The sequence below is a fragment of the Amblyomma maculatum genome, chromosome 7 (assembly GCF_055883805.1).
Source record: "Amblyomma maculatum isolate TAMU_Amacu chromosome 7, ASM5588380v1, whole genome shotgun sequence".
In the NCBI taxonomy this organism is placed as follows: Eukaryota; Metazoa; Arthropoda; class Arachnida; order Ixodida; family Ixodidae; genus Amblyomma; species Amblyomma maculatum.
The window spans coordinates 35,860,098-35,932,186 of NC_139350.1; the positions used below are offsets into that span (position 1 = coordinate 35,860,098).

At 46.1% G+C, this 72,089-nt stretch overlaps 1 protein-coding gene and 1 pseudogene across 2 annotated transcripts; both read right to left on the reverse strand.

Annotated features, from left to right (window-relative positions):
* Nucleotides 1-10,636: 10,636 nt before the first annotated feature.
* LOC146182976 (uncharacterized) lies at nucleotides 10,637-15,009 on the reverse strand (annotated as a pseudogene).
* Nucleotides 15,010-25,336: 10,327 nt separating this feature from the next.
* On the reverse strand, nucleotides 25,337-55,969 carry LOC146182977 (dnaJ protein homolog 1-like). 2 transcript variants are annotated; one of them, XM_084609003.1, is made up of 4 exons: nucleotides 55,671-55,969; nucleotides 38,442-38,519; nucleotides 31,519-32,506; nucleotides 25,337-29,177 (listed from the first exon to the last, which is right to left on the reverse strand). In XM_084609003.1, the coding sequence occupies exons 3-4, from the start codon at nucleotides 31,960-31,962 to the stop codon at nucleotides 28,902-28,904; spliced, it is 720 nt and encodes a 239-aa protein (XP_084465129.1). In that variant the 5' UTR covers nucleotides 31,963-32,506; nucleotides 38,442-38,519; nucleotides 55,671-55,969; the 3' UTR covers nucleotides 25,337-28,901. The 2 variants fall into 2 exon arrangements, with proteins under 2 accessions (XP_084465129.1, XP_084465127.1); XM_084609001.1 differs by lacking the exon at nucleotides 38,442-38,519.
* Nucleotides 55,970-72,089: the final 16,120 nt, after the last annotated feature.

Here is a 72,089-nt window from a genome sequence, read left to right on the forward strand (position 1 = left end):
TATTGGAAGATCAAGTGATTTGTTTGGAAACAGACGCCGAATCGTGCTCGCACACTGTTCCACTGGTCACCTGCGAGCGATACTTTCTTTTGTGATGTGTGCATCACTACTACCAGTGTTTAACTCTTGAATGGTGATGAAATTTTAATGGCTCTAGCTTATAGCAAAAGCAAAAACAATTGTGTGAAAGCATGGCGCCTGCAGGCAGGCAAGATATGCGAAATGCAAATATAGCTTACCGGTCAAGCTTCAAGCGAAGACAGTGTGGGGTGTTTACGTGGGGATCCGGTAAAAACGTCCCCGGAAAAAACGTCCCCGGAGCAAATGCCCCCGGAAAAAATGTCCCTATTGGCGAAGTAGGAAAAAATGTCCCCGAACGGGGCTGGAGTCTTGCGCTATAGGGCGTAGACTACGTTTCTCCGTGGCGAGCTGCAATGATGAATGATGCATGTTAACTTTATTACAGCGGTTTCACCTGTCGGCTTGGAATTGACCGCGAAGATCGAATTGATGCGGGCATTCATGACAAAAAAAAAATTATGGCAGCGGTAATACAGTGACAGTGACATGCTTTAATTTATGCAGTTCTTGTAAACATTTCGGGCCCCCAGAGGACGCAGGTTCCATATGATGATTACATTTAACTTAAAGCCAAGAAAGATTGGCATAAAATTTGTTTGTTTTTTTCATGTGTGTTCCGGAATAAATCTTTTTTAGGGCCGGTTTTGGCCTTGGGGACGTTTTTTCCTAGTTGCCGCTTCTTCAGGGGACGTTTCTTCCGGAGACGTTTTTTCCGGGGACGTTTTTACCTACACCCGTTTGCGTGCACGTTACTTCAATTAAGCACTAATGAAACTGACCATACAAATATTTCAACTTGTCTCTGTGGCCTACAGCATACATGCAGTAAGAAGCAAAAGCAGCCAAGCTGCTTGTTCCATGCAGCATAAATAATTATGCACTGCTGTTGGAAACTGCACATCATATATTGGTGGACAAGTTGCACGTGCAGCTTTCTTCAATAGGTTACGCATCTCGCGTGACGCAGCCTACAGTGACACTGAAAAATATGCCATCTAAAAGACATTTCCTTGCAATATTATGCTGCAGCATATATGCGTATAGTATGCATAGCTTCGAGATGCAACACATATACTGTTGGTATCGCCCCTCATAAAGTACTAGGATTTTTGCATCTTTTCATCAGTAAAGATCACCGATTCAATCGTTTCTTTTTCTTTTTTTTTCATTTGACAATGAGACGGACAGCATTTGCAAGTGTCATTATGCAGCAGAAAGCTTCAATTCAGAGTAGTTCAGTTCAGCAAGGGTTTGTTATAGTCTCAGGAAACTTAAAAATGGCTTTAGATGTAGATGTGCAAGTCAAAACTCAAAAGGCTGTAGCAGCTTTTTTGCTCGGCATATCCTTGTGCTGAAAAAGAGAGTCAGTCCGGTTGTTTATAATCAGTCAAATGAGTGATGTAGAGAAAGAAGCAGAATTGTTGTCATCTCTCCCATCCCATCTGTTAGTGCTGTTCAGTCGTTTGAGAATTGTCTTTCTGTGGTCTTTGCAAGGGATTATGAATTCGTGAAGTTCAGTACTGGAGTTGGCTTTCACATTTCTGCTATCACACTTACTTTTCCTTCTGCATATAAAACTCCAAGCCAATTCTTCATACAAACTTGTGATGCCTGACGGTGGTAAAGCTGTGCAGTTATAGTGCGTCACCTCCATTCATATGCAAAACACAATATAAGGGTTATTTTGACTGCCAGTTTGACTATCGTATACATGGCAGCAGCAACACATCAACATTGTGCACACAGCATAGTGGCAGATACAATGAACGAAGGGCAGTGCAAGTCAAGGTGTGCAGCAGGAACATCATTTACTAAACTTTAAGCGAACAGTTCTCATTCGACTGAAAAGATTCTGCACAATAAATACCAAAAAAATCCTGATTAGTCGACATATTGGTCATGACATCACAGTTACACGACCTCGCATGAGAATTTCAAACATCCCACAGTGAAATAAACCTAACAAAATAGGGAGGGTGCAAATGAAGCCAATTATCAAGGAAGCTTTTCTAATGAGGGCATTTCAGAAAATAGTAGTTTAATAAAGTAAATACGTTGACACTAAAGCTCGAACCCATGTGTGCCTTCTGCATGCAATGTCTATAGCCACGTAGGGGCAAAGGTGTGTTAGTGGGGCATTTAGTGAATGCTGTTACATTGGTAATAATTTTGAAAAGTAGATAACCTTAAACGAGAAAAATTATATAAAATTTGCGGAATGAAAATGCAGTTCATGTTTAAGATGCTGTCACGTCTATTATCGAGGTAAACTAGCTGAAGCTCCAAAAATATTTTAACTTTGTGTAACTACTTTCTCTTCTTATATTTTGCACTGATAATTATAATTAATCTTTGATCTTCTGCATGTTATGCCACTGATGTGCGTTCAATGAATTAAGTTACAATGCTGAAATCTTGTATTAGTTCATCTTATTTCTTCTGCATTTCTTTCATGCCATGATATATATATTGCGGACACATTTTTGTTTTGTGATATGTTCATGCTGAATACTGTATTTATTAAAGAATATGTATTTTATTGCCTATATTTTACATTCAATGTAAGCAGCACGCCCTTGTAGATATACGAAAGCATTAAAGTTGAAATGTATATGGCATATATATCAATGATCATTCAGGATATAACATGTAAATACAATATGGTTCGCCAACCAGATGAAGGAAATTGGTATCAACTGTCTAATTCGGTGATAAACTGTAAAACTATGACACAAACTTTAATTCTCTTAATGATCTTTTCTATTTAACTGTCAAATATGAGGACATACATGCGGATGATACCACTTAAATGGCAGAAAGTGAAGTGGAGCTCAAGAGACTTCTGATGCGAGTACAAGAAGAGAGTGAGAAGTTTGGGCTTAAACTGAACATTAAAAAGACAAAGATCATGGCGTCTTGCCCCATCAAGTCCTGGAGCATAGAGGGACAAGAAGTGGAAACTGTGACAGATTTTCTCTTCTTGGGCTCCAAGGTAACCCCGGAAGGAGACTGCAGCCATGAAATTAGGAGACACCTACTTCTGAGAAAGAGAGCCATGGCTAGCCTTGACTGCCTAGTAAAGAGCAGAGACATTAGTCTGCCAACCAAGATCCGTATAACTCGTGCTATGGTCTTTCCAGTTGTGATGTATGGATGCGAGAGTTGGACTATGAAGAAGGCTGACCGCCAAAGAATTGACTCGCTTGAATTGTGGTGCTGGCGGAGAATCTTGAGAGTTCCTTGGACGGCCAGAAGATCAAATCAGTCGATATTGTCGACCATAAACCCTGACTGCTCATTGGAGGTTCAAATTCTAAAGTTAAAGCTCAGCTACTTTGGTCATCTGATGAGACGAGAGGAGTCGCTGGAGAAAGATTTGATGTTGGGAAGGATTGAGAGTCACCGGAGAAGGGGTAGGCAGCGAACGCGATGATTAGATGGCATCCTCGAGGCGCTGCAGATGAAGTTATGTGATGCTAGGAAGATAGTGAGAGACCGGAAAGCGTGGCGTGATATGGTTCATAGGGTCACGAAGAGTCGGACACGACTGAATGACTGAACTGAACTGATGAGGACATACACCTATGAATATCTTCCAAACCAACTAGAACATCCAATTGAGAACTATATATATACCATGAAGTGCCATTTGAAATCCCGGGGACCAATTCAAATTTTAAAAACCAATTTGAATATCCAATAGGATAGGACATATATGAATTGTAATCCTGTATAATATGGAAAATCCAGTTGGGATTCTAAATGATCATCATGAACGTGGGAACAATTGGTAGTGCCCATTGTTTGCAAAACCATATAGGTAATTCTGTTAGCTGCCAAATTGGTAGTAATTTTGTGCCCATTTAGCTCATATATGGCTGTATCTAATTGGGTCAGTGTGGGGCCGAATGAAACCATGTTATAACTGGTTTAATTTTTTACGGGAAGGCTTAGTGAGCCAACTGAACTCGCATGGACCATGAATGAGCACTGCGAAATCGAGTGCTGGTGCTGTACGAGCATCGTGATTTTAAGCGAGCGTTACGATGTCTCCTACAACTGAGCGTACGACCTCTACGAAACCGCGTACGGCATCTGCGGGGGTGTTACGTGAACTGTACGAGATCTTCTACAAGCTGCTTGAGCCCTCGTACATCTGTACGAGACATCCTACAATCCTCGTACAACCCTACGAGACATCGTACACGCTCTAGGAGACACCGTAGACGCCCTACGAGACATCGTACAATCCTCGTACAACTCTACGAGACATCGTAGACGCTCTAAGAGACCTCATAGAATTCTTGTACAAATCGCATAGCTCTTAGAAATCTCCCACATTTCTCGTACACATCGTAGCAATCTCGTACATTTCGCATACACTTTTTCAGTAAGGATGTCATGCTTAGATAATGACATCATCCATCGCGGTCTTCGGCGCTTGAGATCCTTTGACATGCAATGTCTCCAACGAAGTGGTACTGTCGTTACCGCCGTGTCTGAGCAAAACAGGTCGTTGCCGTCAATAAAAGGTAATGCAAACGCTCAAAAATCGCATATTCCCGTTTATGTTTGGAATACCGCAGCTGCTAAAACATATGCCACCGCAGACTGCTTCATATAGCAGAATGCAGTTTGAACAGATCACACTATGCCTACTATGCCGTCTGTATGCACGAGAGTTGTGTGAGTGGTTTTTTTTTTCTTTTAAACCTCTGTCGCGATATCTCAATGGTAAGGGCGCTTGACTGCTGATTTCGAGAACGGGGGATTCAATCACAACTGTTTCGAAAGGCGTTCCTCTGCTGTGGGATTTGACTGCACAATAAACAATCCCACGTGGTAAATGTGGTGTTAATAATGAAAAAAAAAACGACACCAAAACCAGCATCTGCAATCATCCGTCATAGCCGATGCCGCTTTCATACGTTAAACCCGGGCCAATATGCATTTCTTTTCTTTTTTGTTGTTGTTGAAGGCTTCTGTGCATTCGTAAAAGTTTTAGTGAGCACATTTTGCTTTAGAGAAATCCTCGAATGTTTGGAAAACATATTCCCTGAACCTAATTGTTACCCTAAATATTGCATAATACACCTAGATCAATGTGCTTTACTGGTAGCCGATTATAATTATTATAATCCCTTTTCGTGCTGTCTTTCGAGCAAACTCGTCATTTCTGACAAGGGGAGTAAAACAGCTTCATGCGAGCTTAAATATCAGTGTTTAGTTCGGGAATAAATACATTTTTATAGTCGCATGATAAGATGACCTCCATTTCTTTCGGTGTAGTTTTATATCCGGCATCTGTTTTGGAAGCAACCCTAATATTTTACTTCGCATAAGATTTAGTCACTGCTAAATAATCAGTGATAAAGAAATTTTCAGCCTGTAAAATTGCTTCCCAGAACATGACAGTGCCCATGCGCAGTTTATAAAGATGTCTTTGCAGCGAGTAATTCGTAGCTTGCACTTTAGCGTTACTGAAAATTAATCGCTGATTATTGTAAATTTTGTCAAGTGTGTAAAAGTTCTCTCACACGGTGAAATTTATTCGCATTGCAAAACAAAATAATTACACTACTAATTTACCGTTATATATTAACATCACACACATAGAAATCCCTTATCCTTTCCTCGGTTTCAGGAAATCATTTACAGTTAGTGGCGCATGCAGTAATACACTATCACATTCTATGACAGTGGCCGCAAAAAGCATTTGGCAAATTCAATCCACTCAGCGCTGTACATGTGAACAATCAGCTTTCCTGTGCGGCGAGGTTTCCTGTACAGTGTCGGCGTGATCTCATTTTTGGGGAATACTTGTGCGTGGTTGTCTGGGCCAGAGTTGATGTGCGCTCAGTCTAAAGCAACTCGCCATACAGTGCGCTGCCAATGCTACATTTAACGTGCTTAATACTCGAGTCAAGTACGATATAATGAACCGGGCTTTCTCGATTCAATCTAAAGTACTGCAGGTCAGAGCACGAACCTTGTATCTGCGTGGCCTTGACACTAAATTCGCCCGTCTCACTTTGCATGAGACACCCGCAAACTGTTTAAAAGTCGATAAGAAAAACAAAGCTGTCATTAGGCAGGCCCAAGCACTAGGCGCGTGAGCGCGGTACATCGCAAAAAACGTGCAAAGTAAATCTTAAAAGACTGGTGGTTGCGTGCTTTGTTTTCCTAAAATCCGCTCTTCTTCTGCTGCATTGGTGAAATTCTTGGATTTTTTCTGCAATATTGCAGAAATACTGCAGAAGACACGTTTTCATCGCCAACAAACCCGCCGTAAACTCGGAAGCAGACCTACGCAGCGTGCGTTTCTGCGAGCGCCGCCGGCTGCCGATCCACACTACCGGAGTGACGATGGCGCCACCTCAAGGTCGATCTCGCGGCAAATAGTGTTCTTCAACTACTTTCGGTAATGAATTTTCTCAGCCAGTTATTGAACGCGGAGAGCGCATAGGCACTTTTTCAACGCAGAAGTTCGGGCCTATTTTTTTTTCGATTTTGCTTAAGTATAAGTCGTCACAGCTAGGGTACAAGCGTCTCGTTCTAAGCTGAAAACTTAAAAAAAAAAAAAACATTTGCTACCCAAAAATTGCTGGCATACTCCCGTTATGCAAGACAGCAACGTTCCGTATTTGCTAAATGTCTGCTCCAATCATCCAAGTTGCAGCTGCGTCATAATCTAGATGTTAATAACTGCAACATGCATAAAATCTTCAGTATCAGCATTAACCTCCTGAAATGCATAAGCAGACCCTGCCGTCTGATTCTAGGCATGGGCCGAATTTTGTGAACGCCGAAAGTATGTTTTCACAGTACAGAGACCGGTACATATACCAAGGTCTGCAGATAAAAAGAAACAAAACTAATGGTGCCGGGCTCGAATAATCAGTTACACCACGGGCCTCAATCATTAGCAAAACAAAATTATAGTGCATAAGGCAGAGATTCTTGCGTAAAAGAAAAAAAAAATAACAGGAGAGCTATCTATCATCGCGGTGAGTCTACAGCCACGGAGGGGGGAGCCGGCTAAGGAGCTTGCAGTTATCAGGTCAAACGTGGCTACCGGCTGGGATTACGCGATGTGCTGAAACCTGGCGTAGTATTGTTTACGCAATAAAGCTGAAATTGCCTCTGACATGTCGCAACCAGAAGTCCTCGTGCTGCAGCTTTGGGCGTTGGACTGCGTGCGGTAATATCTGGTGGGCGGTCGTGTTAACTACAGACTCTTAATGGGATTTCGCTGAGAAAACACCCCATTTAGCCAACTCAGTCTCCCAGCCGTTTCAGGCGCTTTAAATCAATCAGTCTTTCACCGACCACAAACTGTGACATACATACACAGATGAAATCATTCTACTTCGTCTTATCTACATTTTACTTCCGGCATCTCTATCCTGCCGACATGGTCAGCCAGTTGTACCATGCATCCATACCCAAATCCAAAAGTTGTCAATGCGTACAGATGTCATACCAACATAATATATTTAGCCGCGAAACGGCCGTTTGGAGCTAGGAAGCTAACTGCATCTAGTAAGTGAACCAGGATCAACCGCTAACGAAAGCCATAAACGAAAGTCGTCACAGATAAAGACAACGCTGAAGTGTCCTATATATATATTTATCTTTCCTCCTTTTGCTTCTTTTCTTTAATATATCATTTCTCCCTTCTTTTTTCATTTTATACCAACCTACTTTTACATTTCTTTATGCGCATGCTGTGGTCATTTCACCTGAACCTATTATCGCGAACGTAGCGCCGCGGCCGCTTGTTATCATGATAGAAATGTATGCTCTCTTGAGCAGGCAAGATATACATTGCGGGAATTCCACATTCCCCTCGCGAACACCCTCTCTCTCCGTCATATTTCCCCTCCTGGCCTCCTTCCCCCGGAGCTGTGGCGGAGAGGTTGGGGGTGAGATAACTGGCGTCGGTTGCCGGATGACGCCGCGACGCCGTTGCGCGCGGATGCTGCTACGACGCCGAAGAAGGAAATTTGGTGCTCCCAATAAAACAGCGTGGCCCGCTAGCTGTGCCTCGGCGTTTCGTTCTTTCCTGCCGCGGATGTGGCCAGAGCTAGCGGTGTGGCTTCAGTTCTCAGAGCGGAACCGGAACCCCGTGAGAACCCCCCCCCCCCCCCAACATGAATGATTATGCTCAGCCCGTCTGCACACTCACAACCGCTTTCGGCTCTTCTATTAGCAAATTTTATAAATATGTGGTGGGCTGATCAAGAAGCAATCTTGTGCATGCAATCAAACAGTTTGCTATTTCTTGGCTATTTCCTTGGCGCTCTATAGTATGGTTCCTTTGAATTCACTGTTCATTATTGAACGCCTACACACTTTTCTTCAGCTGCTACTAACATCAAAAGCAATTTCTCTTGGGCCGCCCTCACTGCCTACTATTTGTTTTTTTCAACGGTAATACGCATTTTTGAATCGAAAAGCTTCACAACGAGGGTCGAAGCCGAGCTTCGCGTATGCCTTATGCAGCGGCCGAGTGACGTCGCAGCCAGGCCAGCAAGACGATGTACAACAGCAACAATACTGCCAGACGTCTACAAACGCGGAACCTTATAGATTCCATGGTAGTCCTTTCGCTATAGTACGCAAATATGAGCATCCGTTTGCAATAAAACAGCGTCAACATAAGCGTAGTAGGGCTGAAACACTAGAAACAAAATAAAAAGAGACAAAGCTTTAAGTCGTGTGAAGCTTCTTCCTTTCTTCGCTGTCTTTTCCGCTAGCGTTGATATGCGTATCGTCTATAATTCCAAGTTCCTAACGCACCAGGTTTCCAACAGCAGCCTTTAAAAGCTGACATGTATCTTCAAAGCGCTATCGCCATGCTATTTTCGCACAGCATGCGCATGAAGGACCGTACGCAAAGTTCCCAGTTTTACCGATGGTGGCGCTGGGTGCAACGGAGCGATGGCAACCACATACCAGTGCAATGGCCTCCGGATAACGTAATTTTCCTGCATACGAAAGAGCGATTATCTGAGCCGCTTGACGCTTCTTGGAGTTGCGCGTCGACTGTCACAGCAAACACTCTATGGAGACCAACTGGGCATGCAGGTTACCCTAGTACAGTCGTTCATGTCTGTGCGTAAGAAATTGCGAGGGACTTAAGCGACTGAAGTAATCAAAGGCGAAAGCCTGAGTGCCGCATTCTGCTACGCAGCTGGCACTTATTAGTAATTAATAATTTATTATTAATAATGGATTAGTTAGGCATTAAGTACTTAATTAGGCATTGATAAGGTAATTATGAATTACTTAGTTAATCATTGAATTTATAACTAATGACTCAATTAGTCATTGGTAATTTATAATTAATAAATCAATTTGTCATTGGTAATTTATCATTGATAGGCATATGGCCATAATGCACGCCTTCGCGCATACTGTGGTGGTGCTCTGTGATTGGTCAAGACCTCTATGACGTCAGCCCGCCTCGGCAAATCAGGGCCACCGCAAAAGCGGGACACATCGTCCACGACAGCATGAGCCCTTAAGGCTTTCGCCTAAAAAAAAGTTAAGGGGACATTTAAGCTTCTCTTTTATGGCTATGACGGGATAGCGGCAATGGATTCCTTCAGCGGGTTCGCTGCAGTTCTTTTTTCGTTTACAAGTACGCTTCGATCGCATAATTACAAATTCCTATCGCGCCTAGTATATCTGAAGCTCTTATGTAATCCAGCTACCGCTTGTAAGCGACCACCCATCCTGTACAAAGCTCCGCTTTAGCCTAGCCGCAAGAACATGTCTGAGTGGCTTGGGAGTAGCGTGACTGATGGGCAACCGAGAGGCCTGAAATGTTGATTCCTATATTATCCTCCCACACCAAGTATTCAAGACGAACGGGCAGCTCCTCATAAACTTGAGATATCACGTGGTCTCGTTATGTCACATAGCCCATCAGCGCTCGGGTATTTCACCTGCCAACTTGCGCCTGCCAGATCCAAATACGCGATTTTTGGCTAGCAACAGCAGCGATAGCGCCAGATTTTCTCCAACGCATGGTTCGTAATGTCGCGTTAACAAGGTCAGCCGACAACGTCACCGCGGACACATAACATCTACAGGGCACTGCAGATCGAAAGAAATGTTGTCCAGCTATGAAACGATGAGAAAACTGGTCCCTTCAATTCTTGTGACCTGCCTTCTCTCCAGCCAGTACAGATACAACAGCCGTACATACTGCCAAGCCCAGAGAAAATAAGTCGCACCGATATGACGGTCTTTTTGAAGCGATATAGCTTCACAAAACGGGGTAAAGCTATCGGAAGGTCATCGGAAGCACGATGACCTTCCAACACCTTGAAGGTCAAGTTAACTTAATTGTAAAACAGCGCGAAAAACGGTGGGCAAGAAAGAGCAAGACACGGGACGATCCTTGTTCGCGCTGTTTTACAATTATGAATCGTTACCAATTAGCCCAAATTACCATCCTCTTAAGTTAACTTAAGCCAGCTATGTTCCCACAGAAGGAGGGCAAGGTCAAAGTTAAGGTCAAAGATCAACTGACGTGGGAAGCAGTTTAACGCGTGAGTAGCTGCGTGGCGAGACACATGATCACTGACGTTAATCACTTCACACTAGGTTTAACCGTAGCTAAACCAAAGCGATTTTCTTTCCGTTGAACTGTAAGAACGGCGAGCTAATTTCTTTTTCGAGATAGCGCACTCAGCGAGGTATGAGCAGCCAACTTGATGAGGAAATTGTACTCCAACAATTCGAACAAACGATGGTTTATGGTTTATAGGGCTTAACTTACCAAAGCGACTCAGGCTGAGGGACGCTAAGTGGAGGGCTCCGGAAGTTTCGCCACCGTTCTTCAACATACCCTGACATCACACAGTGCAAGCGCGCTTTGCTTCCACCTCCAATTAAAAGCGGTCGCCGCTGCCGGGATTCAACCCCACCTCCTTGGGCACAGCAGTCGAGACAACAGCACCACCAAATATACAGTGTAAAGACTAAACAAGAAATATGCTAAGATTTTCAAATTTATATTTGTCAGTTGCTCAAAAACATTTCCTTGAAAAGACAAGTAAAAGCCAAAATAAATTTATCCTGTGAGCAGAAGTAATTTAAGTGCGCAGTGGAGTCACGATCGATGTAAAAGCATGTATTTCATTGGACTGCAGTTTTATGGTCACGCTCCACCGCCAAGTAACGTTACTGCTTCGTAAGAATAAGGGTAGCTGTGACATATGAAAGAGTTAAACAGATTTTGTAAACGCCTCTCGAATGCGCAGATACATCACGAATTATTGCATACGTCACACACAACGATAATTTTCGTTGGTACGAAGTTGTCACGGCTCCGGAAGGGGTGCGAAACACCTTCTCGAACCGAGGCAAAGGTAGTTGGAACTTTGACGCCCAGCGTTAGCCGGTTACGTTCAGCGTTGTGAATGAGAACAGAGCCACGAAGTCAATGATGGAAAAAACAACTATATATTCTCAGTATTATACACAGGATGATACGACGCAAGCATTTACAGGCATTTAAAACAACACATTTAAGGTAGCATACATGAAAAAAAAACTAGCAATTAGAAATACATCAGTCAAAATTCTCACTATCAGGATACATGCAAATTGAACACAGATGTTTAAAACAAGATAAGACGAGTGTAGAAAAAGTTCAGAAGAAACTAGGAAACGGGCATATTGTCCGACGAGCGCGGCGGCACTCCACTCACAAAGACGGCGCAGATGGGGAGCTCTCGAAGGCGATGGTCCTTCCGGAGCCCTGGGGCGAAGTCTTCGTGGTGCGATGCGGCGGCGGTTCGGGGAGCCCGGAGTGCTTGGAGACGAGAGGCGCACTGCCGTTGGGTTGGGGTCGGCTTCTTTTCTAGCCTTCGGTTGACAATGCGCAAGACACGCCCACACAACAGTTCCCTCCCCAAGTCAGGGTCCGTAGAAACAAACACTCACAAGTGCACACGCAAGAAGGGGCACGTAGGCCCCGCAACTTCCACACTGCATGGCCGCCATGTTGCGGATGAAAAAACGTAAGTCACAAACAAAACAACCAAAAAAGGATGCACGTACGCCAACAACTTCGGCCCTGCTAGGGGTCACATTGCAAAACAAGCTGGGAGGACGCCCCCGCTCGCGCACTGCGAGGGGGTTTGTCTAACTGCACGGGAACTACCCCGCGACGAGAACGCGCACGTACGCGTGCTCTTGACATTACCGACAAGGCAGAATACACTGAAATATATCAATAAACTCTTCTAGAATACTACATATGGTTAATTGCCATATTATGAAACATAAATGCGGCCACTTTTGTGACACGGCCCCCCACTTTCAGAATATTATAGAATAATATTCTAAAAACAAACAAAACGTGGCACGCAGGCCGATACAACGCATGAACATGCACTATACAATAAGTAACACATAACAAACCTGAAGTTCAGACAACATAGAGGAGCATAATCATTCATAACCCTACAGTCGGCTAACCTAGTCCGCCCCGACGTTCTGGCACCCTCAATGTGTTGCACGCGAAGAACTCGGCTGTTCAGTTGCCCTGTTTAGAAGGGGGTAGACTGGATCGACGATGCCAATGGAAACCCGATTGAAGGGGGTGTCAATGACTGGAGCCTTTCCCAGGGGCACGCGTGGCCCTCTCCTCTTCGGTGTGGTACGCTGACAGACATCGCATGATGCCACAAATCTCTTAACATCCGCCGTGATGCCAGGCCAGAAAAACTCTTCTAAAATTCGCTCTTTTGTTTTCTTTGCACTCAGGTGTCCTGCCATTACGCCGTCATGCGCCGTCTTGAGCACCGTTTCTCGGTGCCACTGGGGAGCGACTAGCTGTCGCACCTGCCGTCCGTCCTTCTGCGTGTAGCATCGGTACAAAAGACCGCCTTCCTTCTTGAACAAGATGCTGCTTTCACCATCCCGACACTTTAAATTCTTCCCGATTTGAGTGAAACACGATTGCAATGATGGATCATTGTCTTGATCGGCCGCATAGCTTTCTCCGTCCCCTAATTGTTTTTCAGCGTCCGGAGTGCAAAGTTTCTGGGACTTCTGAGGCCCCTTTGCGGCCTGAGCGCGAGTCACTACAGCAGCGGTGGTTTCAGCGACCAGATCCGTTTCCAAAGTGGTCCTTTCGACTACTTCAACGGGATCATCAGGAGCCCTGGCACCTTCTATATTACCCAGGATCAGGTCATATATTGGATTCTGCATGCACAGTGCTACGAGATTTCCGCTGTAATATGGGGTCTGGACCTGCACCTGCGCTCCTGGGAGCCTTTTCACTGTGCCGTCCACCAGGTATACGGGATTACTCGTCCCCGTTAGCTGGTCATCAGCTACCAAATCTCTTCGGATAATCGTGGTGTTGCAACCGGTGTCACGCAACACAGTGATTGTTTTCCCGTCCAAACTTCCCGCAACCACGGGCAACCCTTCTACTAAAAATTTGTGTCGCGCCGTTCGCACCGCGCTGACAACGGGAATACGGCTACCATTCCTCAGCTGAACGTATCCGTCGCAGATATTTTCTTCTACTTCCCTCGGAGGGGAATACACACAGGCTGCCTGGGTTTTGTCAGGCGCCCCTTGCCGACACACATTCGCTCTATGCCCTCTTCGGCCACATTTGAAGCAGTGGGGGATATGGTTGGCAGAGTCGCTGCTCCGGCAGTGCGCGGCATTGTGTCCCGCCCGGCCGCAGAGATAACATCTCAACGCTCCCCTCTCGACGGCCTTCCTTTCGGCGCCTCCTGCTTTGTTCGCTTCCTCCTGGCTTTCTTTCCTTCCCCTCGCTAAGTTGACACCGCCTTGCGCGTCCAGGAATTGATCAGCGAGGTTGATCATGTCTTGCAATTTTTCTGCCTTCCGTTCTTTTAAGTACAACGACATGCTGGCGTGACAACTGCTCAGAAATTGCTCCTTAATAAACAGCTCACGCAGCGACTTGTACTCTAGGGGGATTTCGGACAGCTCCACCCAGCGGTCTAAGTAATGGCTTAGACGCGCTGCATATTGTGCGGCTGTCTCACCGTCGGCTGGTTTGCCACCCCGGAATTTGTCACGGAAGCCCTCGACCGTAAATCTGAAACGCTTCAAGAGCGCCGCCTTCACCTTCTAGTAATCGGAGGCGTCTTCCGGCGTGAGTCGCCCGAAAACGTTCAGCGCCTCCCCGCTTAGGCATGTGCTTAATGCCGTCGCCCATTGATCTTCAGGCCACTTCTGGCTACGGGCTATGCCCTCAAACCGCCTGATGTAAGCATCTAGGTCGTCCTTCTTCTCGTCAAATGAAACAAGCAACCTGCTGGGGTTAAGTCGGAAACTGGGTTCCGCTACTACGTCGCGACCATCAGCCCTTACTACGGAATCATCTCCCGCCTGGCGAAGCTCTAATCTTAGCTGAAGAAGCCTGGCTTCGAGTTCACCAGCCTCTTTTGCTGCCGCGCGTTCCTGTTCCGCGGTTTGTCTAGCGAGAGACCTTTCCTCCCTCTGCCTAGCTTGCTCATCCTCTATCCATTTTCTCAGTTCCACTCCCGAGAGACCTAACTGTCCACCTATGGATACTAATTTCTCTAGATCCATGTCACAAGTGCATAAAAACTACCAAAAAACCGAAAACTGTCTACCCGCAATGCACACTTTTCAAATGTCACCCTTCGAGCTCACTTCATGTTTCGAGGCTCGGTGTCCTTCCACAACGCTTACTTGTTACGTCAAAGTACCTGTCGCGGACGCCAGAATTTGTCACGGCTCCGGAAGGGGTGCGAAACACCTTCTCGAACCGAGGCAAAGGTAGTTGGAACTTTGACGCCCAGCGTTAGCCGGTTACGTTCAGCGTTGTGAATGAGAACAGAGCCACGAAGTCAATGATGGAAAAAACAACTATATATTCTCAGTATTATACACAGGATGATACGACGCAAGCATTTACAGGCATTTAAAACAACACATTTAGGGTAGCATACATGAAAAAAAAAACTAGCAATTAGAAATACATCAGTCAAAATTCTCACTATCAGGATACATGCAAATTGAACACAGATGTTTAAAACAAGATAAGACGAGTGTAGAAAAAGTTCAGAAGAAACTAGGAAACGGGCATATTGTCCGACGAGCGCGGCGGCACTCCACTCACAAAGACGGCGCAGATGGGGAGCTCTCGAAGGCGATGGTCCTTCCGGAGCCCTGGGGCGAAGTCTTCGTGGTGCGATGCGGCGGCGGTTCGGGGAGCCCGGAGTGCTTGGAGACGAGAGGCGCACTGCCGTTGGGTTGGGGTCGGCTTCTTTTCTAGCCTTCGGTTGACAATGCGCAAGACACGCCCACACAACAGTTCCCTCCCCAAGTCAGGGTCCGTAGAAACAAACACTCACAAGTGCACACGCAGGAAGGGGCACGTAGGCCCTGCAACTTCCACACTGCATGGCCGCCATGTTGCGGATGAAAAAACGTAAGTCACAAACAAAACAGCCAAAAAAGGATGCACGTACGCCAACAACTTCGGCCCTGCTAGGGGTCACATTGCAAAACAAGCTGGGAGGACGCCCCCGCTCGCGCACTGCGAGGGGGTTTGTCTAACTGCACGGGAACTACCCCGCGACGAGAACGCGCACGTACGCGTGCTCTTGACATTACCGACAAGGCAGAATACACTGAAATATGTCAATAAACTCTTCTAGAATACTACATATGGTTAATTGCCATATTATGAAACATAAATGCGGCCACTTTTGTGACAGAAGTCCTTCCTACTAATGTGCAGCCACTGGTTCTTGCGCTGGTCGTCACGTTTCCCATGAGGATCGTAGACACCTGAAAACGCTTTTTCTCTCCTGTTCGTGCTCCGATGCGCACAGCAGTACGGCATTCTGAGCACGCGAATGAACCTGAAACAGCATGGGCGCCGCAGGTGCAGAAAACGCACTTGGCGGAGACGTGTTTACATGAAGGCGACTGTAGAGCATCGCATCACATTTCGTAGCGCCTCACGGTAATGCGATGCAACAGAGTTTACATGTACACAATCATCTCTAGCGCGGTGGTAGTGGCGGCGCGCGGTGTCGCATATCGAAAGCATAAGTGCACCATGTTGTAAATTTTTCAAATTCATTTATTATTTCTTTTATACATACCAGAATACAAGGGAAGCTGTAATAAATACCACAACCGCGAATGAAGCGAAATCAAATACTTCTTGTTTGTTTGTCCAACCCGAAGGTATTTCAATATCCCGCGCTTTCAGTCCATGGCGCCCAACAACGCTTACTAAGCCTATTACCTGTCTGATTACAGAAGCTGTCTTAAACTTTCAGGTCCTTTGCCGCCAGAATTGCGTGGTACGGGCATCTTCAGACAAATAAAATACTTCGTTCACCACTCGTTTGCAGCGAACGCGAGACACATAGGAGCGGCAGCGACGAATTGGGGGCGAGGCGAGCGGCTGGCGCTTCTCCGGACGCCACCACTTTTTCCGTAATGCGATGCGACCGGGTTTACATGCACGGAGAAGTTGGCTTACCCCTCTTAATCCAGCCCTGCTAGGCGCATTAATGCGATGCGCTTTCCTAGCGCATTACCCCTGTTTACATGAACCATCATCATAATCATCATCATCAGCCTGACTATACAGACTGCAGGGCGAATACCTATCCCATATTTCTCCACTTAACCCGGTTCTGTGCTAGCTGCATCCACTAGACCCCCGCGAACTTCTTAACCTCATCCGCCCACCTAACTTTCTGCCGCCCCCAGCTACGCTTTCCTTCTCTTGGAATCCAGTTTGTTACCCTCAGCGACCATCGGTTATCCTCTCCTCGCACTACATGTCCTGCCCATGTCTATTTCTTCTTCTTAATCTCCACTAGAATGTCGGTAACTTGAGTTATTTCACTGACCCACTCTGCACGCTTTCTATCTCTTAATGTTACCCCTAACATTTTTCGTTCCATAGCCCTATGGGTTGTCCTCAACTTAAGTAGAACTCTCTTGGTTAGCCTGCACGTTTTAGCCCCGCAGGTGAGTACAGGCAAGATGCAACTGTTGTATACTTTCCTCTTGAGCGATACCGGTAAGCTGCTAGTCATAATCTGCGAGTGCTTGCCAAATAAGCTCCAATCCAATCTTATTCTTCTTGTTATTTCCTTTTCATGGCCCGGATCTGCGGTTACTACCTGTCCTAAGTAGACATAATCGCTTACTACTTCCAGTACTTCGCTACCTAATGTAAACTGCTTTTCCTTCCCGAGGCGGCTGAGCATTACCTTAGTCTTCTGCATATTGATTTTCAAGCCTACATTTGTACTTTTCCTGTCTAGGTCATCAATCATTATTTGCAGTTCATCACCCGAGTTGCTTAGCAAGGCAATGTCATCAGCAAATCGCAGATTACTGAGGTATTCTCCATCTACCCTTATCCCTAACGGCTCCCATTCCAAGTCTCTGAATACTTCCTCTAAGCAAGCTGTGAATAGTACTGGGAAGATTGTGTCACCTTGCCTAACACATTTCTTCATGGGAATTTTGTTGCTTTCTTTATGCAGAACTATGGTTGCTGTGCAGCCACTATATATATCTTCCAGCTCTTTCACGTACGGCTCGTCTACCCCTTGATTTCGCAATGCCTGCATCACCGCCGATGTTTCAAGTGAGTCAAATGCATTTTCGTAATCAATGAATGCTAAGTATAAGAGCTGGTTATATTCCGAGCATTTTTCTATCACCTGATTGATGGTATGGATATGATCAATAGTAGAGTACCGTTTCCTAAAACCTGCTTGATCCTTTGCTTGATTGCAGTCTAAGGTTGTCCTGATTCTATTAGCGATTACCTTAGTAAATACCTTATACGTAACAGACAGTAAGCTGATTGGTCTGTAATTTTTAAGGTCCTTAGAGTCCCCTTTCTTATGAATGAGGATAATGTTTGCATTCTTCCATGGTTCCGGTACCATCGATGACACCAGGAACTGCGTATACAGGGTGGCCAGTTTTTCTAGCACGATATCTCCCCCCTCCCCCCCGTCCTTTAGCGAATCTGTAATTATCTGATCCTCTCCAGCTGATCTCCCCCTTTTCATAGTTTCTAATGCTTTCTCGACCTCGTCTTTCGCCTCTGGTGGAACGTCTGACTGTTTTTCTTTGCCGCCAATCTCGTTACGGTCCTGAGTACTTTGGCTGCTGTAGAGATCTGTATAGAACTCCTCGGCTACTTTGACTATCTGTCATATTCCTGATGACGTTGCCGGCCTTGTCCTTTATCGCACACATCTGCTTTTTGCCTATGCCCAATTTTAAGGCTTCCCCCGTTCTTTACAGCATGCTCAATTTTCTGCATGATGTACTCTCTTATATCAGCCATCTTGCGCTTATTGATTAGCTTTGATATTTCTCAGACAATTCGATCTGGTCTGTTTTATTGGAAGCTTTCATACTCTGGCGTTTCTTAATCAAACCTTTCATCTCCTTAGACAGCTTACCGGTATCCTCTCTAACTATCCTACCGCCTACTTCTACCGCACACTCAGTAATGATATCTCTGAAATTATTTTTCATTTCTTCTAGGGTAATGTCGCCATCCTCGGTTAGAGCTGAACCTAGCGCGATCCTGAATTCTTCTGCCCTCACCCTCACCGCTAATTCGTTGGTGGGTTTCTTTCTTACTAATCTGTTTCGTTCCTTCTTTAGATTTAGGCTAATTCGGGACCTCACCATCCTGTGATCACTGCATCGAACTTTCCCGATTACCTCTACATCTTGCACAATGAAGGGGGTTGAATACATTATGAAGTCCATTTAATTTTTAGTCTCACCGTTAGGACGTTTTCATGTCCATTTCCGGTTCTTCCGTTTGCTGAAGAAGGTATTCATGATTCTTAAGTTATTGCGCTCTGCAAATTCAACTAGTAACTCCCCCCTGCTATTCCTAGAACTAATGCCATAGTCACCCACTGCCTAGTCTCCTGCCTGCTTTCTTCCTACCTTGGCATTGAAGTCGGCCATTAGTACAGTATACTGCGTCTTTACTTTTCGCATTGCCGATTCTACATCTTCGTAGAAGCTTTCAACTGCCTGGTCATCATAACTGCATGTAGGTGCATAGGCCTGTACAACCTTCAGTTTATACCGCTTATTAAGCCTAATTACGATGACTGCCACCCTCTCATTATTACAATAGAATTCATCTATATTACAAGCTATATACTTATTGACAAGGAAACCTACTCCTAGCTGTCGCCACTCTGGTAAGCCTCGATAACACAGTACATGTCCATCCTTCAGTACAGTATATGCCTCATTCGGCCTCATAACCTCACTAAGCCCTATGACATTCCATTTCATACCTGGTCCTCTAACAGCACTGCTAAACTAGCTTCACTAGCAATGGTTCTAACGTTAAACGTTGCCAGGGTCAATTTCGAATGGATGCGATGCGCTAGGAGCCGGCAGTGATGCGATGCGATGCGCTAGCTGTCGCATTCATGTAAACACGGCGGGAAGCATGTCCGCGTCAGCCAATGGCAGCACGCGAAAAGTCCACTCCTCTCTTAATCTCAATAGGCAAATGAAGAGAAAGGCGCCAGGTGCGGGAAACGGAGCGAAGCTCCAAGGTTTTCGTTCCTTTATGAAAATAGAGAGGCTTTAGCATACATTTGTCTCAATTGTCACAATGTCCAATATAATGCATTTCAGAGCAATTTTAAAGCAGGATCAGCACCGCCTGTAATAGCTCATGCTCGCAGCAACGATCGTGTCCGTCCGTCCATCCGTCCCTCCGTCCGTCCGTTCGTCATTTCTCAGTAACAGAACGGCAGAGATAGCAATGGGAGAGATTAAATCATACTCTTCTACCTCACTAGGAAGTGAAGCAACACCTCAGGGATCATTTCTGTCACCCCTCTTTTTTAGCCTCCCTCTAATCAAAGTTCCTCCTAAATTAGCAGCCCTCCCGGGGCTGCAACACACATTCTTTGAAGATGATGTCACGTTATGGGCCCACAACTGGCAGCGATAGAAGATACCTCGCAACAAACTGTGGACATAATACAAGACCTGGCAGGTAAAGCAGGGCTATCTAGCTTGCCCTCCAAGTCTGAATTATTCGTAATCAGAGTCGGACCAAGAGGCCCTCGAGGCAGCTATTAAAACCTCCGTCTCCACTTAACATATTGGTGGAAGTTCAAACTAAAGGAAGCTCAAGACAACCGTCTACATGACGGTAAGACTAATGATACGAATTGCGAGCAAAAGGATGAGAGTAGAACTCTGCAAAATAGTACAGGCATTTGTATTAATCAGGCTTGCCTTCTCACTCCCGTACCTGATATGAGCAGTACTGAAAAAGGCAAAGTAAAGACTTTGATTCGACACGCATACAAGGCAGCATTAGGCTACCGAACTGAACCTCCACCGAAGAACTCCTCGGCTTGGAAGTACACACCTTAGATGAGGCTTTAAGCTCACAGCGATGCTGTAAAGCGGGTGCGCTAATAATAATAACAATAATAATAATATAATAATTATAATAATAATAATTGGTTCACATAAAGGGAAACGCGCAGTATCTGTCACACTTGTTTCAGTGGATACCTTAACCGCGCCGTAAGGGAAAGGAGGAAGGTGGAAGTGAAAGTACAAAGAAAGAGAAGCCGTAGCGGAGAGCTACGGAGTAATTTCGGCCACCTGGGGATCTTTAACGTACGCTGACATCGCACAGCACAAGGACGCCTCTTCGTTTCGCCTCCATCGAATCGCAGCCGCCGTGGTAGGGTTCGAACCCGGGCACTTCGGCGCAGTAGTCGGAAGTCTTACCACTGCACCACCCCGACGGGCTAAGATCGGCGTTTCCAGCTGGCTAAAGGACAACATAAAATTGAGCGACGTGTGCTCGGTGTGCACGTACGGAACGGGCTCCGCTGCGACCCTGTAAATCCATTACAGTGGTGACTCTGGCATCTGAGCTGACCGACCCCAGTAACCAAACGCCCTCAGACGACCTTACGCCTGACGCTACCTTGCATCCAGGAGGGGTGAAGGAGGTGGCGAAGAGTGGTTGTTCCTGGCCCTACGGGGCTGGGACGGTATGTCAACGCCGCTTGCGGCAGGGGCTAGCCAGCCACCGAATTTTTATCTCTTGTAAGCCGTCATTGCGCCCGCCACCGCTTCGGTAGTTGACAAGGGCGGCGCGCGTTTTTCTCTCCCACTTCTCTTTCTTTCTTCTCTATTTTCCTTCTGTCCGCACGAGTGAGCGGAGGTGGCTGAGCTACAGGAGCACTGCAGCAGGCCCGTGTATTTTCTTTTCCTTCTTCCAACAGCCACAACAACAACCTTGCATCCACGGGACGTCGCAGCTATACAGCTCCGCCTGGCGACATTCTGGCCCAAGCATCCGCACACCTGTTGCAGTGCAGGTTTCGTTTCTTGCGTAATAAAAAACCGTGTCATATTTATAGGAACATTTTAACTTGTTTTAGTGACCTCTCTCAGCCATTTGCTATCTGCTGCGTAGTTGCCGAAAGCTCAGATATGGCTCAGACTTTAGTGAACTAGAGCTCAGACCGACGCTGTTTCAACCGCGGTGTGGGTGCAACATCGGCCCCGGTTCAACGTTACATGCTGCGTGCAAAGGGGGTTATCTGTGTTAGTATTTCATTCTGCTGGTTGTGGCAGAGCTTTACAGCAAGGCCAGGACTGCGTGCTCGTTCAGAAACTGATTGCCGCGGCATGCGCGCATTTTGGGACGATGGGACAATGCTGCGTCACAGCTCGGCGGCTTGGCCAGCTCGGAATCCCAGGCACGTCTCTAAAGTGGCGGCTTGTTTTACGGATACACGTCTGCACGAACGGCGTCTCGCTGCATCTATTTCAATTGAACGTTGAAGGCCTTCCGTTCCGCTTCCCTTGCCGCGTGTTTTGCTTATTGCGTCGCGGTACTATATCAACGTTTGCTGAATATGTGTTAGCTGATATCACAGGGACGTTCTGGGGTCTTTTTGATGTATGTGAATGTTGAAGTTGCAAATTTGTAGCCTCACATTGACTTCTCTCAGCGACCGAATAAAAGAATAGAGTCGCGAACAGGGCGAAATTTTAGTTGTAATAGTTGTAGGGAGCAGAGCTGTATCGCAGTTATTTTCAGTTCTCAGACGCATTATCTTCTAAAAAGTAACGATCCCCATTTGAATTTCTTAGCGAAGCTCTTACAGCTGGGTGTTCGAACACTAGCGTTAGTTATCCCGTTCGTTTTTCTTTGTTCTTTGACATTGATATGTAGTACTTTACTTGTTCGCAGAATCTCTCGCCCTTTTATAATCTCACCGCGTCTCGTTTGGAGACCTACGCTCAGGTCATTATATTTCAACGAGAATTTCACAGTTCACGATTTGCATTGTCGTGAAGCGTCTATGTAAGTAATCGGGAATGCATAAAGCCTGGCTTTCGATGCAGCACAGCTTCACTCATTTATGTCCTTAGTGAAATCCCTTAAGCCATGTGCTTCTTATCCATGTGCTTGCCAAATTCACTTGAAGGCCCTTTATGTTCAGATATGTGCCCGAAGAAATAATCCCCAGAATGCGTTTACATGCCGCGCGACGAAAGACTGGGCTAACGACGACGGAGCCAGAACGATGCTATGATAAAAGATGCCGCGACATTTCAGTTAACGTAAAACTTGAGAGTAGAAATCCATATCAAGTAATGTTGGCTGAACAGTTGCGGTGCCCAATTCTCTACCTTATCCGAGCATCTTTCGGCCTCCATCGTCGTTGGCCTTGTTTTTCGTCCAAAATTTAAAAAAAAAAACCTCCCCGCCAATGATACGTCACTTTGACGTCACAATGTCACGTGCTTGCTTTGCCGCACAGTTCGCAGCGGGCGCCGAGAAACTAAATCCTCGTTCAGAGTCGAGACGCAGGCTTCTATGGGAGTTACGCTACCATTCACTCTTTCTACCATGGCTACGCCCCGTGCACGTGAACAGGCGTAGCTACGGTCACCTCTACAAAATAGAATTTGTCACCACAAAGAAATCGAACCTCCATCCCTCGGATCTTCGTATCCACAGCCGAGCGCTTTAACCAACTGAGCCACACCTGTTTTCTTTTTTTTTTTGACATGGTGTTTATTACACGTGGTTATGTACAGAAAAGGTGATGTACACAGGCTACACACACAGCTAGAAGGCAGGCAAAGATAAACACCGTGTCACCAGCGGAAACCAATCAGGTTGAAAGTCATTTTCATCATAAATGTCCTTCTGTTGCAGCATCATTTTGCTAAAATGGAGTCTAGGTGGAACAACAGGTTCCGCTTTGCGATCCAACATGCGTGTCTTCCACAAGCTATGAAGTCCAATAAGGAAAAACTTGTCATATGGTTCGTAATCAGATTGTGTAACAGCAATTTGCCGCACACTGTACGAATCTAGAACAAAGTCTTTCTTTAGAGTTCATTGCAGCAGAATTACGTCTTTGCAATTAATGAAACAGTGCTCAATTGTTTCAGGCACATCACACAGACGGCCGTTTACAGAAGATACAAGAAAAAAGTTTCCTAAGGAGCCATGTGTTAACAGGTAGAGCTTCGGTGTGTAATTTAAAGAAAAATTTTTTCGGGCAAGGAGAAATCTGCATTATATGCACCCTCTTTAACACTTCATGACCCTTAAGACCAAGGCATAAAGAACGATACAGTGGTGGCGGAAAAAGCACTGCTATCAATTCCTTCTATAGTATTTTGCGCGAAACAGAATATAAGTACTTATTCGAGAATCGCACAGTCAAAAACCTCACAAAACCAAAAACTTCCTGCATAAATCCTAGTAACTGTGGGCGGTCAGTAAAATCTGAAGAAACCACTAAGTAGGGAAGCAGTTTCATGAAATTAACTTGTAGGAATGCTCAAATAATCGTGTGAACAATCACGAAAAAAGAAGAAACAGGTAACTGCCTTATATACAGATGTACTAAGCCGAGCCCTCCTGCACAAACAGGTCTGAATTGGTTATCACGTCGAATCGGTTCAAAATTTGATGACCAAATAAACGTCGCAAATATTCGGTGAAAACGCTGGATATAATGTGGAGCACAGTGGAGGACCTGAAGCACGTAATAAAGTTTTTTTGCCAAAAACATGTTGCAGGCCTGAGCCCTACCGAAGATTGAGAGCCGATAGGGGACAAATTTATTAGCATAATGTTGGACGACTGGAACTCGCTCTTTCCAGTAATTTGCACTTGACCTAAGTGCATGCAGTGGAACGCCAAGATATTTAGGGGGCACACGTGACCCTTCCACTCCTGCATATAGGGGCGGTGTTGAGCCTCACGAACCAAACCAAAGGCCGGAACTGTTGGAGTGATTCATCTGAGCACCAGAAACAATGCCAAATTGTTCTATGCTGGATATAACTTTTTCTATGCTTGGTTTGTGAGTGCAGAAAAACGCAATATCATCCGCATATGCAAGCACTTTAACCTCATTTCCAAGGAGAGGGAAGCCAGGGATACTACTGTTATGTGAAACACTCAGACAAAGTGGCTCCAAGTAAAGAGCAAAAAGCAGCGGAGACATCGGACAGCCTTGCTTCACAGAAGAGTTGATTGGTACGGGGCTTGATAGGTGGCCATTTACAATCAGGCGAATCGAACAATTGATATAGCCAATTTGCACCCCCTTCAGTGCTACAGAACCAACATTCGCTCGCTCCTGAAGAGAAAACAGGAATGAATGACGAACTCGATCAAATGCTTTTGCGAGGTCGACCTGAAGTAAAGCAACCTGATCGTGAGAGCAGGAGCACGATTCGAGGATTGTGCGCGAAATATGTGCATTACTTTGAATGGCACGGCCCCTCAAGCCGCACGTCTGGTGAGGGCCAATGAGAACCGACATTGCGAACTGTAGGCGATTTGATAAAATTTTGGCGAAAATCTTGTAATCCACATTTGCCAGTGTGATTGGTCTATAGCCTTCCACTGAGCGTAATTTTTCTTCATCAGTGCTCTTTGGAATTAGAACTGTGTGGCATTTTGTAAAGGTTTCGTGAAGGGCTTCTAGATCAAAACTAGATAAAGAAATCTAGATAAAAAAACTGGGACTGTGAATACCGCCTCTTAAAGGTTGACTGAAACGGCCACCAAGAAGCCACTGATAAACGTGTTCAGTGTATAGAACAAATCCTTTTGAGCATTAACCAAAGTATAACTCCTTGGAACAAAGCCAGCGATTTATTATTAATTTTTAAAAACAGCATTTTTTGAAGTTCGCGGGCAGAGAGGTCGCCGTTTGGCGGTGTCGCATGGAACTATTTCCTTAAACCGTGACATCACGGGTAAGTAGACTGACAAGGCTTGCTAGAAGCTGCCATTCGCTGCTGCCACTGCAGCCATGACGTCACGGGCACACTTCCGGTAGCTGCGAAAGTCGTCTGCTCGTGCGCTGTTCGAACTCTGTGCGGGCTGTTGTTACCCAGCTCGCCGCCCTTATCGGTTAGGCGGCCATTGCCCATCAAGTACAACAACCGAAGCGATGCAGTGATCGGCGGAACGAAGCTGTATTTACAAACATCGAATTTATATAACGTGGTTCCAGGAGTACCGGATTGTCGTCCGAGGAGGCGTCAACAGCACGGTCAAGCACCGCACGATATCAGCACCTCTTCGACCGCCGTAAACACCGCCTCTGTGGTCCCTCCTCCCGCATACCGTACGCGAACGACACGGCGGATCGTTAGCACTGATGTCCGAAATAAAGCGTGCTAAAATTTGTTGGCGTCTGGCATACTTAGCCGAATATCAAGCATGAAGCCCTCGTGAGGATCGCTGACCAGCAGCAAATTGCTGGTGAGAGCGATAGCCGTGATACGATGAAGTTTCTGCTCAAGCCAGCTGCCGCTGCTGCAATTCGGCTCATCCGATCTGCTCGTACTAGCTCTGCAATTAATGCGTCGCCAGAGTTAATCCTATAATTATTTTACTATGGCAGGGTAGGACTCACAATAAGGCAGTTTCATAAGTAGACGATTTACGACAGCGTTGATCAGTTCGAAAGCGCCGACCGCCGCGGCTTCGAAGCGAAATAATTTAGGCCTAGCGACGACTATGGACGGTCACGCACGGCGCCGTCGTTCGCCGCGCTCGCGCGCCCCACCCCCGCGGTAATTGTGTAATGTACCTCAGCCTGCTCGCGGCATCACGTGCTGCAAGCGTTCCAAACTCGCGTGCTTTCATAGCTAAGGCCGCGCATTTTTTGACGTTCTTTTCAGCAACAAGCCGTTCAAACGATACTGCAGGCAAGACAAGGCTTCAGTACGCTGTCGCTGCGCTGTCGGCCGTAATCGAAGACGTCGGGCGGCACCGTATTCTATACATCCATCTTTAAACGTGTAACAGTGGGCAAATGAATAACTTTGTGAAGCAGACCCGCTCGTACGTTTCGCGCACTCGGGCGCCGACGAGTAGCCTCCGTCAACAGACGCCGCCATAACCTCTGTTAACGACGCAAACCGAGGTCGCCAAGCTCGTTTTGCTATAACCGCGGTTAGTGGTGTAACCACGGTTTGGTCCGCTGTGCATGGGCTAACCACGGGTTCGCGGCCATCGCTGCGCGAACTGGCGAACTGCGTGCGAGCGAAGACGGGTTGACGAGAGTACGCCAGCGAGCGAGCGTGCGGAAACCTGAAGTTCGTCGAAGGGACGTATTTCTGGGCGGAGATTTGAACTTGCTTGTATTCTTTATTTTTGTATGGCTCCCTTCGGCGTACGAGTTGAGAGGGAACATTGAAAGGGTCATTTTTATTCGCCGATATCTCCGGTGTTGCAGAAGCTAGATCGAATGTTTTTGCGGGAGAATGATGGGTGGTTCAATATCTATCAGTGTTATGGCGTTGTTTACCCTTCTTGGTAACCCATTTCAGTGGACCTTTAATTTTTCTTCTCTAGCGTAAGGGTGGCAGTGATGATGATGATAGGCTAGTCAGCGGCGCATTTCGGGCGAGCGTGAACTCGACAAGAGCGCTCACTCGGGCCTCTCCTGTCATGTGAGAGGTTGACATTAAATCAGTCTGCCATGACGTTAGCCCTATGCCACGGGCAGGAGCTGCCAACTCGGAGCCTACCAGAACAGTTTGAATTCTCGTTACCCCTACGGCACGCAGGCACGTCCATACGGTTTGGTTGAAGCGTCACTTCATATGTGGGCTGGTAGCTTACGCTCTTGCGTCATAAGCTTAAATGATGAGCTTAAGTGTCCCCAATAATGTAGCAACTTACACTGACAGGGCGTGATAGGGGAATAATGTAGCAGGCAAAGGAAGCTTCCGCCGCTGCTTTCGCAATTAAACTAACGAAACCAAAGCTAAACCACAGCCAACTTTTTTTTCCAACACCGGGCGAAAAACGCCGGGGTGACTCGGCAAAAACGCTACTCAGGTCGCTGTCAGCCGCGGATTGACAGCCACACAGAGCGGATCTGCATTCTGCGTTTTCTGACGAAATAAAAGTATTGCAAACCAATATTATTGAACAGCAGGGCCATACCATTGAGAAAATGTAGTTACGCCGCGCCGATATCCAAGGCAGCGTACAAGGCTTTGGCACGTCCTCGTCTCGAATATGCATGTTGTCTATGGGACCCTTACACAGCCAAGAATATTTCAAAATTAGGAAGAGTGCAAAGGGTCGCAGCCCGTTTCATCTGTAACAGATTCAAGTGCAAAGATAGTGTTTCAGACATGATCAACTCCTTAGGTTTAGAATCCCTTCAGGCAAGGCGCACTGAAGCAAGGATGAATTTTTTGTACCTAATATACAACAATGTGATTAAAATTAACTCTCACGATTACATTACTCCTGTTTCGCGCGCAAGTACACGTTTTAATCACGGAAACATGCTAGAAGAATTGCGAGCATACTCTAACACAGTTAAGCATTCTTTTTTTGTCAAAACAATTGCAGAATGGAATAATCTGCCGATTTTTGTAGTGAACAGCTCGAATGTAGAAATGCTTGATAACTTCAGAGCCTCGCGCATGTGAAACCTTGTTTGTTTTTTAAATCATCTGTTTTCCCTTCAATGAAGCTCGTACAACTTTGTTTTGCCTTTTTGGATTGTATCTTTGCTCACCCCTGCTTGGAGTCAAACGACTCCGCAGTATTACTAAATAAATAAATAAATGAAGTTAACTTATTCAATATAGCAAAGAGGGCGCGACGGACACAACCGATGTATTAAACTTTCTACTGTAGCAATTTTAATTCAGACAACTATTTTATTAAATAGTGCATTTCAGTTTGCGTACTGCGGTGAACGCTCAAAAAAAGCGTAAGGCTTTATTGACTTGCTTTTCGTTGGGTTTAATTTTTTGTGCCGAACCCGGCCCTTCCGTTGCTGGAGTTTTCGGGGGAAAGTATAGGGGAACGGCAACACGCGGCGCCACCCGACATTTCAGGATTCGCTGCTAGGCGAAATATGTGGCGCTGCCGTCGCGCTACCAAACTTGGGCATGGGTTTGTAGCACCCAAAGCTACATAACACACTTGACACGTAGAACATTATAAAACAGGTTGTCCTTTATAAATCGTCTTCATACACACTACAGGCATTGCACAAAAAACCCGACTACTCACACACACACACAAACACACATACAGGTGCACAAAAAGGAAACAGTGCAGGTGACCTCTGATATCAGTCGTTAAAATAAAAAAAAAAATCAGCCTCGTAAGCAGAGTGCAGCAAGTTTACGCTCCTGTGCAGCCAATAATCCTTATATGTAAAAAACATCTTCAACAACCATTCGACAGATTAGTGGGAATGCCCCCTGCGCGCTATGAACTCAAACTCGAGGCAGAAGAAAAAGAATTGGGGTAACACTTCTATGTAAATCTGCATCATAACCCAGTTTGCTGTTTCCAAGTGTATTCTGAGGTCGCCTCTCTCTGTGGGGTCATCATGATGGGGCAGGCCACCACCCGAGACGACCATGTCGGCGTAGCACATGTTGATGTTCCTCAGCGTCAGTGGCATTGTTATGTGTTCACCGGTCAGGGAAGGCACCCTCGCTTCGTAATAGCTTATAGCCTGTAAATACAGGAGAGAGAGAAAAAAAAAGAAGTCACGTTTGCAATCGCTCCGGAGTAATCAGTTAATAACTGCGTGCAGTGTTACATCTTCTAGGCCCTTTTGTGTGTTCTTCCTTAGGTGTTTCTCCAGCGCTATAAAAATCAAGAATATGTACTAACTCGTCAAAAAGTCCTGCTGCGACAATGATCACGGCCAAACGCCGGGCGCAGTAACAACGTTTGGCCGTGATCATTGTCGCTGCAGGACTTTTTGACGGGTTAGTGATCACGGCTGCAGTAACATTGATGAGCTGTACTCCCCTGATGGGGCTGGGACAGGTAGGGCACCGCCCTTTGCGGCGGGGGCTAGCCTGCCACAAAATTTTTATCAGTTGTAGGCCGTCATTGCACCCGACACACCATTTCGGTGGTGGACGACGGCTGTTGTTGCGGCGCGCGTCTTTCTCTCCCTCTTCCTTTTCTTTCTTCTCTATTTTCTCTTCTGTCTGCACGAGGCAGCGGAGGTGGCTCAGCTACAGAGACAGTAGGAGGCCCGTGCATTTTCTTTTCCTTCTTTCTACAGCCACATCAACAGCAACAACAACAGTAACAAATTTAGCCTTGCCCGTGCTGGACTCGAAAACATCCTGTGGCGGCTGATGATGATAAAAACTTAATTGCCACCGATTTAGGAGGACCTCTACTCCCCGCTCCTGGCAAGCAGGCCTGAGGAACGGGGGCTTGAACCTCCGCGACTATGGACTGGTGAATCTTAGTCGCGAGGGTTCCAGCCCCCTGTTCCTCAGGCCTGCGTGCCAGGAGCGCGTACATTCGCCAGTGCTAAGTCGCGGAGGTTCCAGCCCCCGTTCCTCAGGCCTGCGTGCCAGGAGCGGGGAGTAGGGGGCCTCCTAAATCGGTGGAATTCCAATTTTACTTTGTGAAGTGATAATGCGCTGCCAAAATTTCTCGCGAACGGTGGCATCAACGAAGCTACACACGGCAAAACGCAAAACATTCGTGCTGCTCCGGCGCATTCCTTGATATACTGCTCAAACACGTGTCCATGAAAGTGCAAAACGTATTCATATTGCTTCCGGGTGTAAAACATGTCTGCGATGTCATTACGCTGTGTCAGCCGCCACAAAAAGACATTACGCCTGCGTATAAGGCAGCGCGGAGACTGCCTTATACGCAGGCGCAATGTCAAGCGTTAACGCGTATTGAAGCAATGCATTGTGGGATTAAAATGTTGCGTTTTAATTAAAGAGACCAGACTGGCGGCTTTTACGTGCTGCAACTTTTCATACCTCGGCGTATACATATGTAGAAGATTACTGGACAGTTTCCCGTCCCATCAAACGTTCCTCGCCTGCTGGAAATGTGCGCTACTGGAAAAAAAGGTCTATTGTTCACTTGTAAAGAGCTCCTTGCCAGCGGCAGAATGCGTGGAGCACGAACATAAGGAAAATGGGAAATCTGGGATAAATGGACCATAGCCCAGGTGAATTCTGGCTTTTCTGTTACCATTACGTGGCGTGACCGAGTTCCCCCCAGACCCGCGCCCTCGGAATGACTATAGTCGAAGATACCATTCTACTCTGGAATCATTTTGCACAAGGGACCACGATTACACTTTTGAGGCTCCGCCGACGGGACGAAAGGCGCCCCATATCTTCTTGAACACGTGGCCTGCCTTAAGACCTCCCTAACTTTACCAAGAAGTATTCAGCAACACCGAACCCTTTTTCCCGTAATTTGCTGAAAAATTCCTTACGCTGCGCCAAAGATAAAAAAATATGCACTAGGACACAACGTTCTTCATGGTTGGGCGTAAACATGTAATGCAAGAAGCGAACACATTCGCAGTACTTTTTCAGTAAAAAAAAATTACGAGAGACTTTAGTGACTGAAGTAGTGAAAGGCGAAAGCCTGAATGCCGCATTCTTCTAGGCAATTGGCAGTGATGAGTAACTAATTATCTAGTTGATTAGTCATTAGTATTTATTAATTAATCACTCGTTAAATAGGTAAAAAACTAAACACTTAACTAATAATTGATCATAAATTAGTTAATTAATGAGTTATTTAATAAGTCGTCGATTTGTAATGAAACTAATAATTAGGAATTGATCATTGATTGACAGGGCCATATAAGGCACGCATTCGCCCATACGGTGGTGGTGCTCGGTTAGTGGTCGATACCTCTATGAAGTCACCCCGCCTCGGCCAATCAGAGACGCCGCAAAAGCGGGACGCATTTTGTCCACGACATTATGAGCCATTAAAGGCGTTCGCCTTAATAAGCGCTTTGGGACCAGACTTAGGTAGTTTATTGAGGGGCTTTAGGCTTAGGCACTTACCTCATCGTAGGAGATTCTAGCTGTGTAGTAGAGATATGCTCCCATCCTCGTGAAATGCGTGTGTTCCTCGTCGCGTATGGTGACAACAACGTCCGCCGCGATGGTATCAGGAAGCTGGTCTCCTTCGCGGGGGAATGTGATCTTGGTGCCCGGCAAACAGCCCGGCTCAATGCGAACGCTTAGCACCTTCTCCTCGCGTATTGGCGTGCAGCCGTCCGCTGCCAGTACCGTTTTCTTAAAACGGATGACCTTGACGGTGCCTGTGAGAACCTCTTGCAATGTCAAGAACACGTCTAGCTCCATGTCAGGACTCTTCACACGGGGTCTCTCAGGGCGTGTTCTCGAATTTGCTGAGCGATCCGTGAACACGTTGGATGTGTGACCCCGCCAGCCGCTAAAGGAAGGTTCGTACTCGGAGTAGTTAGACTCTCTTGAACGTCCCATGCCACTAATATTCTCGCCGGCCGACGATGTGGCGTAGCCGAATTGCGCCCCGCGCGAATAACAAGGGGATGACCAGCGGCTATCGAACTGTGCCTCCGATGAGGGTCTGAACCCGGACCAGTGCGGCGCGTTAAAGGTCTTCGAGCATTCTGCGCGTGGTCGTCACTCGCTGTCCGGGTTGATGATGAGCTGGCGCCGAACCGAAATGGCGTGTCATGTGTTATGCCCGATGGTTCATCGGCAGTTTTGCTTAGCAACCAAAAATATTTGGAATCAAATCCGAAGCTTGTGCTCATCTGCCACTTTGGCACGTCGCCTCTGGAATCGTACTGTTTAAGCTTACTTTCGTACTCGTCACGCTTCTCCTTGTCACTTAGCACTTTGTAGGCATCGCGTAGTCGTTTGAACTTTTGCTCAGCGTCGAGGGTTTTGTTCTTGTCCGGGTGGTACCTCAAGGCAAGTCGCCGGTAGGCTCTCCCGATGTCAGCCTCGCTGCAGTTTTTGTTGATGCCGAGGACCGCGTAGTGGTCATGGTGCATGGTACCTTGTAAAATCAAGCAGAAAAGTAGTACACCAGTTAGCACCCTATGAAATGTCACTTCAGTTCAAATTGCTTCACGGACAGTTCATGGAACATTCTACACGCTTTACAAGGCACCAGTATTTCAAATATGAGATATACAGGGTGCTTAAATAAAGTTTATTCCCTCTCTTTCTTTCTCAGGAAGACTAAGTAGTTTTAAAAACTAGTAGACTGAAAACAGAAAACAATATTTCCAGGAACACACACACTACACCAGCGGACATAAATTGTTGGAAAACACCACATTATGAATGTAATTAACAAATTTGCACTTTTAATTATCGTAGTCGGGCTGTTAGTTCCAATGGGCAGTTTGATGCCCTGAACCAGACGATGCCATATCTGTATTTGAACCGAAGAAAAACTCATTTTCTAGAGATCTGCAGCTCGATGAAATCCGACGGTTTTTACCGCACGCGACCGAAGCTGAGCGAACGAGGAGCGCCAGAAGTATGGCGCAAGCGGAACGTCCGATAGTAACCTGTCGTAATGAATGTAGCGCCCAATTCGAAACGCGTGTGCTAATTTCCCTGTCAAGGGAGCCTACGCGCTTGAACAGATAACCATCGTCAGCCGCAAGGATGTCGGTTCTGAGAGCCCCGATGGGCTGAGCCGCAGTTTTATTTTTGTATTCGCCACTTCTGTTATGGCTGCCCGGGGAGCTCAATTTCAGTTGTCATCATGCATTCATTTACTCAATAGGTTGAGCTTCCAACTTCCTATAATCGCTGCGTATGTGGTGAACGGAATCCGAAAAAGAAAAGGTTGGTCCGCGTAAGGGCTTGCGCGGCAGTGGCTGAATGCTATCAGACTGTTGTTCTTGCGGTTGTTGTAAACATGTGTTAGAAAGTGTTTTCCAAAAAGCGCAGACGTTTTCATTTGAGACGCATTTTTTTTAAGTGCGCATATGATAAGGTGCAGTGTTTAAATTCACTTCAATATGTGGAAGTGCCGCCTAAGATTAAAGCATCACGTCGCATCGTGTTAATTCTGAGAATGGCCATGCCAGCGCAACTGCGATACTCCACTGCCGATAATGTGGACATTGCGATCGCTGTTTTCAGCGCGGAAATGTACGCGGGGTTGGCATCCAGACAGATAAATAAATAATGCTGTCTAACATCCCGGTCGCTGTGTGCCGGCTCGTACTAAGTTCGCATCGATATTTCATTGATTTAAGAATACACTGGACCAGTATATGTTCAGAAAAAGAAAAAGTCAGGGAGTGGAAACGATCATTCTGGCATCGATGTCTTCACTTACGTTTTGCGAGGCCGGAGGCTTAGTGTCAGGCAAATTTTCGATGGGCACGGAGCTAGCACGGCTTAAGTTTCGAGGTCACTTTAAAGACACAGCTGCCACCCAAATAATGCTTTTTTACCAAGGACTGTAATCGATTGACTTTCAGAAATGGCTCGCTTTTTACAAGTTGTGCAATTATATGTGATGAACACCAGGAATTTCTGAGCATAGTGCTTTGGACAGACGAGGTCCGATTTTGCATGGACTTGAATGTCATTTTGTGCACTACCCATTATTGGTGGGACAATATAACCTACATTGGCTACGGCACAGCAAGAACAATGTAAGATGGTCAGCAAATGCTTGGTGTGGCATTTGTAACAGCCGTATTGTCAGTCCCTACTTCACCAACGGAAGCATTAGTTGGAAAAAGAATACTCGGACTGCGTTCTAAAAGGTACTCTCTGAATTTCCATCAGAGCTACCAGTGGTCGTTTAAGAAAAAAAAAAAGAACAAACAAACAAAAAGAAGAAACAATGAATTCAGCATGACGGAACCTCGTAAAGACCTTATGTCATTCCAGGCAGGCACCGTCCCCAACCAAAAGATTGGGCGAGAAGGGGGGGGGGGGGGGGGGAGCCCGCCCTCCAAGGTCGCACGATTCGTCACTACTGGATACCCTCTGAGAATATGCTAAGCATGAAGTTTTCAAGACAGCGCCAGCGAACCTCGAAGACCTGAAGCCGCACGTCGAGATGACACGTCATGTGACAATCATTTGCTGTCATCCCTAGCAGTAGTGGCGTCGCGAGGGGGGTGCGGGAGGGGCGGTCCACACCGGGTGCAATGCTCAGGGGGGATGCAGCAATTAGATATAAGAAGGGGTGGAGGGGAAAAAATTCTGTGTAAAGACACGAAAGGGCGCGCACTGGTGGAGACAGTGAATGACAAGTGTGATCTCTTAGAACGAATTATTTTGTTTTGAGGAGCGCTTGAAAAAGATTACACGCCATTTTAACGTTGGACAGGCCTATGCACGTGTGTGTACCCTGGAGAGACCAGCATTAACGTGACCCATCAGGAACACCTGCGCTGGAGCGTGTTAGACGACACCCATCGGCATCTGGGCAGCTGCGCCGCCACATCGCCTCTTCGTCTCACTCATCACCTCACTCTCCTTTCCCAAGCTAGGACCGCTGGCTTGTGTATTTTGTCTTGTTCATTTATCTCCTGTACCTTTCTTGCTCCTCGGTCCAGTCACACATCCGCCTCACGCTTTCAAAACGCCGAAAGGCACGGAATGCCTGTTGCTCAGTGGATGGCAAGTCTGATCACTACGCGCTGACTAGGACAAAAAAAAATATGAGGACGAGGGCACACGTGTTATTTGCACCTGTGGTGTTCAGTGTTTGACGAAGTCAATGCTGCGCTACTGTATTTGCAGACAAAAGGACTATCCCTTGACAAAGTAGTAGCAAAGTTGAAGGCCTAAAGTTTTTTCTCGAAAAGGAATATGGTGGCCTAGTGGAAAATGTTGAGCAGGCGCTCATAAAATGCAGTGAACTTGGAATTGCAGTTTTGAGGTGTGTCCGGTTAAGGAAGAGGATCGCAGGTGAACAAGCCAGAAATTCGTGACTTGCAGGAAGGAAATAAGAAGACGATGCTGGTGCGCATTCAAAAATTTTATGCCGAGCTCTGCACGAGATCCAAAAGCGATTAGAGATGTGGCAACTGTTTGGACCTGTTGAAGCAAACCTTTATTCATCTGGGGAAGAGCTCAAAGATTCTATTCCGAAACTTACCGAATTTTATGACGGACTGTCTGACATCGCACTCCTTATCAAAATTCCTAGGATGAGGAGACATCTCAAAGCAGCCGGTATTGCCCTCGAAGTGACCAACAGTTGGGCAGCATTGGACTTGTTGACATTCACTACGGAGTGGGATTTTGAGCACTGAATTCCCAAACTGTCATTAGGGCTGTAGCTTTTTCTCACGGTATGTGTGTCTGGGGCATCTTGTTAGAGAAGTTTTTCTAAGCTGAAACTAATAAAAAACTTTCTGAGATCTACAATGGGTGATCTCCCAGTATGATCTATTGAAAGAGCTGGCAAAAAGCACCGATTTTGATCAAGTGATCAGCAGCTTCGCAGTCCTGGAAGTCATGCAGGTAATCCCAATTTTTATTTCAGTTTCTATTTTTCTTTACACTCCGTGGATATCTGCTTTTAATATAACCGTTTTTTTTTTTGTTACAACTTCCATAAATAAAAGTGGTTGTTAAGTACTCAAACAATATGTAAAAGTAGAACCTCGGTTATAAGAATCTCACGGGGTCGCGAAAGAATTCCTGTCACCCGAACATTGGTATCATCAAAACGAAAGAGAATAAGTTTGCAGAATCATGGGAAAGGCAGTTGCGCAGAGCAGTTTACGTCCGAGAAGGGTTATTACGGTCTCGTGGTCACAGCCCGCCACTCGCGGCGCACACAGCGCGACAGGCAATCGCAACGTCGGCGTCGTGCTCGCCACTCGCCTCCACGGACTTCTCGTGGTGCGTACAGCACGACTTGAGGTAATATATAGGCTTAGCACGACAAAAGATGGCGACGCGCCGGCCGAGCGGCGCCGGAGACTGCTGGCGAAGCGTACAGCGCGCGACTACAGCAGTAGCGAAGTCTACGATGTGCAGAGCACGCATCACCGCAAACTGCTCGTGATGCGTTCATACAGCGCAGCTAGCGATCGCGTTGTGTTGCGATCGCAGTTCGCGCGTTCGATTTCGTAGTGGCGCTGGAGAGCGACCGGAACATCCGAAATTTTGCACATTGTACACGATGCATTCCAGTCGGGGAATTTCGCGAATTCATATCATCCCAAATTCGTATCAACCAGATTCGTATCACCAAACTTTTACTTATATAGGTCAGTTCTTGATTTTACTTTCGCCTTGAACTCTTTTCGTGAATGTCTGCTTTTAAAATAACCGTGATAATTTTGTTATAATTTACACGAATAAAACTGGCCAAGTGTTCAAATATTTTGTATATCGGTCGCTTCTTGATTGTTTAACGAATGCGTTCGAGGGATACGTGTAAGCCTTTAAAAGTCACAAAAATCAAATAATTATGTCTGCCGCATATACAAAATTTAAAAAGTTTGTATATGTGGCAGACATAATTATTTGCTCCTTGTGACTTTTGCAAGTGTCGTGTTTTCTGGCGTGTTCATTGAAGGTCCTGATAGATGGCTTGTCTGTTTCAGGACTTTAGTTATTTGCTGTGCTTTCCAGTTCTCCTTGAGTTATAGATTTGCCTCTAGTTCTCACTTGTCATTCCTATGCATATTCCTGCGCGCATGATAACGTGCATAGTCTGGCATTGTTTGTGTTCACCATTCCTTTCCTCTGAGCTATTATTACCGTACGTGCAGTTGTTTATTGCACGTTGGAAACTTATTCTTACGATGAATTCGTGTAACCAGTGTAATAAGCACTAGCGCAAGCAGGACAAAGGAAGGCGCTTCTATTCGGATTATCACGTTTTCTTCGCTGATTTTTTTTTTGATAGTCTCTAAATATGTATGCGAAGTTGCGTTGCTACTCCGTTATAGTCATTGTAGCATTCATCTCTTTCACATCCTTGTTATATTTGTGTGCATACGGCTATATCGAATCGCACGGATAATGTTTACATATTGCATAGTTCAAAGGCCACTTTGTTCGTATGGTCTGATACTGGGCAATCACCTATCTTAAGCCTCTTGCTCAGTGAATTTTCTCGCAACCTACACGTGTTAATATTTCTGCCTTTTTCGGATATATGTGCTTTTGATGTGATGTTTTACTGAAATATCAGTCGTGGGGCACGATCACTGCGTATAAGTGTTAAAAAGGAAAAAAATGCCACTCGCACTGAGCGATTTGGTGCAAAGCGAACTTCAACGCAAACCCTGAGCACAGAGGAGGTAGAAAGGAAGTTGAAATTGAAAAAAAAATTATTTCTAGTAATATACAGGAAATTGGCCGCGGGCGAAAAGCTACAGCGATAGCTTGAGAGATGCCCGAGGCGATTCAGTGCTTAAATCGCGGGGACAGAGGAGGGGTAGGGAAGGGGGGGGGGGGGGGGGGTGCAGCGCTGCACCTCCGCACCGGGTGCGGGTGACCCTAGCGACGCCACTGCCAAGCAGTATTACTTTCGTCGGGTATGCAAGTTGAGCTGTAACGAACTGAGTCCTTCAAGTTAAACTATTTGGTTTATTCCCATTTGTTAAACAGACAACTAGAAAGTGCATAGTTGACATCGGCAGTCGAGGCCTACCAGTTCGTAAAACACGAAACGACTGTGATCCAGCACACAGGAACCGTATCCAACTAGCTTGTGCAAAGCAGTGTAGAGTGAAAATACCGATATTTGCAGCAATCTTTTCAACTTACAGACCATACTTACAGCGCTCCTTGCGCGCTCAGTTTTGGTTGCGTGCAGAAAAAAAACGTCGGATTTAACAGACCTGCATGGCTGTAGAAAAATGAGTTTTTCTTCGTTGCAAAAACTGATTTGGCATCGTCTCGTCCACGGTATCAAACTGCCCATTGGAACTAACAGCTCAACTACGATAATTTAAAAGCCAATTAGTGGTATTTGTGTTAATTACGCTCATATTTAGAGGTGCTTTGCAGCAGAGCAGAGCCGCCGGAGCCGCCGGGAATGTCCGCCGGAGCAGAGAGTGTTCCTGCAAATAATGTTTTTCTGTTTTGAGTCTACTATTTTTTAAAGTTACTTAGAGTCTTCCAAACAGTTTTTATATACAAACCTTACATATAAAAAAACAAATGACACCAAATGGACACGCGTAGAGAGACAAGAACGCTACAGAATACATTCGAAATGGGTGCGAAAACACTTGGCATATTAAGACTGGAGGTTCATTACATATTCAGCAAAGTAACGGCACTCTCATCCATTGATTACGGCTTGAAATTCCCACGAAAATTAAAAGCAAACCAAGCCATTGTTCCGAGAACGAATGGCATTTGTTACTGGACATCAGCGATATAGCACAGAAAGGATTGATGTAATTCACGAAAAAGCAAATGATATAGACTTAAGAAAGCCGTCGGCACTCATCAGTGTTTGCTGGTGTCAGAGAAGAAAGTTTGTGCTAACCTTTGCATATCTAACGGTAATAGTGGTTATGCTGCAATATTTTAAGTTGACGAGGAGTAGGGCACCATGATACTGACAGGCAGTAGCGCGTGAAAGAAATGAACGGATCTTTCCAAGTAGCGCTACAGCGCATGCGCGGAGCACTCTCGCCTGCTGTGTTTCCCATGCGAATACGGGGAGGGGGGCGGGGGAGTCCGCTGCACTCACTTGCGATGTCTCTCGCTTCATAGATGTGGCAAACCGCTGCACAATAATTGCGCCCAGTGCTGGCATCCCTTCGGAATGCACACATTGCATTGTCCCCACCTCCCGCAGCTAACCTCAGGTGAAAAGACAGGCCAGGCTCACCAGAATCCATGTCATGGGTTTACAAAGGGTGGGGGGTTGGGAGAGTGTCACAGTGTGTCCACAGATAACTAAAGCGTTTCTGCCCAGGCTATGAGAGACCAGCCTCAACTACTACCTGGAAAACAATAATTTCTTGGCAGTCTGTCCCATCAAATGCAATTCGCCTGGCGGTCGCAAGAGGAGTGCGCTGCTGGCAAAAGGCCCATTGCACCACCGCCTTTCCTCAGATCACTACATCAACCTTTTATTGCGGAAGCAATGCTACGTCAGGTCTAACCGCTTGTCTCCATGTGCCGTGTGCATAAAGTAGGCTATGGTAGTGTTCGTAGTCCCTCGTGATGTTTGAATTCACGTTACCCCTATGCCAAGGGCAGGAGCTTCCAACTCGGATCGCTCCTTGCATACGGGAAGGTGATATCAGAAAAAGCCTGCCAAAACCATTTGCATTTTCGGTACCCCTACTACACGCAGGCACGTAGAGGTATAATGTATCAGGCAAAAGAATATTCCACCGTTGCTTTCGCAATTCAGCTATGGTTAACCAGAGCTAAGCCACAACTAAATTTTGGAGACCCGAGCCCCAAAACATTACGTGAGGTCGAATTCAATTCCAGGAGGATAGGGTCTAACCTTCAATTGCTGAAATAGCAGGGTGAAATACCTCTTCCATGATTATTCCTATTATCGCCTCGTGTGAACGCGAAGGTCAAAAGAATGGTAACAAGGGTCCGACCACACGTGGGCCAACCTTAGACCTCTAGTGGAAGAGCGGCATTTTTCGAGAATCAGCAGTCGTCGTATGAATCAGCTTTTAGATGGGCACAGCTCGGCGGTCAGGGAAAGGGTTCCTAGCGGTCACATTCCTGGCAGTGAATTGTCCGCCGTACTTCGACATCTTTTTTAAATTGTTTGACATTCTTAGGAGGAACTTGTTCGTTTCACCGGGGTAGCGCGCCGAGCACTCCAATCAGAGAATCAGAAAATTGTGCGAACAGTCCGCTGCGGGCGGAGGAACTAGTCATCCGACGTCACTGGCTCCCCCCCCCCATTCGCGGGCGATGGACGAGGCGCTGAACTACGTCGCGGACCGGCCGCATGCGCGCCACTAGCACCTCTCCTTGCGGCTCCACTACGACAAAGGAAACTGGCAGGCGACCACATTCCAAGCCAACTACTCCGCACTGTTGAATAGGGTGCCTCAATGGAGCGGCAGGCGAGAGCTTCCACGCACCCTATTGACTCTACAAAAGCGTCCCCACTACATTAAAAAGAAACGAAAATACCATTGTTGCCCCCACTAAGAAGATGTAGTTCTGTTAGAATAATAGCAGACAACCACCATATTAATTCGATAGCATTACTTCGCGATGTTCATAGATTTCTGTCCCCAATCGATAGAGGGTGACGTAATGTTGTGCCCGAAAAAATAATCAGGCCAAAAAGGCAATTAATTAGGGGCAAAAATGGAAAAGTAAAGGCGAAAACGGTCTCATTAGCCAATGGCTTGGCGTCACATGTGAATGTATCAAATGCTAAAATAGTTAATTAAATCAGTCAAGATGACGTCAAGGATGTGACGTCACAAAACCTGAATTCGAGACAAAAAAGGCATATGAAGGGATTGGCGGGTAATTTGAAAGTATCAAAGACTAAAGTAGGTAATTAAGGCAATCAATTAGGGTGACGTCAAACCTGCGACATCGCTCAACCGGACGTAGAGCCGAAAAAAGGCATTGGAAGGGATTGGCGCGCAATTGCAAAGTACCAACGACTAAAATGAGTAAATAAGAAGGGAATTAGGCAACTAGAAGCAACCAACAGCAGCATCTGTGCTTTCGCATTACTAAAATGCAGATTTTGCAGTGCTCTATCATTTGTTTTTTTTTTTTGCTGTTGAAGGATTCTGCGCATCCGTAACAGGGGTAGTGAATAAGTGAACAGAATTTGCTTTAGAGAAATGTTTGAAAGTTTGAGAAACATATCTTCCCAGCACCAAATTGTTACCTTAATTATAACATATTACACAGAGATCAATGTACTTCACCAGTAGCACAATAAAATTCATTTTCGTTCAAGTGCTACTGCTGTCTCCCAAGCAAACTCGTTTCTAACCAGGGGATTGTCATGGGACAATGTACATCCTTTTAAATGTCTACAAGGCAATTTTACAAGGCATCAGTATTTCACCTATAAGATATATGCAAACTATTCCTATAAAAGAACAAATTACACAAAATGAACACTCGTAGACAGACAAGAACGCTACAGAATACATTCGAAATAGGCGCAAAAACACCTAGAATATCAAGACTGGAGGTTATGCAAAAGAATAAAACGTATATTTCATTAGATATTCTGAAAAATAGCGGCACTCTCATAATTTGATATTGGCTTAAAATTCCCACGAAAACCAATAGCAAGCCAATACCATCGTTCCGAGAAGAAATAGCATTTGTTACCGGAAGACATCAGCGATATAGCCCAGAAAGGAATGATGCAATTCATGAAAATGCGAATAATGTAGACTTACGAAAGCCGCCGGCAGCCATCAGTGTTTGCCGCTGTCAGAGAAGAGAGTTTATGTTAACCTTTGCTTCTTTAATGGTAACACTGGTTACGCTGCAATATTTTACGACGACGAAGAGCAACGCACTATGATGACAGGCAGTAGCGTACGACAGGAATGAACAGTTTTCAAGTAGCTCTGCTGCCCATGCCCGAAGCCCTCTCGCCTGCCGTTTCTCCCAGGATGCCATGCGAATATGGGGGAGGAGTTCGCTGCGCTGGCTTTTCCCCGAAACGACGTCCCTCGCCTCATGAATGCGGTAAACTCCTGCACAATAATTGCGTCTAGTGCTAGCATCTTCTAGGCCTTCGGAATGCACGCCATTGTCCCCGCTTCCGCTAGCTCACATCAAGCAAGAAGACAGGCCAGGATCACCAGAATCCTATTGTCATATGTTTACATGGGTAGGAGGAGAGTGTCAGTGTGTCCACAGATGACTGAGGAGTTTCTGCCCAGGCTACGCGAGACCAGCATCAACTACTTCTTGGAAAACAAACATCACTTGATAGTCTGTCCCGTCAAACGTACTTTGCCTGGAGGCCACAAGGTGTGCGTGCTACTGGGAAAATGCCCATCGCACCATGCAACACAGTTGAAACTTGGGTCAGTTGGTACATGTTCTTGAAGAAAAAAACCACTCAACGGACGAAGAACAGTGTGAGCATCGTCTTCCTCTTTGTCCTTCGTCCTTTGACTGTTTTTTTTTTCAAGCGGAATGCACCATTATCTTTTCTCAAGTCACTAGATAAACACTTTTGGAGACCCGAGCACCAAACCTTCATGCGAGGCCGAGTTCAATTCATGGAGGATTGGTCCTGGCTTTCAATTGCTGAAGTAGCAGGTTGAAATACCCTATCCATGACTTTTCCTATCATTGCCTCCTGTGAATGCGAAAGTTGGAGTTGTAACAATGGTGAGACTGCACACGAGGGCCAGCTCTAGACATAGACCTCTAGTGGAAGAAAGTCATTTTTTGAGTACCAACAGTTGTCTTATGAATCAGCCTTTAGCGACCAGTGTAATGGTTCCTTGGGTAACATTCCTGGCAATGAATTGATCGCCTTGCTTCGACCTTTTTTCATTTGTTTGACACTCTTAGGGGAAACTTCGTTTCACTGGCGCAGCACGCAGAGCAGTCCAACCAGCGAATCAGATAATCGTGCGTCATTTGCACACCTTACTTTCAGATAACCTCATTTCAGATATAAATGCAAACGCGTGCTTGGACCAGAAGGGGAATCACTCACGTTTTGGTTAGAGCTCTTTCTGGTTTTCGATGATACTTTCAATGAAGGAAGTGGGGTATCAGTTTTGGGGGAAATCAGAGACAAGACTATACTTTCGCTTCTTTTTTCTTCGTTCCCGTGTATGTTCCCGCAAGGAGCATAGTCCTAGTGGTTAGGTCTGATTAGCGGATTTGTTAAATGGTACCATCCTGTGTTGGTTGGTTTCTGTACAGCGAGAACAGTGCGCATTTTTCGCACCATGGGTGTGGAACGTCGAGAAATGGAAGGATTCTATGCTGTGCAAACATAGTGCAGAAAAGGAGCGCAAAAACCAGGACACAAGGAACACATAGTAACAGGACTAGCGCAGTATTCTTATGTTTTCTGTGTTTCTATGTGTTCCTTATGTCATGGTTTTTTGCGCTCCTGTTTTACACGATGCTTCACCGACTCGCCCACACAAATATATTAATCTGTGCAAAGTTTATTTGAAAAGTTTTCGCCACACAGAAGCAACCCTTTAGGTGACATAAAAACAATTTTGAGTGGTGACAAAAAGTGGAAAACGAACCTGCGTAGTAGTTCCTCTGGTTTACTTTAAAATTTGAATTTTAAAATTTAAAATTTGTAGTTACATTAAAGTAGCGCAATGGCCGTCGAGATCGAGAAGTCACCGCCTTGCGGCGTAGCGGTGAACCCTACTCAGCGCGGAAGCGTGTACGCGTCGTGAGCCAGCGAGAAATAATTTATGTGCGAGTATGCGGCCTGTATGTACCCTTTGCGAAAACCTGGAAGTCACGCTCCTCTGTACAGGAAAAAACCCCTTCACCACAGTTGTCAAACCTGTTTTGGGGGGTGTGCAGTTCAGGATACATCAGTTTCCTGCACCCTTTTCCCTAGTGTTGCGTCCGCAATTATGTTAAGGCAGTTCCTGGCAAGTGCCATTCATATAGCCTCCCTCGCCCCTACCTCCTCCTGTTTTTCAATAGCTCGCCAGGTGTGTGCATTACATCAGGCTTGACATTGAAGCATTCTGAACTGCGCCCAGTTTATTCCCCCAAAACAGGTTTGGCCGCTATGGTGAAGGGGTCTCCGTTTAGCAGAGAAGGTTATTTCCAGAGTTTGCAAAGGGAACATGGCGTTTTTTTCTCTTTGTTTCGCGGTTCTGGTGCGCTTTTACTTACCTGTCTACACCTTGAAAAAGAAATGTGAACAGACGATCACCTCACGCTCCATTAAAAGAAATATTTGTCCATTCTGAGTAAGTCAAGCCGGATAACATCATCCGTCGGTCTTCTGCTCTTGAGATCATTCGACGCAGATCGCTGCCGTCAATACAACTTAAAGCAAAAATATTCTTCACGGGCACGTTTCCGTGGCTGGAAGTCTGTTCCTGCTGATCGAACTGCTTCTGCTCAGCACGGTCTCCCAGAAATCGTACATTACCCTTTCTATTTGATATAGGCCACAGCTACTGATTGCAGACTGGTGAATAGCAGAATGCAGTTTTTTTTTATTCGAGAAGTTTGACATAAGACATAAGTTGAGAAATCAGGAATGGAATGCTGGAGATAGAAAGTTAACAGAAGGAGTAATGTCCAGTTTCATGAACCGGCCATTGTAGCTTTTGGGTAAAGAGGGCGAGCGCCTGCCACTACCGGGAACATGGAGGTGGCTTGGTTTGGTTTGTGAGTTTTAACGTCCCAAAGCGACTCAGGCTATGAAAAACGCCGCAGTGGAGGACTCCGGAAATTTCGACCACCTGGGATTCTTTAACGTGCACTGACATCGCACAGCCTATGGCCGCCTTGCTTTTCGCCTCCATCGAAAAGCGGCCGCCGAGGCCGGGATTCGATCCAGCATCCTTGGGAACAATAGTCGAGTGCCGTAACCACTGCGCCACCCCGGCGGGGCAACATGGAGGTGCATTCCCCTCTTACGACACCTGCAGTGACGCCGGCGTTGGCGTCGCAGCACGTGGAAAGTGCTTTGGAGTATCGCTTAAACAAAAAGAGCACTCTTGACACATGGTGGTGGCGCAACTGGTGCAGGTGCTGCACCAGTGCCGGAGCCACTGGCAGTGACTCCGGCACTCAAGGGGTCGCCCTTCCGCCGTGTTTCAACTGGGGAGGGGGGGGGGCGAGAGCTCTGCCACTATCTATAATTATCTCGCTGAATTCCTCTCGAAGGTAGCTGCTCGAGACCGAAAATGTAGAAATGGTAAATCATGTGAGTAGCTCCTCTATGCAAGGCTCGCGCCCGGTCAAAATACAGTGCGAGTCGCGCGCCCGGCACATTGTTGAGGGCGTACGTTTGACGGCATCCAGTTTATTCCACAAGGAAAAGCGATCCTTTTTCTTTGTGATATTGGAAACAGAAGCGAGAGTGCGGATGCTCAGAGCGATTGCCTCACCCCCAGACATTTCTTCGCACCATTGCACGCGAGTGGTTTTTGTCGCCCCGCAATTACCCCATCCCCCCAAACCTGTTCGGTTCCGCTATTCTTAAACTCGCTAATGAGCTGTCTGCCTTGTGAATATACTTCTGACTTGCACTATCGCTCCAGTGATGTTTTTGAAAGCATCCTCCGAGTATCGTCTTCTCCAAGCCATGCAGCGAGAATTAATCAGCTGCTTGCTTTGCCAGCAGACTCCAGAGGCCTTACTTCTGCCATGGCTTCTGTATTTGGATCTGTAGCTGTTGGAAGTGATGTCTGTGTATGTTTTCTTGGCAAATATGAGCAAAAGAGGAAACACCGCAGCTTAAATCTCGCGAAGCTATGAAGAACCAGATGCGCGCTCCCGGGGGGGGGGGGGGGGGGGGGGGGGGTCGTGTGCATCATGGAAGGCAGGACAGAGAAATAGAGAACGTTGAAATACAGGTAAAGAACACAAATGCTAAAAACAGGAATCATTCAATAGAACAGAAGCCGATCCTAGACATATATAGAAAAAAGAATACTCGGATTAAGGACACCTTCTATGACAACTCAAGAGGCAGGGGCCTTTTTCTCTTGAAGATAGATCAGGATGTATTAAAACCCTATTGGCTACAAAGAAAGTTTAGTTAAGAAGATGTAACGTATGCCATGTGCAGTAGATACCCGGAAACAATTGAGCATCTTATACTGGTGTGTGACAGTATCCATTCAGATGTCGATGCCTACATAGTCACTCTTGCAGAGGCCCTGGGGTTTAGAGGTAAAAAAGGAAGTGTGAACGAATCGGCGGTGGAGGTTAGCAAGAGACGGTTTGAAGATTGGTGGATAAATAGCAGGAAGGAGACATATGGAAGCTAAATCGAAATTAAACATGGCTTTTTAAAGATAACCCCGGGCCTAAAAGGAAAGTCGTTAGAGTTGACAGATTATTACAGATTATCGCAGTTTAAAAAAAAAAAAAGAAAGTTTCAGCATGGTGATGACCATCACCGTTTTAAAGGGGATCCACTCATCCAACTTAGGAAGAACAGGTTTTCGCACAGCTGGGTGGAAAAAAAAAAACAAAATGGCGCTCGGCTGCTGACCATCCAGTGTGAAATCGGTTACATGCGGGTTACACACACACACACACACACACACACACACACACACACACACACACACACACACACACACACACACACACACATATAAATTTGATGTTGAAGGGTTCTGCGCATCCGTAACAGGGGTAGTGAACAAGTGAACAGATGTTGCTTTAGAGAAATGTTTGAAAGTTTGAGAAACATATCTTCCCAGCACCAAATTGTTACATTAAATGTTACATACCTCAGTAGTAGCACAATGTATGAGACTAAATGAATAAAACCTTTGATTGAAGGGAAGGCTCTCGGCCGCTATTTATGTAATTAGGAGGGATGGGAGAGTAGCTTTTCGCTTCTTCACGGTTTTTCAAGCTCTTTCTCGATGCTTGCCATGCTGCCGATCTGCGTGCTCTCATTGTAGCAATGGAATGTTGTATTTCGGTGCTTGATAGAATCTGAGCTGCTAGGGTGGGCATGTCGTGTGGAATATGCGTAATTTTGTTTCTTCCTCGTTAAAACGATGAACATTGCCATATAAGATGTTATAGGTCTGCTGTACAATAATCTATTTTTGTCTAAGCGCAACTGCTGTATACCGATCAAACTATTTCTGACAAGAGAAGTAAAATATTCATACGGGCTGAACTATCGGTGTTTAGTTTGGAATAAATACATTTTTATAGTCGCGTGATACGATGAACTCAATTTCTTTCGGGACAGTTTTATATCCAGCATGAGCTGCTTTGCAAGTAAGTAACCCTAATATTTTGCTTAGCATAAGATTGAGTCACTGCTCAATAATTGCAGCGATGAAAAAAAATCTTCAGCCTCTCAAAATTCCTTGCCAGAACATAACAGTGCGCACGCGCAGTTTTACGATGTCTTCGCAGCGACTGATTCGTAGCGTACACTTTTACGTTAAATCGCTGATAGTCCCATATTTCGTCAGTGTATAAAACACCTCTTACGCAGTGAAATTTATTGGCATTGTAAACAATCATTTCACTGCTAATTTACCATTTATTAACATCACACACACACACACATAGGAAATCCGTTATAATTTTCTCGGTTTCAGGAACTCTTTTAGAGTCATTGGCGCAGTGTCACACTATCTGATCCTTTGACATTGGCCTCATAAAGCATTCGCCTCGTTGTGAACTCGTGAAGCTCAATCCACTCAGCGCTCTACACGTGACCAGTCAGCTTTCTGGTGCGGCGACATTTCCTTTACAGTGTCGGCGTAATCTCATTTTTGGGGATACTCGTGCGTGGTTGTCTATCCAAAGTTGACGTGCACTAACTCAACGGCAAATCGGTTAGACAGTACGCTGTGAGTGCTACATTTACCCACCTTAATCATCGAGTCGAGTACGATAAAATGAACCAGGCTGTGTCTCCATTCATTCTAAACTACTGCAGTTCAGAGCACGGACTTTGTATCTGCATGCGCTTGGCAGTAATTTTCCAGTCTGACACTCGAATACGTCATGTACACACTGTTGAAAAGGTGATAAGAAAAATAAAGCTGTCATTAGGTAAGTGGTGCACACAAAAAAAGTATCGGATCCATCAGCACGGTAAACCGCATAAAGCGTGCAAAACGAGGCCTGTAAATCGAGAAGAGGGGTGGTTGCGTGTCTTGTTTTACTAAAATCCGTGCTTCTTTTTCGCAGCATGCACGGATTCTTTTGCAGTATTTTAAAACTCTAAACAGCTAATCGCTAAATATCTGCAGAAGGAAAGTTTATTTTTCTTTTTGGAAATGGAAAGTTTACGAAATTTAGGTGACTGGATTGCAAGGCTGGGCAGAAATAATTATTACCTGCACACTAACTGACAACAGAGTATTTTGTTTGTCTGCACGACATAAATCAGACTGAGAATGTCTGTACATGCTAAGAAAATTACCTAGTCAAATACGGAGCTCGGGTGTAGGCTGTTGTATTCGCTCATATCTGCCTACGCTTTGTGTGTCTCGTCAGTCGCTTTTGTGAAGGACATTTTGAAGAAAAATACCACATCTCGGTAATAAGCTTGCATTCACCTTTTTTCCGGTATGCTTAAGTCCCATGCGCTTAAAGCGTTTGGTATGATTTCAGGTTGTTCGCAACGGACTATGCTATTCTTGAAACATAAAAATAAGTGGACTCTTGCATAGACTGTGTGATCATTTTTCAAGGGAAGAATTGCTAATGTGTACATGCACTAAGGAGTTTCGCGTACTTCGCGTATTAACATTTTCTTCATCTAGTGCTATTGCGCGTGCGCGACGCCTCCTCGGCCGCCATTTTTGCAGGGATGCGACGTGAAAATGGCGTAGTTCGTTGCACGTGCTTCCCCGTGAAACGAGAATCGTAGCGTCATCGACGCGACGAACTATTGTCGACGTTTCCTCTGGCTCCTCTCAAGCGAGAAGACAGGGCCAGGTTTGTCATCATCCTGTTTTCATAAGTTTATAGGGGTTGGGAGTTTGCAAGAAAGGGGAGCGGGTGGGTATGTTGGGGCAACCAGCCATGCACTAAACTGCTTCTTGAAAAATAAACATTTGTCGGTAGCCCGTCCCGTCAATCCTACTTCTCCTTGCTGCGGCAAGAGGAGTGCACTGCTGGAAAAGGGTAGGGCGCCTCAATGCAAACAATCGAGGCTCCTTAGAAAAGGGCAAGAAAAACGTCCATGTCCGGCAAGAACCGCACAGCAACAGACAGCTTCCCGGATGCGCTTTTGCCCACCAAATCTGTTTTCCTTCGGTGCACCCCCCTTTCAAAATTCTTCCCCGACGTCACATGCCATTTACAAGGGTGGGGGGGGGGGGGGGTATCGTGTTGAGTTTACATCAACCTGACCTGCCGAGCATAGAGATAGAGGGTTTTTTTATTGGTTCGAGTGGCGATTACGGCCGCGCCTGGCGTTCGAGACCCTGAAATTCCATGACATCAGATTCCGGTTTTTGTCAGTCCATCACTCGTGTTTTTCCTACTGTTCTCTCCCACCATTCCCCGGCTCGACTCGGCTGCTCCTCGACACCAATTCGGTCGCGTTTACATGGACCCTGCAACCGGTCTAGAACCCGATAACTCTACTCAACCCGTCCCTATCGCGTCCATGGACGTATTTTACGCGAAAACTATTACATCGGTGGAGTGGGCTTGCTTTGCTAGTAATAGCAGGGATGATGTAGTTTAATGTGTACAGAGGCACCGGGGGGAACCGAACGAAGACCTAGATAAAGACTTCACTTGAGAAGAAATCATAGCGGCACTAGCAGATATGTGCCGAGGTACAGCCCCGAGACAAGACAAAATTACGTTAGGACTTCTAACCAGCCTCGGCACGGAGGCACTACAGCAATTTGCGGATTAATGTACACATTATTCCCAAACCCGGCAAGAAAATCAGCATTGAAAGCCTACGCCCCCATATCCCTCACGTCGTGCGCAGGCAAGCTCATGGAAAAGCAGTCCACGCGCGTCTCTCCAACTATCTAGAGAACAACGAGCTACTGCCACACACGATGTTTGGATTTAAAACACATCTGTCCATTCATGACTTGCTTCTGCAACTCAAACGCGAAGTCGTTGATTCAGCATGCAGAAACAGTGAGCGAGCACTTCTATCCCTTCACCTCAAAGGCGTTTCACAACGTCAAACACTCCACAATCATCCAGAAGCTCCAGAGCACAAACTGTGGCCAGCGAGTCTACTCATACATCTACGATTTCCTTAAAGACAGAACCGTCAAGATCAGCATCGGCACAAAACAAACAAAGCTTGAAGATGGGCACGAGAGGCACTCCGCAAGGGGCAGTATTATACCCACTTCTGTGCTTCACTCGATCGTGGCAAAAGGACGCTAGCGTGACCTTCTCTTATTGCTTGAGGTGAGTGGGGACATTGCCGACATTTGTGCCGGCCTGTACAACATTCCATCAGGTGGGGAAGATGTCGAAATAAAAACGTTGGTGGAAACAACACCTCCATTTACTGCTACTGCCCCTCCCACACCCCGCGAGCACCAATACTGAAAGATTGCATCCAAGCACCCTACATAAACCAGCCCATGACCCACTTATTGGAAAGGTGTGTAATAGCATCCTTTACCACCGGGTGCGACCCGAAACCAGCGTGGTGCCCTGTACCACGAGGGCTCCCTAACGACGACAAGATGCACTCCGCGGGATCGTGCATGCAGCGCCGCCTGTTTTCTGGAAGGTGCGTTTGGTTGTCACACCAGTCGCACGTGCTTCGACCGCAACTGTTGTGACATCACCAAGCTCTGCACATAGCATTGCAGAAATCAGCAATGGATTTCGTGGTGAACTGGTAGAGGCATTATTTGACGATGTCTTTGAAATAACTGAGGTCTTTCCAGTTGTGATGTATGGATGCGAGAGTTGGACTGTGAAAAAGGCTGACCGCCGAAGAATTGACGCGTTTGAATTGTGGTGCTGGCGAAGACTCTTAAGAGTTCCTTGGACTGCCAGAAGATCAAATCAGTCGATATTGTCGACCATAAACCCTGACTGCTCATTGGAGGATCAAATTCTAAAGTTAAAGCTCAGCTACTTTGGTCATCTGATGAGAAGAGAGGAGTCGCTGGAGAAAGATTTGATGTTGGGAAAGGTTGAGGGTCGCCGGAGAAGGGGTAGGCAGCGAACGCGATGGTTAGATGGCATTCTCGAGGCATTGCAGATGAAGCTATATGATGTTAAGAAGATAGTGAGAGACCGGAAAGCGTGGCGTGACATGGTCCATAAGGTCACGAAGAGTCGGACACAACTGAACGACTGAACTGAACTGAACTTGAAATAACTGAATGAAGTTATGGAGTCCAAGTAACTTGGCACGCGACCAATTAAGCCCCGGATTTTGGTTTTTGTCATGCTAAGTATAACGGTAACAGCTTGCTCACTTTTTTTTTTGCACCGAATACAACTTAAGTCCGCTTCTCATGCACACTATTACACTTACTCAAAAACATGGGTGTAAGCTACCTACAAAAGAAATGAAAGGAGATGTTATTCCGTCATCTTCTGGGGGCAAGGCAGTGCAGCAGACGCTGGTGCTCATCAGGAAATGCTTTCAGAACTGAAAATAAGCCATACCTTTTACGTGTCAAATGCCCTATCTGCTTTTCAAGCAGTGGTTTGGAGCGCGCCTCATGAGGCACGCACCTGACGATCGACTTTACCATCTCTCCGGTAGACTTTCTGGGGTTCTTTAACGTGTTTGCGCTGCATGAGGTTGATTATCGTGTCCTCACAATAGTTTGCCGATTGCTGCAACCATCCGTACTCTCTGCTCCATCGCGTCAGTCTATGTGCAGACGCGAGCATATCAAACAGAGCAAAGCAAGTTTGGCGGCTTCTCCGCAGGGCACATTCCACACCACTTACCGGGGTTGTACCCTTGCGAACCGCGAACCACCGGACAGAAAACCTACCCCAGCAAGGTGTACTAGCGGAGGTTCCGGTAAAATCGACCCCAGACAAAAGGTGCCCACTTACGAAGTAGAAAAAAAAATGTCCCCAAAATGCAGCAATCTAACATCAAGCTTTCGCTTTGCCTGGGAGATAGGGTAGAGTTCCTGTTACCTTATTTGCACATTTTTTTCCAGTCGTTCTCTTGTTTTCCACCTACTGTAATTTTTAATTATGCTACATGCCGTATATTCTGTTTCCCTGTGGCGAGCGGCAATTTCCACCCGTCCGCTTGGAAATGATGCGGGCTTTCGTAAAAAAAAAAGGGAGGCATTTGAAATTAGACCTAGCCGGATCACATGATGTGGAGGGCTTTTTCGCCGTACTTTTGCGCCAATTCTTTTCTACTGCCTGTAAATGTTCCAGGCACCCAGAGGACCCAAACCCTAAACTATAGTAACATCTGTTCTCAAAGGAGGAAACCAGGAAACGTGTAATTTCGTTCATGGCCAGTTTCGGAAAGATGGTACTGGAAAAAATGTTCATTGTCCTTGGAATGTGATCTTAAGGCGTGTGCGAGATGCCTTGATCGAAGTGGTCGGCTTCGTACATTGGCGAAACCAAGAAATTATCCGAAGTAATGAAACGGTACAAAACGCACTGCAAAGCATGCGACCACAAGATTTATTTGGACGGGATCATTCTAGTGGTCGCCGAGCAGTGCCCACACAGGATGCTCTTATGAATGTGTCCAACTTCCCTTATACATTTTCGGTTCCGCTGTCTATTGTAAGTGGCCGGGCGGTTGACTAATAGAGAGCTTCAACAGGAAAGCTGCAGCTCACTTGCAGTCGGACCTGAGCACGTATTCCGATTTTGCATCGCTATCGATGTGTGGCTCTGCACGGCGAGGCTCTGCATGGCGAGGCACACAACCAGCGCCAGGCTCCATCCCCCTTTTTGGGAGCGGCAAGTCACGTGGTTCGTCTCATGTCACAGCTGGCGAGGGTCTGGCGCGCGACGCAGCTGTACAGTCTCTGTAATGTCACATGCATGTATGAAGTCACAACACCCCCGGCGCTCCTCCAGCTGAAGGTCAAATTATCGTACCAGATGACCTTGGCGAAACGTGGCTAGAGGGGCTTTCCCCTCTAAGAATAGCGGGTGATAACAGCGCTTCGTTTCGGCCCATCTTTCTTATATCACGAAGTCCCGCGGTGTTAGTAAGTGGACCTCAGATGCAGCAGACACGCTCGATCACCAAGTTCCCTTAAAAAACGGACGCGTTTTGAGAAATTCAGTGCCTCTTATAAGTACACCAGCCTTCGCTATGCTATTTTCGCACTACACGCGAGAGACGGAAAGTACTGCAATGGCCGATTTTACTGTTGGTGACACGTAGAGGAATGGTACCCTGACACCAAGCATACGCCGCCTTTGACACTTTTCTGGCTTGCGCGCTCGACTGACAATCAGCAAAGGCTCTGTGACGACCACTTGACGCGGAGATCACGCGAATATAGCTTTTCGATGGAGGCGAAAAGCAAGGCGCCCGTGTGCTGTGCGATGTCAGTGCACGTTAAAGAACCCCAGGTGGTCGAAATTTTCGTAGCCCTCCACTACGGAGTCTCTCATAGCCCGAGTTGTTTTGGGATGTTAAACCCCACAAACCAAAACCAAACCCATTTATATTATGAAAGGGGATAAAATGACATCAGCCAAATACGTTAAAGTAGACAAGCGCTTTCCGTGGGCGCTGCAAACCCTCAAAATCATTCTAAACATGACGCTTCATTCATAGCAGTGCAGCAAGCAACCATTTTGTATCTGGCTGTGCTAAGTCAGGTTCACTTCTTTTGTTCGGCAAACGCTTTGACAGCAGGCCACCTTTCCCTGTACGATAAAACGTTTGATTTGGTCGCCACGGAGCTTGCGCCGTCCTAGCATTCAAGCGTGATGTAAACATTTGAGGACTATATATATGGCCGCTTACAAAAAAGCGCACGTTTCTAATCTACATTCCGAAACTATATCGCCACAGCCATGCACGATAACGAGTAAAATTAACACATCGACACAGGGCTCCTACCGGTCTCAACCCAAGGAGTGTATCATCAGGTGCCGGGCCGACAAAGGTTCAGCACTTGGGGAGGGGTGCCTGGATTTAATATTTTTTCTCCCAAAAGTACGCCGCCGTTCTGGGGCATAACCATATTGCCGCGAACTATATTAATCCCTATTTTGTTGATTTTAAACAGCCGCGAGCATGCGGCCTTATCACTTAGCGCATGGAAAGATTTTGCTCTTTGTTCATGCTCGCTGTGGCGAGACAGGGCGTTATCATTTTTATTTGTTGTGCAAGATGCGCCGATATGTATCGCGAAAGGACCGAGGCACGCGCGTTTGTTTCTAGTGCTCACGGTTGCGCTAGTCACAGTTCGCGTCTTATCTAGATGATTCAGTCACGACTTTAAATTGAGCCCTGACATGTGCACCGGGCATTCGTATAGTCCGACAACTGCCGAGCCCTAGTTGCTGCTATGGCGCCGGCGTGTTAGTTCTTTTGCGGGCGCAAGTCAGTCCAATAAAGACTTGATTCCAGTCCTATACTAGGTCGGTTTATTTGTCGTCTACGGCATTGTAGCCACCACGGGAGAATACAGCATTGAAACCACGGCATGAAACAGACAGCATAGCGTCATTAGCATATGACCAGATTGATCATCAAAATATTATAACTTAAAACCACAGGGAATTTGATTAATTCAATTCATTTTACATGCCATCTCATTTCGCTTTTCTGCAGCCGTACGCTCTGCTAGCCCGAGAAGAAAGTAGTTCGGACAGATATGTTGATATATACTGTAAGGAGGTACTGATTAATTTTTCTTTGCTCATCAATCCAAACGAAGGAGCATATCGAGAAGTAAAAGCAGCTTACTGTAGTTCTTGTGGCCTTTCTGGTGAACAAGCGCCGGTGATTCCGCGAGTTTTAAGGCGCTATATACGATCAGAGAATAACTTGCTTCTTGCCACGACCACTTCGCGAGAACATTTTCCCATGCGTCTTTTAACTCGTGCATCCCGCAACTGCTGGGCGAAAGGGCTGTCTAACCAGTGGTCGTCGCATTACTCACGATATGATAGTCAACTGCGGTGGGGTAGCCGTTAATGCCGGCTTGCGATAGAGATGAAGAGAGTGATAGAATATCTTTCCCAAAAAGAGGTCAGACGCAGTAATGCTTTTCTCATCTTTCAGTTTTCCGTCGCACAGAGCTAGTAATGTCGTGTTCAAACATGTTCTTTTATTGTCCACTATGCGGCAGGAACCATATTTACAGGCAGCCCCGCAATGCAGAGATAATCGCATCGAACACATTGTTCAACCTTCGCGCCCATGTGTCATGCTATACCATCTTTACACACTCAGTTTTTTTTTCGACCGGCGATCGTTTGGAAGGGCCTTCGCCGCCATACCTCGGTCAAAACTGCCCATCAATATTTTTTGCTGTTCTAAGCGGTCGCATTTCCTAAATCCCATCATTTACGCAATACTAGACTAACGGATTTGTTTTTTTTTTTTAGGAAAACGAAGTAATGAGACGTGAATACGTCTTGCGATGCGTTCTTACCTGAACGAAGTTGACAGACATCGCCGACAGCCTCTCCTTGCGGGTTGGGAGACAAACGGCTTTGCTGCTGGAGTGGAAAGAGAGCAACAGCGAGGACGGAGTCGGTTCACAGCTTCCCTCCTGCCATGACACCCCTGCCCACTACGCAGGAGGCGATCAAAGAAACCTGCTAACCTGCCTTAGCTGAGGAGCTTTACTAAAGCTCTGCAACGCGCGGTGTGCTTATATAGCCCGGCTCAAGCGAAAATAGCGAAAAGAATCGCGTTATGGTTATCGCAGTCCCGGGAAGAATGCGCGTGACATATTTGCACGCGAAATCAGCGCTTATATTTGGCGACGCCAGGAATTCAGACTGAGCGTGTGCGAAAAACCTATCTAACTTTGGGCTTTGAAGGCGCACAGTTCCCAGCATTTTTTTTTTGAAGACTGACAGTTGTTCTTTTTTTTAGTTCGAACGTATTTACAGAACACATAAAAATAAAGAAGAGGGTTCCATAGTCAGAAGACTGTATACCGAGACCCTCGATAGACAATTACAGCAACAGAAATAATAACAGCATAGTTAGCGAATTGTTGCAAGATACAAAATATGCCAAATCAGTATTTTTACACAAAAACTAAAATAATATAACACAGGTATCAGACCTATAGAATGCGTAAAAAATAAGTAATTCAACAAATACATCTTCAAGTATATTCTTATATATGGGCAAGCAGATTGATATTTTTAGTGTTAAATATGATTTGTTCCGAAATGAAATGACTGCAAAAGATGAAGTCATTTTTTCATAATTAGTACGATACGACAATGACTGCCTACAACTGATAAAACTTCTGTGGCAGGCTAGCCCCCGCGGCAAGCGGCGGGGACCTACCTGTCCCAGCCCAATCAGGGGAGTACAGCTCATCAATGTTACTGCACCCGGCGTTTGGACGTGATCACTAACCCGTCAAAAAGTCCTGCTGCGACAATGATCACGGCCAAACGTTGTTACTGCGCCCGGTGTTTAGCCGTGATCATTGTCGCAGCAGGACTTTTTGACAGGTTAGTTAGTACATGTTCTTGATTTTTATAGCGCTGGAGAAACACCTAAGCAAGAACACACAAAAGGGCCTAGAAGATGCTGACACTGCATGCAGTTATTAACTGATTACTCCGGAGCGATTGCAAACGTGACTTCTTTTTTTTTCTCTCTCTCCTGTATTTACAGGCTATAAGCTATTACGAAGCGAGGGTGCCTTCCCTGACCGGTGAACACATAACAATGCCACTGACGCTGAGGAACATCAAGATGTGCTACGCCGACATGGTCGTCTCGGGTGGTGGCCTGCCCCATCATGATGACCCCACAGAGAGAGGCGACCTCAGAATACACTTGGAAACAGCAAACTGGGTTATGATGCAGATTTACATAGAAGTGTTACCCCAATTCTTTTTCTTCTGCCTCGAGTTTGAGTTCATAGCGCGCAGGGGACATTCCCACTAATCTGTCGAATGGTTGTTGAAGATGTTTTTTACATATAAGGATTATTGACTGCACAGGAGCGTAAACTTGCTGCACTGTGCTTACGAGGCTGATTTTTTTATTTTAACGACTGATATCAGAGGTCACCTGCACTGTTTCGTTTTTGTGCATCTGTATGTGTGTTTGTGTGTGTGTGTGTGAGTAGTCGGGTTTTTTGTGCAACTGCCTGTAGTGTGTATGAAAATGTATAAAGGACAGGCTATTTTTTCATGTTCTGCGTGCCAAGTGTGGGTGCTAAGGAACCCATGCTCTAGCTGGGTTACGGGGCTGTTTTTTTTTCTTTTAATTATTGATATCAAAGATCACCTGCGTTGTTCCGTTTTTATGCGTCTTTGTGTGTGAGTAGTCTTATGTGCAACTCCGTGTAGTGCATATGAAGACTACTCATAAAGAACAACCTGTTTTTTCATGTTCTACGTGTCAAGTTATGCATAGCTTTCGGTGCTGCGGAACCCATGCTCAAGTTTGGTTACAATGCTTTTTTTTTTCTTTTAACCACTGATATCAGAGATCATCTGCGCTGTTCCTGTCTGTATGTTTGTTTCTGAGTGTGTGAGTAGTCGGGTTTATGTGCAACTGCCTGTAGTGTGTATGAAGACGATTTATAAAGGACAACCTGTTTTATAATGTTCTACGTGTCAAGTGTGTTATGTAGCTTTGGATGCTACAAACCCATGCTCAAGTTTGGTCGCACGACGGCAGCGCCACATATTTCGCCTTGCAGCGAATCCTGAAAACTCTGGTGGCGTCCCGTGTTGCCGTTCCCCTATACTTTCCCCGAAAACTCCAGCAACGGAAGTGCCGGGTTCGTCGCAAAAAATTTAATACAACAAAAAGCAAGTCAATAAAGCCTTACGCTTTTTTCGAGCGTACACCGCAGTACGCAAACTGAAATGCACTATTAATAAAATAGTTGTCTGAATTAAAATTGCTACAGTAGAAAGTTTAATACATCGGTTGTGTCCGTCGCTCCCTCTTTGCAATATTGAATAACTTAACTTTATTTATTTATTTATTCAGTTATAGTGCGGATTCGCTTGACTCCAAGCAGGGGTGAGCAAAGATACAATCCAAAAAGGCACAACAAAATTACACGAGCTTCATGGAAGGGAAAACAGATGATTTAAAAAACAAACAAGGTTTCACATGCGTGAGCCTCTCAAGCTATCAATTAACATTTGTACATTCGGGCTGTTCACTACAAACATCGGCAGATAATTCCATTCTTCACTTGTTTTGACAAAAAAAGAATTCTTAACTGTATTAGAGTATCCTCGCAATTCTTCTAGCATTTTTCCGTGATTAAAATGTGTACTTGCGCGCGAAACAGGAGTAATGTAATCATGGGAGTTAATTTTAATCACATCGTTGTATATTAGGTACAAAAAATTCATCCTTGCTTCAGTGCGCCTTGCCTGAAGGGATTCTAAACCTAGGGAGTTGAACATGTCTGAAACACTATCTGTGCACTTGAATCTGTTACAGATGAAACGGGCTGCGACCCTTTGCACTCTTCCTAATTTTGAAATATTCTTGGCTGTGTAAGGGTCCCCTAGGCAACATGCATATTCGAGACGAGGATGCACCAAAGCCTTGTACGCTGCCTTAGATATCGGCGCGGCGTAACTACATTTTCTCAATGGTATGGCCCTGCTGTTCAATAATATCGGATTGCAATACATTTATTTCGTCAGAAAACTGAGAATACAGATCCGCTCTGTGTGGCTGTCAATCCACAGCTGACAGCGACTTGAGTAGCGTTTTTGCCGCGCCAAGCGAGCGTTTTTCGCCCGGTGTTGGAAAAAGAAAAGTTGGCTGTGGTTTAGCTTTGGTTCGTTAGTTTAATTGCGAAAGCAGCGGCGGAAGCTTCCATTGCCTGCTACATTATTCCCCTATCACGCCCTGTCAGTGTAAGGTGCTACATTAGTGGGGACACTTAAGCTCATCATTTAAGCTTATGACGCGAGAGCGCAAGCTACCAGCCCACATATGAAGTGACGCTTCAACCAAACCTTATGGACGTGCCTGCGGGCCGTAGAGGTAACGAGAATTCAAACTGTTCTGGTAGGCTCCGAGTTGGCAGCTCCTGCCCGTGGCATAGGGCTAACGTCATGGCAGACTGATTTAATGTCAACCTCTCACATGACAGGAGAGGCCCGAGTGAGCGCTCTTGTCGAGTTCACGCTCGCCCGAAATGCGCCGCTGACTAGCCTATCATCATCATCACTGTCATCCTTGCGCTAGAGAAGAAAAACTAAGATGTGATATTCAGTCAGTTTTTTTACCTAGATTTCTTTATCTAGTTTTGATCTAGAAGCCCTTCCCGAGACCTTTACAAAATGCCACACAGTCCTAATTCCAAAGAGCACTGATGAAGAAACTTTCCGCTCAGTGGAAGGCTATAGACCAATCATACTGGCAAATGTGGATTAGAAGATGTTCGCCAAAATTTTACCACATCGCCTACAGTTCGCAATGTCGGTTTTCATTGGCCCTCACCAGAAGTGCGGCTTGAGGGGTTGTGCCATTCAAAGTAATGCACATATTGCGCGCACAATCCTCGAATCGGGCTCCTGCTCTCATGATCAGGTTGTTTTACTTCAGGTCGAGTATTTGATCGAGTTTTTGATCGAATGTCAAAGAACAAAGAAAAACGAACGGGATAACTAACGCTAGTGTTCGAACACCCAGCTGTAAGAGCTTCGGTAAGAAATTCAAATGGGGATCGCTACTATTTAGAAGTTAATGCGTCTGAGAAATGAAAATAACTGCGATACAGCTTCGCTCCCTACAATTATTACAACTAAAATTTCGCCCTGCTCGCGACTCTCGGTCGCTCAGAGGAGTCAATGTGAGGCTACAAATTTACAACTTCAGCATTCACATACATCAGAAAGACCCCAGCACATCCCTATGATATCAGTTAAAGCACATTCAGCGAACGTTGGTGTGGTAACGCGACGTAGTAAGCAAAACACGCGGCAAGGGAAGCGGAACGGAAGGCCTTCACCGTTCAATAGAAACAGATGCAGCGAGACGCCGTTCGTGCAGGCGTGTATCCGTAAAACAAGCCACCACTTTAGAGACGTGCCTGGGGTTCCGAGGTGGCCAAGCCGCCGAGCTGTGACGCAGCATTGTCCCATCGTTCGAAAGTGCGCGCATGCCGCGGCAATCAGTTTCAGAATGAGCACTCAGTCCTCGCCTTGCTGTAAAGCTCTGCCACAACCAGCAGAATGAAATACTGACTCACACAGATAACCCACTTTGCACGCAGCATGCAACGTTGAACCGGGGCCGATGTTGCACCCACACCGCGGTTGAAACAGCGTCGGTCTGAGCTCTAGTTCACTATAGTCTGAGCCATATCTGAGCTTTCGGCAACTACGCAGCAGATACTAAATGTCTGAGAGAGGTCGCTAAAACAAGTTAAAATGTTAATTATAAATTTGACGCGGTTTTTACTTACGCAAGAAACGAAATCTGCACTGCAACAGGTCTGCGGATGCTTGGGTCAGAATGTCGCCAGGCGGAGCTGTATAGCTGCTACGTCCCGTGGGTGCAAGGTCGTTGTTGTGGCTGTAGGAAGAAGGAAAAGAAAATACACGGGCCTGCTACAGTGCTCCTGTAGCTGAGCCACCTCCGCTGCCTCGTGCGGACAGAAGAAAAAATAGAGAAGAAAGGAAAAGAAGAGGGAGTGAAAGACGCGCGCCGCCATTGTCAACCACCGAAGCGGTGGCGGGTGCAATGACGGCTTACAACAGATAAAAATTCGGTGGCTGGCTAGCCCCCGCAGCAAGCGACGTTGACATACCGTCCCAGCCCCGTAGGGCCAGGAACAACCACTCTTCGCCACCTCCTTCACCCCTCCTGGATGCAAGGTAGCGTCAGGCGGAAGGTCGTCTGAGGTCGGCCGGTTGCTGGGGTCGGTCAGCTCAGATGCCAGAGTCACCACTGTAATGGATTTACGGGGTCGAAGCGGAGCCCGTGCCGTACGTGCACACCAAGCACACGTCGCTCAATTTTATGTTGTCCTTTAGCCAGCTAGAAACGCCGATCTTAGCCCTTCGGGGTGGTGCAGTGGTTGGAGTCCCGACTACTGCGCCGGGGTGCCCGGGTTCGAACCCTACCGCGGCGGCTGAGTTTCAATGGAGGCGAAACGAAGAGGCGTCCGTCTGCTGTGCGATGTCAGCGCACGTTTGAGATCCCCAGGTGGCCGAAATTACTCCGTAGCCCTCCGCTACGGCTCCTCTTTCTTTGTACTTTCACTCCCACCTTCCTCCTTTCCTTTACGGTGCGGTTCAGGTGTCCACTGAAATAAGTGTGACAGATACTGCGCCTTCCCTTTCTGTGAACCAGTTATTATTATTATTATTATTATTATTATTATTATTATTATTATTATTATTATTATTATTATTATTATTATTATTATTATTATTATTAGCACGTCCGCTTTACAGCGTCGCTGTGCGCTACAAGCCTCATCTAAGGTGTGTACTTCCAAGCCGAGGAGTCTTTCGGTGGAGGTTCAGTTCGGTAGCCTAATGCTGCCTCGTATGCGTGTCGAATCAAAGTCTTTGCCTTTTTCAGTACTGCTCATTTCAGGTACGGGAGTGAGTAGGCAAGCCTGATTAATACAAATGCCTGTACTATTTTGCTGAGTTCTACTCTCATCCTTTTGCTCGCAATTCGTATCATTAGTCTTACCGTCATGTAGACGGTTGTCTTGAGCTTCCTTTAGTTTGAACTTCCACCAATATGTTAAGTGGAGACGGAGGTTTGTAATTTCTGCCTCGAGGGCCTCTTGGTCCGACTCTGATTACGAATAATTCAGACTTGGAGGGCGAGCTAGATAGCCCTGCTTTACCTGCCAGGTCTTGTATTATGTCCACTGTTTGTTGCGAGGTATCTTCTATCGCTGCCAGTTGTGGGCCCATAACGTCACATCATCTTCAAAGAATGTGTGTTGCAGCCCCGGGAGGGCTGCTAATTTAGGAGGAACTTTGATTAGAGAGAGGCTAAAAAAGAGGGGTGACAGGAATGATCCCTGAGGTGTTGCTTCACTTCCTAGTGAGGTAGAAGAGTAGGATTTAATCTCTCCCATTGCTATCTCTGCCGTTCTGTTACTGAGAAATGACGGACGGACGGACGGAGGGACGGATGGCCGGACGGACACGATCGTTGCTGTGAGCATGAGCTATTACAGGCGGTGGTGATCCTGCTTTAAAATTTGTATGAAAATTGCTCTGAAATGCATTATATTCGACATTGTTACAATTGAGACAAATGTATGCTAAAGCCTCTCTATTTTCATAAAGGAACGAAAACCTTGGAGCTTCGGCTCCGTTTCCCGTACCTGGCGCCTTTCTCTTCATTTGCCTATTGAGATTAAGACACTTTTCGCGTGCTGCCATTGGCTGACGAAGACGTGATTCACGCCGTGTTTACATGAATGCGACAGCTAGCGCATCGCATCGCATCACAGCCGGTTCCTAGCGCATCGCATCCATTCGAAACTGACCCTGGCAACGTTTAACGTTAGAACCCTTGCTAGTGAAGCTAGTTTACCAGTGCTGTTAGAGGAATAGGTATGAAATGGGATGTCATAGGGCTTAGTGAGGTTAGGAGGCCGAATGAGGCATATACTGCACTGAAGGATGGACATGTACTGTATTACCAGAGAGGCGACCACTCGGATTAGGTTTCTTTGTCAATAAGTATCATATAGTATTAATGAGAGGGTGGCAGTCATCGTAATTAGGCTTATTAAGCGGTATAAACTGAAGGTTGTACAGGCCTATGCACCTACTTGAAGTTATGATGACCAGGCAGTTGAAAGCTTCTACGAAGATGTAGAATCGGATTGCGAAAAGTAAAGACGCAGTATACTGTACTAATGGGCGGCTTCACTGCCAAGGTAGGGAAAAAGCAGGCAGGAGACTAGGCAGTAGGTGAGTATGGCATTGGTTCTAGGAATAGCAGGAGGGAGTTACTAGTTGAGTTTGCAGAGCGCAATAACTTAAGAATCATCAATACCTTCTTCAGCAAACGGAAGAACCTGAAATGGACATGGAAAAGTCCTAATGGGGAGACTAAAAATGAAATTGACTTCATAATGTGTTCAACCCCCGCCATTGTGCAAGATGTAGAGGTAATCGGGAAAGGGCGATGCAGTGACCACAGGATGATGAGGTCCCGAATTAGCCTAAATCTGAAGAAGGAAGGCAACAGATTAGTAAGAAAGAAACCCATCAACAAATTAGCGGTGAAGGGGAGGGCAGAAGAATTCAGGATCGCGCTACAGAATAGCTATTCAGCTCTAACCGAGGATGGCGACATTACCCTAGAAGCAATGAACAATAATTTTAGAGTATCATTACTGAGTGTGCGGTAGAAGTAGGCTGTAGGATAGTTAGAGAGGATACCGGTAAGCTGTCTAAGGAGACGAACGATTTGATTAAGAAACGCCAGAGTATGAAAGCTTCCAATCCAACAGATCAGATCGAATTGGCCGAGATATCAAAGCTAATCAATAAGCGCAAGGTGGCCGATATAAGGAAGTATAAGATGGAGAAAATTGAGAATTCTGTAAAGAAAGGGTGAAGCCTTAAAGCGGTAAAGAAGAAATTGGGCATAGGCAAAAACCAGATGTATGCGATAAGGGACAAGGCCGGCAACGTCATCACGAGTAAGACAAGATAGTCAAAGTAGCCGAGGAGTTGTATACAGATCTCTACAGCAGCCAAAGTAGTCAGGACCGTAACGAGATTGGCGGCAGAGAAAAACTGTCAGACGTTCCACCACTGGCGAAGGACGAGGTCAAGATAGCATTAGAAACTATGAAAAGGGGGAAATCAGCTGGAGAGGATCAGATAACTACCGATTTGCTAAAGGACGGGAGAAATATCGAGCTAAAAAAACTGGCCACCCTGTATACGCAGTGCCTGGTGTCATCGATGGTACCGGAACCATGGAAGAATGCAAACATTATCCTCATTCATAAGAAAGGGGACTCTAAGGACCTTAAAAATTACAGACCAGTCACCTCACTGTCTGTTACGCATAAGGTATTTACTAAGGCAATCGCTAATAGAATCAGGACAACCTTAGACTGCAATCAAGCGAAGGATTAAGCAGGTTTTAGGAAACGGTACTCTATATTAATCATATCCATACCATCAATCAGGTGATAGAAAAATGCTCGGAATATAACCAGCCTTTATACTTACCATTCATTTGATTACAAAAAAGCATTTGACTCAGTTGAAACATCGGCGCTGATGCAGGCACTGCGAAATCAGCGGGTAGACGAGCCGTACGTGAAAGTGCTGGAAGATATATATATATAGTGGCTGCACAGCAACCATAGTTCTGCATGAAGAAAGTAACAAAATTCCCATAAAGAAAGGTGTTAGGCAAGGAGACACAATCTTCCCATTACTATTCACAGCTTGCTTAGAGGAAGTATTCAGAGACTTGGAATGGGAGCAGTTAGGGATAAGTGTAGATGGAGAATACGTCAGTAATCTGCGATTTGCTGATGACATTGCCTTGCTAAGCAACTCGGGGGATGAACTTCTAATAATGATTGATGACCTAGACAGCAAAAGTAGAAAGGTAGGCTTGAAAATCAATATGCAAAAGACTAAGGTAATGTACAACAGCCTCGGGAAGGAACAGCAGTTTACATTAGGTAGCGAAGTACAGGAAGTAGTAAGCGATTATGTCTACTTAGGACAGGTAGTAACCGCCGACCCGGACCATAAAAAGGAAATAAGAAGAATAAGATTGGGATGGAGCGCATTTGGCAAGCACTCGCAGATTATGACTAGCAGCTTACCGGTATCGCTCAAGAGGAAAGTATACAACAGTTGCATCTTACCTGTACTCACCTATGGGGCTGAAACGTCGAGGCTAACCAAGAGAGTTCTACTTAAGTTGAGGATAACCCAGAGGGCTATGTAAAGAAAAATGGTAGGGGTAACATTGAGAGATAGGAAGCGTGCAGAGTGGGTCAGAGAAATAACTCAAGTTACCGACATTCTAGTGGAAATTAAGTAGAAGAAATGGGCATGGGCAGGACATGTGTGCGAAGAGAGGATAACCGATGGTCGCTGAGGGTAACCAACAGGATTTCAAGAGAAGGAAGGCGTAGCAGGGGGCGGCAGAATTTTAGGTGGGCGGATGAGGCTAATAAGTTAGCGGGGGTCAAGTGGATGCAGCTAGCACAGAACCGGGTTAAGTGGAGAAATATGGGAGAGGCCTTCGCCCTGCAGTGGGTACAGTCAGGTTGAGGATGATGATGATTATGATGATTTATGTAAACAGGGGTAATGCGCTAGGAAAGCGCATCGCATTAATGCGCCAAGCAGGGCTGGATTAAGAGGGGTAAGCCGACTTTCTCCGTGCATGCAAACCCGGTCGCATCGCATTACGGAAAAGATGGCGGCGTCCGGAGAAGCGGCGGCCGCTCGCCTCGCCACCAATTCGTCGCTGCCGCTCCTATGTGTCTCGCGTTCGCTGCAAACAAGTGGTGGACGAAGCTTTTTATTTGTCTGAAGGTGCCCGCACCACGCAATTCTGGCGGCAAAGCACCTCAAATTTTAAGATAGCTTCTGGAATCAGACAGAGGCGTTTGCAAAATCTGTTGAACTCTTTCATCTGTCACAGCTACCCTTATTCTTACGAAGCAGTAAATTTACTTGGCGGCGGGGCGGGACCATAAAACTGCAGTCCAATGAAATACATGCTTTTACATCGATCGTGACTCCAGTGCGCACTTAAATTACTTCTACTCACAGGATAAATTTATTTTGGCTTTTACTTGTCTTTTCAAGACAATGTTTTTACAGTGAAAATTTTTCTACGTGTCTTACAGAATTTTTTATACACAAAAAGACACTCATTGAACCATTTCACTGTTCTGCTGAGCAATTGACAAATATAAATTTGAAAATTTTAGCATATTTCTTGTATCTAGTCTTTACACTATATATTTGGTGGTGCTGTTGTCTCGACTGCTGTGCCCAAGGAGGTGGGATCCAATCCTGGCAGCGGCGACCGCTTTTAATTGGAGGTGGAAGCAAGGCGCGCTTGCACTGTGTGATGTCAGTGCACGTTGAAGGACCCCAGGTGGCGAAACTTCCGTAGCCGTCAACTTGGTGTCCCTCAGCCTGAGTCGCTTTGGTAAGTTAAACCCTATAAACCATAAACCATCCTTTGTTCGAATTGTCGGAGTACAATTTCCTCATCAAGTTGGCTGGTCGTACCTCGCTGAGTGCGCTATCTCGAAAAAGAAATTAGCTCGCCGTTCTCATAGTGCAAGAGAAATAAATCGCTAAGGTTTAGATACGGTTAAACCTAGTGTGAAGCGATTTACATCAGCGATCATGTGTCTCGCCACGCAGCTACTCACGCGTTAAACTGCTTCCCACATACGTTGACCTTTGACCTTAACTTTGACCTTGCCCTCCTTTGGTGGGAACATAGCTGGCTTAAGTTAACTTAGCAGGATGGTAATTTGCGCTAATTGGTAACCATTCATAATTGTAAAACAGCGCGAACAACGGTCGTCCCGTGTCGTGCTCGTTCTTGCCCACCGTTGTTCGCGCTGTTTTACAATTAAGTTAACTTGACCTTGAAGGTGTTTGAAGGTTATTGTGCTTCCGATGACCTTCCGATGGCTTTACCCCGCGTTGTGAAGCTATATCGCTTCAAAAAAGACCCTCATATCGGTCCGACTTATTTTCTCTGGGATTGGCAGTGTGTACGGCTGTTGTATCTATACTGGCTGGAGAGAAGGCAGGTCACAAGAATTGAAGGGACCAGTTTTCTCATCGTTTCATAGCTGGACAACATTTCTGGCGATCTGCAGGGCCCTGTAAATGTTATGTGTCCGCTGTGACGTTGTCGGCTGACCTTGTTAACGCGACATTACGAACCATGCGTTGGAGAAATTTTGGCGCTATCGCTGCCGTTGCCAGCCAAAAATCGCGGACATGGATCTGGCAGGCGCCAGTTGGCAGGTGAAATAGCCGAGCGCTGATGGGCTATGTGACATAACGAGATCACGTTATATCTCAAGTTTATGAGGAGCTGCCCGTTCGTCTTGATTACTTTATGTGGGAGGATAATATAGTAATCAACCTTTCAGGCCTCTCGGTTGCCCATCAGTCACGCTACTCCTAAGCCACTCAGACATGTTCTTACGGCTAGGCTAAAGCGGGGCCTTGTACTTAGGGCGGGTGGTTGCTTACAAGCGGTAGCTGGATAACATAAGAGCTTAAGATATACGAGGCGCGAAAGGGATTTATAATTGAGCGATCGAAGCGTACATGTAAACGACAAATGAACTGCAGCGAAACCGCTGAAGGAATCCATTGCTGCTATCGCGTCATAGCCATAAAGGAGAAGCTTAAATGTCCCCTTAGCCTTTTTTTGGCGAAAGCCTTAATGGCTCATGCTGTCGTGGACAATGTGTCCCGCTTTTGCGGCGGCCCTGATTGGCCGAGGCAGGATGACGTCATAGAGGTCTTGACCAATCACAGAGCTCCAGCACAGTATGCGCTAATGCGTGCCTTATATGGTCATATGCCAATCAATGATAAATTACCAATGACAAATTGATTTATTAATTACAAATTACGAATGACTGATTGGTTCATTAGTTATAAATTCAATGACTAACTAAGTAATTCATAATTACCTAATCCATGCCTAATTAAGTACCTAATGTCTAAGTAATCAATCTTTATATTTAATTTATTATTTACTAATTAGTGACACCTGCGTAGCAGAATGCGGCACTCAGGCTTTCGCCTTTGATTACTTCAGTCGCTTAAGTCCCTCGCAATTTCTTACACACAGACATGAATGCGTATACTAGGGTAATCTGCATGCCCAGTTAGTCTCCATAGAGTGTTTGCTGTGTCAGTCGACGCACAACTCCAAGAAGCGTCAAGCGGCTCAGATAATCGCTCTTTCGTATGCAGGAAAATGACGTTATCCGGAGGCCATTGCGCTGGTATGTGGGTGCCATCGCTCCGCTGCACCCAGCGCCACCATCGGTAAAACTGGGCACTTTCCGTACGTTCCTTCATGCGCATGCTGTGCGAAAATAGCATGGCGATAGCGAGCCATGTATACGTGCTGTTCTGAGGAAAAGACGCTTTGAAGATACATGTCAGTTTTTAAAGGCTGCGGTTAGAAACCTGGTTCGTTGGGAACTTGGAATTTTAGACGATACGCATATCAACGCTAGCGGAAAAGACACAGTGAACAAACGAAGAAGCTTCACACAACTTATAGCTTCGTCTCTTTTTTGTTTCTAGTGTTTCAGCGCTACTACGTTTATGTCGACGCTGTTTTATTGCAAACGGATGCTCATATTTGCGTGCTAGAGCGAAAGGACTACCATGGAATCTATAAGGTTCCGCGTTTGTAGACGTCTGGCAGTATTGTTGCTGTTGTACATCGTCTTGCTGGCCTGGCTGCGACGTCACTCGGCCGCTGCGTAAGTCATACGCGAAGCTCGGCTTCGACCCTCGTAGTGAAGCGTTTCGCTTCAAAAATGCGTATTACCTTTGAAAAGAAGAAAAAAACAAATAGTAGGCAGTCAGGGCGACCCAAAAGAAATTGCTTTTGATGTTAGTAGCAGCTGAAGAAAAGCGTGTTAGCGTTCCATAATGAACATTGAATTCAAAGGAACCATACTATAGAGCGCCAAGGAAATAGCCAAGAAATAGCAAACTGTTTGATTGCATGACCAAGATTGCTTCTGATCAGCCCACCACATATTTATAAAATTGGCTAATAGAAGAGCAGAAAGCGGTTGTGAGTGTGCACACGGGCTGAGCATAATCATTCATGTTGGGGGGGGGGGGGGGGGGGGTTCTCACGGGGTTCCAGTTTCGCTCTGAGAACTGCAGCCAGACCGCTAGCTCTGGCCACATCCGCGGCAGGGAAGAACGAAACGCCGAGGCACAGCTAGCGGGCCAAGCTGTTTTATTGGGAGCACCAAATTTCCTTCTTCGGCGTCGTCCGGCAACCAACGCCAGTTATCTCACCCCCACCCTCTCCGCCACAGCTCCGGGGGAAGGAGGCCAGGAGGGGAAATATGACGGAGAGAGAGGGTGTTCGCGAGGGGAATGTGAATTCCCACAATATATTTCTTGCCTGCTCAAGACAGCATACATTTCCATCATGATAACAAGTGGCCGCTAGGCTACGTTCGCGATAATAGGTTCACGGGAAATGACAACAGCATGCGCATAAAGGAATGTAAAAGTAGGTTGGCATAAAATAGAAAAAAGAAGGGAGAAAGGATATATTGAAGAAAAGAAGCAAAAGGAAAAAAGATAAATCTATATAGAGGACACTTCAGCGTTGTCTTTATCTGTGACGCCTTTCGTTTATGGCTTTCGTTAGCGGTTGATCCTGGTTCACTTACTAGATGCAGTTATCTCCCTAGCTCCAAACGGCCGTTTCGCGGCTAAATATATTATGTTAGTATGACATCAGTACACATTGACAACTTTTGGATTTGGGTATAGATGCACGGTACAACTGGCATGACCATGTCGGCAGGATATAGATGCCGGAAGTAAAATGTAGATAAGACGAAGTAGAATGATTTCATCTGTGTATGTATGTCACAGTTTGTGGTCGGTGAAAGACTGATTGATTTAAAGGACCTGGATGGCTGGGAGACTCAGTTGGCTAAATGGGGTGTTTTATCAGCGAAATCCCATTAAGAGTCTGTAGTTAACACGACCGCCCACCTGATATTACCGCACGCAGTCCAACGCCCAAGGCTGCAGCACGAGAAGGACTTCTGGTTTCGACATGTCAGAGGCACTTTCAGGTTTATTGCGTAAACAATACTACGCCACGTTTCAGCCCATCGCGTAAAGCCGGCCGAATGCCACGTTTGACCGTTAGAGCAACCACAGATCCCTGTTCAAGCCGTCGGATAAACCCGGTCGGTAGCAACGCCGCGCCGCTGCTTAAACATATCGCACCACACTTGGCTACTCTACATGCTGAACCTGAGCGTAACCATGCAGTATTGCTTACCCAACCTACCGGGTTTAACTGAAGCTAAACCCCAGCTAATGCTTTTTTTGAACACGCCCTAGAAACAGCCACCAGCGTTCAACAATCAGAGGACAGGAATTTTAACATGCTCCTATATCTTGTTTGGACCACGAGGTATGTATGTTGACGAACCGACATCAGCCTCGACGTAAGTGATTTATTTTCGTACGTGGGCAGCGAAACGCACCACGCAGCACAGGTGAAGGCGCAGACACGAGAAACTCTGTCACGCTATGCCTGGCTCGCTCGCGCGGCTGTCCCGCGCTCGCGTGGAATGAATGAATAAATGAATTAATGGATGAAAAACTTTATTCAGACAAAGGGAATTCTCCCGGCATGGGTAGGGCCCCTAAAACACCTCTCGCGTGTAGAAGCTGGCTCCGGAGAAGTGCACTTAGAGGCTTCGAAATACGCCGAGAGCTGGGCAGTTAGGTTCTTTTAGAAAACTGTACAAATAACAAGTACGAGGGTGTGTTGCACGGGGATTTGCGGCCACGAATTGCCGACGCTAAGTTGTGCCAACCCTGTTCTAGCGCTCCAAGATCGCTCGTGCCCCCTGCCCTTCCTGCCGGACCGACCACCATCGGCAGTTCAACGCAGGGAGTACATCGTGGCCTGTATCTTATCAGGTATCTACAGCGTGCTCACAAACACTACAGCCGTGTCGTCACAGTGGGAAACAGCGCCACCGTGCACTACTTATAGGATCACCTGCCACTGTGTTCTTGGGATTTGCGGCCACGAATTGCCGACGCTAAGTTGTGCCATTCCTGTTCTAGGTAGTATTTTATTTTTTATTTTTTTTACTTCATTCACCTGTGGCTGCTTATCCCTGTTCTGAGTGTTTTATGCGATTTTCGTGAACAAGATGGGTATCGACGTCTGCACCTACCGGTTGCGAATTGGCACATTTTTTGCGTGCCGAGAGACGGGAAATAGCAATGCCGATAGTTTTTGCCGAATTCCTGGATTCATCCGTGTTCCTTGCCCTAGACTATCTCTTATATGTTTGTCGTCATGCTTTGCTCTCCTTCTGCTATGCTCAGGTGATATTGAATCAAATCCTGGCCCTAAGATTGATGACGTTCTCGCGCTAGTGAAGGAATGCCATGAAAAGACTACTTCTGCCCTAGCTGACATTAAAAAGGATATCGTGGACATTAAGCTAAGGCTTAGTTCCTTGGAACAAAGCATTGGTAGCATGTCTGATGTGAAAAGCAATGTCGGTGCAGTCAATGAATCGCTACAACAGGTGAAGCCCGGTATATCAAAAACGAATGAACAAATCGTGGATGTTGTGGACGATATCAACAACCGAATGCGAAGAAACAATCTCCTAATCAAAGGTCTCCCAGAAAAAGAAAACGAGGACTATGAGGAATCAAAAAAAAATTGTGAGGGAATTCTTCTCCAATGATCTTCAGACAAAATGCTGGCGGCATTGAGCGCGCTCATCGAGGAGGGAAGCGCCGAGCCAACGTTCACCGCCCCTTGATTGTCAAATTTCTAAACTTTAAATCAAAGGCTGAGGCACTACGTAGCGCTTACAAACTTAAAGACATCGATACTCCTAAGGTTTGGCTGGAGGATTTCTCCCCCAGGGTACAATATGCCCGAAAGATGCTGCGTGACTACGCTAAAGCGAACCGTTACGAGAAGGAGCGCTTCAGTGTTCGATTCAACAAGCTTCACCTACGCGGCTTTATCTATGAGTACAATTCATCCACAGGCAGAGTAGAGCTGATCACACGTACGAATCGCTCCGAGCACTGACTGCCTTCTTCGCGTCAACCTCAAG

Coding starts and splice junctions, on each gene's coding strand:
- LOC146182977 (XM_084609001.1), bottom strand. CDS start 31,962: ATGGGACGTTCAAGAGAGTCTAACTACTCCGAGTACGAACCTTCCTTT. Junction 29,178..31,518: donor CTAGAATCTCCTACGATGAG/GTAAGTGCCTAA, acceptor CTGTATTTACAG/GCTATAAGCTATTACGAAGC.